This window comes from Cervus canadensis, chromosome 28 (genome assembly GCF_019320065.1).
Source record: "Cervus canadensis isolate Bull #8, Minnesota chromosome 28, ASM1932006v1, whole genome shotgun sequence".
In the NCBI taxonomy this organism is placed as follows: Eukaryota; Metazoa; Chordata; class Mammalia; order Artiodactyla; family Cervidae; genus Cervus; species Cervus canadensis.
This window is the reverse complement of record NC_057413.1, coordinates 3197529-3262398: the sequence shown is the minus strand read 5'-3', so window position 1 is coordinate 3262398 and position 64870 is coordinate 3197529. Positions and strand designations below refer to the sequence as shown.

Below are 64870 nucleotides of genomic sequence, written 5' to 3'. Positions count from 1 at the left end.
TGCCAGTACCACACTGTCTAAGACTGTGTGCTTCATGTAGGAGAGTCTGAGAAGTCAGCAGCTTGATTCCTCCCAGTTCCATTCTTCTTTCATCAAGGATACTTTGGCTATTCAAGGTTTTTTGAACTCCATACAGAATTGCTGAAATTCTTTGTCTAGTTCTGTGAAAAATACCATTGGGTAAGGCTTGATAGGATGCATTGATCTATGATGCTTTTATGGGGTAGAATAGGCCATTTTGACACATATTGATTCTTCCAACTCCATGAACACGTATGTTTCTCCAATCGTTTGTGTCCTCTTGATTCTTCATCAGTGTTTTATAGTTTTTGCTATGTATAGGTCTTTTGTTTCCTTAGGTAGATATACTCCTAAGTATTTTATTCTTTTTGTTGCAATGGTGAATGGTATTGTTTCCTTAATTTCTCTTTCTGTTTTTTCATTGTTAGTATATAGGAATGCAAGGGATTTCTGTGTGTTAATTTTATATCCTGCAACTTTACTATATTCATTGATTAGTTCTAGTAATTTTCTGGTAGAGTCTTTAGGGTTTTCTATGTAGAGGATCATGTCATCTGCAAACAGTGAGAGTTTCACTTCTTCTTTTCCTATCTGGATTCCTTTTACTTCTTTTTCTGCTCTGATTGCTGTGGCCAAAACTTCCAACACTATGTTGAACAGTAGTGGTGAGAGTGGGCACCCTTGTCTTGTTCCTGATTTCAGGGGAAATGCTTTCAATTTTTCACCATTGAGGGTGATGCTTGCTGTGGGTTTGTCATATATGTCCTTAAAAGTGTCCTCCCCACAGAAGTCACAAAGATGTCACAAAAGTCATAAAGACATTTCCTCCTAGTTCAACGTAGTCTGCGTAGCATGAATAAAGAGGATTTAGTGATTAGTCATATCTGGTCAAACTCCAACCAAACCAACTAACAAGCTGTTAAGTAAGTCAGTCATAAGGTATAACACTTATAACTTTGACTTAATGTCGACTAGACCCGAGTTCCACAGAAGAATCTCAAGGGTTCTTTAACTGATGACATTTATGTCAATGCGATGCAACACAATGCATAAAATGTGTTATGGGAAGTGCATCGTGTTGTATGAGATCACTTATGTTCATGCAAGATGCTGTGATCTTGAGACAATTGGCTTGTCAATATCAATTCTGAAGTGCATCACAAATAATCTGTCACATTTAATTATTAAAGTAGTTGGGTTTTTAAGTAATTTGCCTTTTATATTGGCCATGTTTATAAATTACCATTTGTGTGTGTGTGCGTGCTTATGTGTGTGTGTGTGTGTGTATCCCTAATGCCACTACTTCTGTACACATCTCCTTCAAATTGCTCAAAAAAGAGAGAGAAAAGAGTGATATTGGAGAAATAACTATTGAATCAAAACAGAATATAACCAATGGTCAGCAACCATTGTAATTGCCTCCAATAATACTTTCAAATGAGCTCCTCTAATTACCATCTCATCCAGGAGGACATCTCCCCGCTGCTGGTCCTTGCTGGTAAGTCCAGAACGAAAGCAGCTCCCAGCTGCTCTCACAGACCCCGCATCTGAGGGAGATGCCCACTGCGGGCTCAAAGTGCTGCCTGCCACTGCTGGGCGTGCAGAAGCGAAGGAAGCCCTTCAGGAAACAGACAGTCGTCCCCATAACTACCGACAGAGACCATGCTGTCTTCCAAAACTTGCCCACCTAGATGATGATCTTTAAAACTCAAACATCTGAGTCGTGGAGATGATTGGCTCCCACCAAAACTGAATTAAAGCAGTGATGGACACAACTTTTGAAATAGTCCAGACTGAACCCCCAGTGAGACTTGACAAGTCTGGGAAGATGGAACAAGATCAACAGGGGAACAGTAAGACAACAGGAACAAACTCTTGGGAATACAGAATGAAAACCAGATGGTATGATTTCCCACCTAGAAGAATCATAAAGGCTAGCTGGAAAAAACTTTTTAAAGTCATGTGTTTTGGCAAATTGTTGAGTAGAGGTGGTTACAGAGCTTTTGAAATCTCCCTGAATCCCACCTCCCCACCACAAGGATCACATAACAAAGAAGACAGGGATAACGTCTGCAACAAGACTAGATGATATGATATGCCCAAGAACCTCCAACAGGAGTCAGTGGGAACAAATAGGGCTGCAAGATCCATGTGGCATTAGCAACTGTGCAGAAGGACCCAGAGGGAGGGAACAGGTGTCTGCCAGCCTCAGAACAGAAGAACACCACCACAATCACCAAGAACTTTCCATCATTCACACTGACCTTCAAACAAAGTCTGCAGAGAAGCTGTTGTGTACATTTGAGAATTCTGGTATGTGTTCCCATGATCCTTCCCTAGAAACACACAGGAGAATGAGCTACAATCAACCAAAATGACTCAAGAGACCTTGACAATGGGACTGGAAAGGATACAGGCAACAGAGGAACACGGTAAATGACACCATTGGATTCAAACATAAAAATCAATATATGGGGAACTCTATAGAAAAGGGGGTGAATTTGTCAACAGCAACAAACAAAAAAAGACGTGGGGATGAACCTATAGATTAAAAAACACCAAATAATCACCGTGTGTTGAAATTGCATGTGTGCTAAGCCACCAGTCGTGTTTAACTGTTTGCGACCACATGAACTATAGCCCGCCAGGATCCTCTGTCCATGGGATTCTCCAGGCAAGAACACTGGAGTGGGCTGCCATGCCCTCCTCCAGGGGATCTTACTGACCCAGCGATCGAACCCACGTCTCCTGTGTCTCTTGGATTACAGGTGGATTCTTTACACACAGAGCCACTTGGGTTCTGTGTATGTTTGGAATTTTCTGCTAAAACCTATCAGAAAAACAAAAATAGATAAATTCTTAAAAATCAGAGACAAATACCAATCCATAAATTATCATTTGGGTAATATTATGAGAAAGGGAGGCAGCCATCTTAGTAGCAGCAAAAATATATACATATATAACATCTAGAAATTAACTTAAGAAGTAGAAAAGACCTATAAGGGAAAAACATAGAAGAGCTTAATCAATAAAGAGACATTCTAAGCTCCAAATGGAAAGTCACCATTTAAAGATTTTTCCACAAATGTATCTATAAATTTAATACAACTCCAATCAATATTTAACTAGATTTTTTGAACTGGACCAATTAGTTATAAAGTTCACCTATAAAATAAAAGATAAAATGAGGAGAAATTTTTGGAAAATAATTAAGAAGAGAGAATATTTGACTTACCAGTTAACAAAATGCATTGCAATATTGGAGAAATTAGAATGGTGCTGTGCTGTTTTGGCCTAGACAATTCAATCAGTGAAACAGAACAGAGATTTTGGAAAGAGACATGGTCATTTATAAGCATTTATTATAGGGTAAAGTGGCATTTCAAATCAGTGGAAAAAGGATGGATTATTCAATAAGCCCTGTTGGTACCACTGGATCTCCTTTTGAGAAAGAAATAATGTTAAATTCAATCCTCTGCAAAAATAATTTCCAGACATTAAATATACAAATATAAAAGTTAAAACTCGCAAAATATGAGAAATTATTTTTATGATTCTAAAAGATGGAAAGCTTTTCTCATCAAGACACTCTACAGCTTTAAGATTCTATGTACCGACATGGAAAGAACTCCAAAATGTACTGTTAATTTAAAAAAAAAAAAAGTATAGAGTAATGTATATAACTTACTACCTTCTCTGTATAAAAAGAGGAAAAATAGACATGCATATTATCTATATTTGTTTGGTTCTGTGTGCTAAGTCACTCAGTCATGTCCGACTCTTTGCAACCCAATGAACTATAGCCCTCCTCTGTCCTTGGAATTTTCCAGGCAAGAACACTGGAGTGGGTTGCCATTTCCTACTCCAGGAGATCTTCCCGACTCAGAGATCGAAACTGCATCTCCTGCATTATCAGGTGGATTTTTTATCACTGTATCACCCAGGAATCCCATTCATTTCTATACACAAAAATAAACTCCGGAAAAATACATAAGGCACTGATAATAGTATCTGTCACAACTGAGGAGCATGGGTTCTGAACAGGGGACAACAGGACTGCGAGAAAGATTTTCCACTGTACAACTTCGTTTTGTTTTTAATTTTTGAATTCTGTCAATGTATTGCTCATCTCAAAAATTAGAGAAATAAATGCATGAAAAAATATTTTCATAACATATTATAAACAAATTGAATAAACAAATGACAGAGGAGAAAATGTCACCTAGATGACAGAGTTTAAGTCAATATACATAAATCTCTCTGTACTAAAGAAGAGAAAAAATGAACACCTGAATAGAAGAAAAAAAAAACAAGTAAAATGTACAATGTAGTCTCCAAAAAATAAACCAAACAACACTCAAAGCCTCAGAGAACTTGAATTCAGATAGGTATTTTTGCATTTCAAATCAGCAAGAAACACCTGGTCTAAGCTGTGGAAACAGCTGGAGCCCCGTTCATTCCCCAAATTCCTTCTTGTCTTCTGTCCACGCATTCTTCACACGGTGGCCCTCCGCTTTAGGAATGTAGATCTGATCATGTGCCTCCTCTGATTAAATTCCTCCACTGGCTTCTCATTGTTCTTAAAGCAGAATCCAGACTTACTACCAGGCCCTGCCGTAGCTGGCCCCCGCCTGCCGCCAAACTGCTGTGCTTGGAGGTGATTCAAAGGATGTGGTAGTTCTGTATGTATTGATAGAATGGTTCATGCTGTTTTCAAGTTTTAAAAGTAGGTTACTTTTGGAGAAGTCTGTTGAGAGTCCCTTGGACTGCAAGGAGACCCAACTGGTCCATCCTAAAGGAAATCAGTCCTGAATATTCATTGGAAGGACAGATGCTGAAGCTGAAGCTCCAATACTTTGGCCACCTGATGCAAAGAGCTGACTCATTTGAAAAGACTCTGATGCTGGGAGAGACTGTGAAGGCGGGAGAAGGGGATGACAGAGGATGAGATGGTTGGTTGGCATCACTGACTTGATGGACATGAGTTTGAACAAGTTCCGGGAGTTGATGATAGACAGGGAAGCCTGGTGTGCTGAGGTCCATGGGGTCACAAAGAGTCGGACATGACTGAGAGACTGAACTGAACTGAACAGGATGATCCCACTGGAAAAAAGATTTAGATAGATAGATAATGTATAATATGTTATATGATAAATAATGTATATGCTATATGGTAGATAATGTATAGTATATTATATATTTTATATGTTGCATATTATATTTTATGCTATATGCTATTACATAGTATATAATATGTATCTGAGAGTCTCCAAACCATTAATCGTGTTTTCTTTGTAGATGTTTTTCTGTAGCAGGAAATCATTTTCCTTCATTATATGCTGTCCTGAGATTATACAATAAACATGTACTGTGTTTTGTAATAAAGACCACAAAACATTTAATCCCATATAAAATGCATTTAGATTCTGCAGTTTTGTGGTGCTTCTGAGTTGCAGTTTTACAGTTAATGCTGTTAGATTTTTCTGTTGACCTGAGGAGGAGGGGATGCAGCTGTAGGTAAAGAAACATGATTGACGGGCGCGCCCATCTCTTCAGAGCGCACCGGGGAGAAGGGTGCTATGAACACGCTGGCTAGCCACACGACAACTGTTATTTCGAAGTCAAAGGTAGACAAACGATGATATGAATGAAATTGTCAATATCATAATAATAAGAACATTCTGAAAATTAATAAATTCTCATGCAAATTTTGCATGAAATAATTTTTACTTGTTCTTATTCTTTAATGACACATGCTTTCTATTTTGTTAAAATTACTTATGGAGTGACAATCTGGAAGCTTGAAGTCTCTTTTTAGAAATTCAATCCTTTTTTCAAAATTAGATAAGCCATATTTTCTTTGTAAAAGGACAAGTTTTGAGATCTTAAAAAGACTGATTCATTACTCACATGCTTATACAACATATTTTATGAAGGCCATAAAAATGTGATGTCATTTGCTTTGCTTCTCTGCAACATTCTGTGGGGATTCAGCAAAATCCAGAAGGATACACGGCAATGCGTGTTACCGCCATCGTGCGTACACAACCAAGAGAGGGAGGGGGGGTTTAGAACCGCCGCTAACCTAACAAGCAGAGGTCAAAGCTACACATTTGGCATCTCGACCTTGGTACCAGTTCCATGACTGACTTCTGGAAAGCCGAAATTCTACAGTTCTTTTCCCTCCATCAATATATGGTCATAACGCCAATGTTGCAGCATCAAAGCAGTCGCTTTAAAGATTCTCTAAAGGATCACACGTTGGGTAATTACTTGCAGAGACAGGAGGCTCATGCCCAGAGGGAAGCCCTTGACCTGACCTTAGTTATGAACCTGGTGGTGGAGCAGCTCCCTGTAGACCCGGGGAAAAGGCCCACAGATCCGTGGGCCACCCGCCCCCCGTCCAAATACCCACAGTGACAACAGTGACCGTCCTGATCGCCAATCACCGTAAAGCCCAAACAATGTGACTTCAGGGCCTAGGAAGGGCACAGAGTCACTTTTGTTAAATCTCTGCCTGCTGGTATCAGGCTTCCCCAGTGGCTCAGCAGTAAAGGATCCACCTGCAATGCAGAAGGTGCAAGTTCGATCCTTGGGTCGGGAAGATCCCCTGGAGGAGGGCATGACAACCCACTCCAGTGTTCTTGCCAAGAAATCCCCATGGACAGAGGAGCCTGACGGGCTATAGTCCATGGGAGTCACAAAGAGTCAGACACAACTAAATCAACTGAGCATTCTGCTGGTATTAAAAATAAGTTTATGAAGTAAACGTAAGACGTTAAGCACTGTTTTCTCACCACCGTCTGTATCATTTCTCAGCTAATATTCCATTCCTCCTGAAAATGTCATGGGCAATTGTTTTGTTACCAACACAATCTATTTTCCATCTCCTCCAGCTGCTTAGAACTCCTGAGAGAAAAATGGCACAGAGAGAGTTTATTTTATTTTTTCACATCTGTGTTTGTTGTTTTTAAAAATGAGGCCATTTCAAGCAGTGGTGACGGGGGAGTTTGTGTCTTTGCTTGGGGGTTATTTATTTATCGGTTACTCTTTTGCCCTTCCTTTCAGCTCCCCTGTGACAAAGTGTTGCCTGTAAGAACAGCCCTCTGTGGCAGGGGTCCCCAACCTCTGCGATCTAATACCTGATGATCTGAGGTGCAGCTGATGCAATAATAGTAGAAATAAAGTGCACAATACATGTAATGTGCTTGGATCACCCCCAACCATCCGCACCCCCTCCCCAGTCCATGGCAAAGTTGTCTTCCACAAAACCAGTCCCTTGTGCCAAAACTGTTGGGGACTGCTTCTCTGCAGCATCTCAGACCTCCTGATAGATGCACTTCCGTCAGCAGCTCCACCAATAGCAAAAGCAAATGGGGGGCGGGGGGAGCAAGTTTAGGATCCAGTCTGCACACAGAACACACTGGCCTTCAGTTTTATCTTACCTCGCCCAGCTCGTTCAATGTTCCCTGAATGTTCTGAGTGTTCCAAAATAATTTGATCATGACCCACACACAAACCTCTCCCTACGCTCCAGGCCACTTCAGCCTTGTATGGGCTTATGGAAACACCACCAGCCACAGGTGGCCTGAGAATATCCAGAACCAGCTTGGGGTGCAGGGGTGCAGGGGGAGGGGGCTCCCCACTAGCAGGTCAAGTCACAGCCCACTTCCCCTCTCTTTGGCCATGACTGCAGAACAACTGTTTCCTCCAACTGCAGAGATGGGCAAAAACATGCCCCTCACTGCCCCCGTACCCTGCTGTCCACTCGAGATCGTTCTCAGGCTGACCAGGGCAAGATGACTGATGGCAAGGGGCCGTGGCAGCATTTCCAGCTCAAGGACACAGTGAAAGGGGCTGCTGCACGTTTTTTAAATGCATACAGTTGACCTTTGAGCAATGCCGAGCTTAGAGGCACTGACCCCTCATGCTGTCAAAACTCTGCATGCAACTTTTAGAAGGCCCTGGTATCCACAGCTCAGCACTCACAGAATCTACCAACAGCAGATCGCATGGGTATCGCAATATTTACTATTGAAAAAAAATTCACCTAGAAGTTGACTCACACCCTTGAAGTTCAAACTCTGTTAAAGGCCAACTGCAATTGTGACCACTCCCTTTCCCAGTCCTCAGTTTTTTCCTCTGCAAAATAAAATAAGTGAATTGGAATAAATGATCTTTAATATCATTTCCAACACCACCCACACGGACCTTTTTGTGAGTAAAGATGATGTGTGCAGTCACAGGACCCGTTTCTGGAAATCTTCTGGCCAACAAGCAAACCAAGTCAACTTACTCATTGCCTCCAAGCTCTATGTTGTAATAAGTGAACAATCTCTATTATTAGGGGTTTTTTTCTCTACATATCTCTAATGCTAAGTTAACAAATATTCATAATTTCCAACTTGAAGCATGACAAAATCTTGATATTGTCACAGGGAAAATATATTCAGTTTAATTTTGTTAGACTTGAATATAGTCTTTGGAAGATCAGTTCTGTCTTCTCTATACTATCAGAATGTTTTATCTTAAGCATTCTGGAAAATAGCTAGTTACCACAAATAAGTTAACCTGTACTTCTATCAGTGAGGCAATTAGAACATTTTGGCATTGTGGAATTATGTCTTTAAGACTACTTTTTGATAATAAGCTTTTCCCTATCAAATGTCAAGAATTATTATACATTCACAGGAAACTCATTTTGATTCTTTGCCATAAACTGGTAAATTTTGATAAGTGTAATAGCCTACAAATCTGAAATACTAAAGTATGACCTATCTTTTACAAATGTGAGCAAAGTATAAAAAAGCAGTGGGAACCTGCCAAAAGTTGCAACGGGTCTGAAGACTCTCACTGGACAGGCCCCTCATAAGAAAAGCCCTGGGGTCTTCCCTGGTGGTCCAGTGGTTAAGACTCTGTGCTTCCAAAGCAGGCAGTTTGGGTTGGGGAACTAAGAGCCTGTCTGGGGAACTAAGATCTCACATGCTTCATGGAAAAAATAAATTTAAAAAAGAAAAATAAAAACTCTGCAGAAAGGCTTTGATTTTGTCCTGTTATGTGTGCATTGATTGGAGACTGAGCCATACAACCCCCTCACTGACACTCTCATAACTGACCAGAGCTACAATGCCATCAATCAGACTTTGTTTTCACATAATTATGATCCCAAAGGTGCCATGCTTCTCCATCCCTATATCTTGAGAGTCCCTTGGACAGCAAGGAGATCAAACCAGCCAATGCTAAAGAAAACCAACCCTGAATATTCACCGGAAGGACTGTTGCTGAAACACTTGGGCTACCGGCTGCAAAGAGCCCACTCACTGGAAAAGATCCTGATGCTGGAAAAGACTGAGGGCAGGAGGAGAAGAGGGCATCAGAGAATGAGATGGTTAGATAGCATCACTGACATGAATTTGAGCAAACTCCAGGAGATAGTGGAGGACAGGGAAGCCTGGCAGGCTAAGAGTCAGATATGACTTCGCAACTGAACAACATCAACAACCATCAGTGAGTCCCCGGCAGCAGCAGGTTAGCTGGCAGGGGCGGTGGACATAATGCCCCTTCATCTGTGGACAAGGGGCTCCTTTCAGTGGAGGGAAGTCTCCAGAAGAGGCTGTAGCCGTGCGCCATCTGCAGACGACAGGGGCTGGAGGCCTAGCCCGGTACAGTGACCTGGGCAGAGCCCAACAGCCTCCGCACCAGAGGGGCCGCCGCCGATCTCCTCTGGGGCTGTGGGGACAGAGGGACCGTCCTCCCAAGGCCAACGCAAGCCCTGTGCTCAAACTTAGGGGGAGCCACAGCACTTCCCGGTTAGGAATTTTTTTTTTTTTTAGGTAGGAAGAGAAGGTGACAATAAACTGCTACCCTTGGAAGCTGTCAAGTTCTTCCCCTAGTTGATTGATTCAGAAAACAGGTACTGAATGCCTACTATCTTCTAAGCCAACTGTGGAGCTATAGAGATGAAGAAGCCTGGCCCCTGCCCTTAGGTTGCTCACCATCTCTTGGGAGGATGGACATGGGAACAGATGATGACTGTTGACTCGGAGATGTATCATGACAGGGATGCGGGAATGTGTACAGGGGAGAATGGCTGCCTTGCTCTTGTACCAGGGACCCGCCTACACCGGCTGTGTTCCCACCAAAACTGTGAAGAAGTCGGCCCGGGTTATCACTGAGAAGCACTGCCCGCACCTGAGCGACGACTTCCACACCGACAAGCGTGTGTGCAAGGAGATCACCATTATTTCCACCAAGAAGCTCTGCTGCTACAGCCCACCTCTGATGAGGCAGGTTCAGAGAGCCCAGTGAGAGGGGTCTCCATTGAGCTGCAGGAGGGGCGGGACAGGGAAGAGATGATCACGAGCCTGAGGTCCCAGCCTGGGATCAGGAAACCACTGACACAGGTCCCGGCACTAACGCTGAAGCCCCTGGACTTGGGCAGTCTGTCCAACCTGCAGTCAGTCGGCCTACAGGTGGGATGAATCTCAAAACACCGCGTGGAGCCATTTGAGTCTTTCTGCTGTGCTGTAATATGTTCAATAAACCTCAGACAACAACAACAAAAAAGAAGAAGGAGGCAGAAAAGGAGAACAAGAAGAATCGCTGCCTTATTCTGTGTTACTCTGTTCCAGGTGCTTGAGACATATACATACACTTCATTTAACTGCCATGATGGCCCTATCAGATGAGCTTCTTTTTATTCCCCTAAAGCATATGAGGGCTTCCCAGGTGACTCAGTGGTGAAGAATCTGCCTGCCAATGCAGGATATCTGAGTTCAATCCCTGGGTCAGGAAGATCCCCTGAAGGCGGGAATGGCAACCCACTCCAGTATTCTTGCCTGGAGAATCCCATGGACAGAGGAGCCTGGCGGGCTACAGTCCATGCAATCAAAAAGAGTCAGACACGACTGAGCGACTATACAACAACAGCGAAGCATTCGAGCCCCACAGAGATTAGCTGACTTGCTGGCGGTCACACAGCCAGAGCTCTGGTTTCCTGACAGATCCCCGAGTCCCTGCTTCTGAGCACACAGGTGTTGTCCTGTGTTATGCTGGAAGGGCAGGGAGAAGGCACGGGGGAAGAAGCCCCCCATAACTTAACCTGGGAGTCCCACAGTGGGGCGTCAACTGGGAAGGGGCATGGGTGGTGCTCAGATGGAGCCCGGTGAACTTCATGGTTTTTGCATTCTAAGCAATTGGCGTATTTTAGGGGCAATCTTGAAAAAGAGTAGGACCCTGTGGTCCTGGCCCCCTCAGTGTCCTTTGCCTCTTTGTCCGTGGAAAGCTTTAGTTGGAGAATAAGCTTAATCAGAGAAATGAGAAATGCAGGAACAAGGGAAAACAGTCAAAGGAGACCAAATAATAATACTGTAGTCATTAAGCATAAACAAGGACATTTAGTTCCTTCTCAGGGGCTCTAGGTAATCGTCTGAGCCGTATCCTATGATCTGTCATATAGATACTAAAACATCAGATGGAGAAGTTAAGTACACAGTGACCAGACTGTAGCCGGACATGAGCTGCTACAATTCTGAGAACGGGCCTCGAAGAAACGGAACAAACGGACCCTGGAACTGAAGATTAACTGAACCTAAAACAACCAAGATGACTCTGGTCAGACCACCAACGACCAATTTCAAGATGACCGACAGAGATGACTGTGTTGTTTCTGCAGGTACCCCCCCACTCTATGTATAAAAGTTCTTGCCCCTTTGGTGGCCAGTGTGGGGGGAGTCAGCCTTCGGACAGACGTCCCCCACCCCAGTTGCCGGCACCTGAAATACAGCAAACTTTCCTTTCGACCAGCTGGGTCTGCTTATTGGTTTTTGAGCGGTGAGCAGGCGGACCCCACACCTTTCGATAACAGTTTCATGGACTGCTCCACTACAGTTTTGACAAAGAAAAATAAGGTCATGTGCCAGCCTGATGTGTCTTATCTGCTGAAGCAAGGTAAAACTCTTACCTACATGGTTTTTGGGTTGTTTTTTTTTTTGCTAAAATAAGGGAGATATATTATCACTGTTGCTATCAAAGTGTCTGTGAATGCAGAAATGTTCATTATTTATACAGCAATGTGAATGCATTTGGCAATTTACCATACATAGCACCTGCTGAACAAACATTTCTCTCCCCCAAAGAGCTGAGGGAAGTACAATATAGGACAAAACAATGCAGGAAAAATATAATCTTAGACAAGTAGAAGGGAGTTTGTGGTCTTTATGGCCAGAAAACTTCATGGAACAGAAATTATTCTCTGTTTAAGTATTCAGTGCTGAGACTCTGTACACTGTATTTGTAAAACATAGATTTGCCTGATCAAATCTATCATTTTTACCTTCTTCAGGAAACCGATGAATCCGCATTTCAGAATCAGCTCTTTGGAAATCAGAGTTGAGCAAAAACCAGTGGTTTAGAAAATGGAGCTGAGAAGTGGACATAAAAGACAAAAAGGGATTTAAAAATAGTGCAGAGGGGTCATGATTTAGAAAGGATTTGCTTAACAGGCTAGAGAAGGACTGTGAGTCTTATAGAAATGTGTTCCTGGATTGATCAGAGCAAGGTCAGCTGGCCCTCTGCAAGTTACTTACCTTTCCCAGTGGTCACTGATTCCGGGTCCATGGTCTGCCCAAGCAAGTCATCAGTGTAGGTAGTGATCACAACAGGAAGTGGGCCGGAACATGGCTTGAAGGACAGAGGTCATCCCTATTTGAGACAAGTTATTCAAAGTAGCTATCATGATAATGGTGATGAATCAAACTAGCCATTATAGAGGAGTTATTTTTAAACTGGTAGCGCTAAAGTTGAGTAATGCGTATTATTTAAAATGGTGTGGATGCATGGTTAAAATACCCACTGGTCAACTAATATTAAGTTGGCCCTATAATTTATTATCTAAACCAGGACACTTTTGTTGATTAAAAAAAAGGGTACTATTAATAATCACCCCAGTACATTACGGGCAAACCGTGACTGTTTCTGGCAAATCCGGACCTACGGTCGCCACAGACATTTGTGAGCCATGTACAAAATGAAGAGTTGACCAGGTAACCAAGAAAAAAAAAATCTGTGAAACCTGAACCTTCTTTATTCATCTTCAGCCTTCAAGGAAGTCATTTACCCTCCAGAAAGCATGATGAATACAAGACTGCACTCCACAAAGCCTCCTGGATGGCAGCCAGAATTAGGTTTCAAACAAGTTCTTACAGAGCGTTTGTCCTTATCACCCACTGCATTTCTTAACCAGTTTCACTGACTTCAAAGAAGCTTTGAAGAGAAAAGAAGAACCTTTGAGATGTGTGTGAAAACCACAACAGAAAGGGCGTATTTGGCAGCATTTCTGGCTCATCGCTTCGGAGAGTACTACCTGGAGAATGTGAGCAGCGTTTATCCATTCAGCAGAAGTTCAACTACAGGCCAGGGTTCCTCAGCCTTGCCAATAGTGAAATTAGGGCCAGACAATCCTTTGTTGGAGGGAGGCTGTCCTGTGCATTCTAGTGTTTAACAGCATCCTTGACCTTTACTCACTGGATGCCAATGGTACCTTCCCCTGAGTTTTAATGATCCAAAATGTCTCCAGCCATTTCCAAGTGTCCCCCAGGGGTAAAAGGGCCCACAATTGAGAAACGCTGGTGTAGACCACGCCCTTTCTGTGCCATTTTATTTGTTACTAACTTGGCCCATGCTTCAAAGGTATACAAACCCTCAATCTTGCAGCAGGAAGGGATCTCAAAGGAAATGACTCCTCTCTTCCACATGTTTATTAAAGCCCCTGTAACATTCCCACCATTGGAAGGAGTGAAGATGAAGCTGAAGCAGAAGCACCAATACTTTGGCCATGTGATGCAAAGAGCCTGATGCTGGAAAAGACTGGGGGCAGGAGAAGAAGGGGCGACAGACGATGACATGGTTGGATGGCATCATGGACTCAACGGACATGAGTCTGAGCAAACTCCAGGAGGTGGTGGAGGGCGGGGAAGCCTGGCATGCTGCCCTGGGGTTGCAAAGAGTTGAACACAACTGAGCAATTGAACAACAACACAGCAACATCTGAGGCAGGTGATCATCCAGATTCCGCTCGTCTCTTCCGACACCAGGTTCTCAATTCCCTCGCGACACAATCTCTTCAATGGTTGGCACTTTGAATATGAGGATGTCGTTAACATTGAGCATAAATAAGCTTCCCTCCTAACTTTACCCAAGGGACTCTGAGGAAAGCATCTCCTCCTTCTGCTACTACTCTGCCCTTATGCGTGGAGCCTCCTTTCTTCCCAGAGAAGCTCCCCCATTTCCTTCCACAACACCTCTCTTAATCCACAAGCATGTCTCTCCACCTCAAGACTTTCCCAATAATCAAAATTATTATGTGATGATGATGGTAACAATGAGGATGATGGTGATGCTGTTAACCATCATTTACTGAGTCCCTTCTACGTGCTATATGCTCTGTACCCATTACAATGGAATCCAATGTACCAAGCACAGTAACTGCTGTTGTTCAGTCACTAAGTTGTGTCCAACTCTTTGCGACCCCATGGACTGCAACATGCCAGGGTCCTCTGTCCTCCACAATCCCCTGGAGTTTGCTCAGATTCATCTCCGTTGAGTCGGTGATGCCATCCATCCATCTCATCCTCTGTTGTCCCCTTCTCCTCCTGCCTTCAATCTTTCCCAGCATCAGGGTCTTTCCCAATGAGTCGGTTCTTCCCATCAGGTGGCCAAAGTATTGGAGCTTCAGCTTCAGCAACAGTCCTTCCAATGAATATTCAGGGTTGGTTTCCTTTAGGCTTGACTGGTTTGACCTCCTTGTTGTCCAAGGGACAAACATAGTAACTACCCCCAAAAGAAACTGGGGTTTCCACCACGTCTTGCCCTAGCTCGTGAGCCTAACCTGGCTCTCTGCAGCACAGCTCTCCCCAAGACTTGCAGAGCACTTCCGGAGCTGTCTGAGCCCATAGACGTCTCCGCTTTACCACCCATGAGCATCCAGTGCCATCTCCCCAGTCTCGTCACATCTCACCACATGACACATGAACCCACAACTCCACACACCCTAATTCTTATTCCCCTGGAATTCCTCCTACTGCCTCTACCTTCACTCAAATATTGCTCTTCCTTCAAAGCCAGGCAAAAGTCCTCCTTGATCTACTTCAATAAATCAAATACATCTTGAGTAGCTCTCTGTGCCAAGCACTGATACAGAACTCACCCTGGCTCTCAGAGAACTTCTGACGGAGGTGACCAATCACCAATAAGACTAATCACCAATAAGACTTCTCAGCCCTCCCTCCTCTCGCTTCCAGCTGCTCACAATGGCTCTGGCCAGTTCAGAATCTTACCCCACCTGACTCTGGAAAGGGAGTTCTCCCTTTGCCAGATTGCCTTCGGCAGCTTCATGAAGCAGAATTAAGGGAATCGAGGAAGAAAAGGAAAACCACACAGACAGAGAGGGAGAGAGAAACGAGAGAGATAAGATAAAAGCTGCGCGTTTGTGTTAGGAAAGTTAGGGCTGTTTTGTTTGCAATTTTTTGGAGCAGCCACTGTCCTGGGGGCACCTAGGGAAGAGAGGGGAGTGACTTCCAAAGAGTGTCCTGGTAGATTGCAATTTGGATAGTCTTCCATGTTCCCCCTGAGACACAAGAAACATTTTAAATCACTTTTAGTTACTAGATTGAGTTTATTTGACTGCAATGGCAGAAAAACCCTGGGTTATGTGGTCCTCAGCTTATATTTCAGTGATATTTATAATCTAAACTCGGACTTTGGGACGTAAAAGGAGGAACCATTTGTAATTATTCTGAAATAGCAGACAGAAATCAGGACTGTGCTGGACAAATCAGAATGTCCAATCACCCTACTTACACTCATTACAAAATGCGGCAAGTGGAAGGGTGTAATGTGCCCAGGATGACTTTGGGGCCCAAAGGATAAGCATCTTTTCCAGTGAGTGGCAAGAGAGGAGAAAATATCTGGAGAAGAAGAAGTCTTTCCAACTCCAAGGGCTTATTGTGAGCTTTCTCTCTTCTGAATTAAACACTTTGTATCATCTAAATTACACCCTTTCTCTTGTTAATGGCTAATTTTTGCTGGCATTCAGAAAACAGTTTAAAAAATGTAAAACGTCAGTCTTTAGCATCACCAAAAGGAGGAAAGAAAAGAGCATCATTTTCCTATACATCAAACTTTCTGGGCAGTACGTGAAGTTCAAAAAAAAAAAAAAAAAGAGTGCAATAAATACAAGTTGTCTGAGCAGTCTTTTTTCCCTAGACTAGGGGATGTGCACTCATTTTCCAATTATTTCATAATGGCCTCTGAGCAAATGCTCAGTAGTGGGGCCCGAGTCTGATGTCCATGCTTTCAGGCCAGCAGGCATACATGTCTACTTTTGATTAATAGAGACGAGAGTGAACTCGAGTCTCATTTACCAGGCTTCCCCACCATCCCCAAACATCACTTAAGAGTCCAGCACATTCATACACCTACGCTGCCAAGTGGAGGCAAACACGATCTGTCTTCAGCTCTGGAAAAGAACAAGGCTCACGGCACTCACCACCCCCAATCTGCTCTGAAGGTATGTTGGATGGCTTGAGGACAGCATTTCAAAGGCCATTCTGTGACCGGTGGGCAGGATCCAAGAGAAAACAGACCATCTCTCTTATTCAGTTAAATTCACTGTGATGTGATGGAGAACCCAAGACCCAGGAAACCCACACTGCCCACTGCCTTAGCAGCTCGCCTAGGGTGCAAGCAGCTTTCTGTCACTGGCTGGGGCGGGGGTGCGTAGATGATGCAAAATCATCTCTTTGGCCCTCCAGAGGGCAGATGGGGTGGTGATGGTTGGGAAAGACCAGTGAAACGTGCCAGGTTAAGTGCCTGGACTCAGACAGGAGAGGCGATCTCTGGCCACTCAAAGTGGGTCTTTTGATTTGAATGCCAAGCAAACACTGACTTTTCGCTGACAAGTCCGAGAACGTTCTCTTCCCTGCCTAACCCAAGGTGGTGCCTTCACTGATTGGTCAACTCCATTATACTTATTCTTGGCTGCCGAATTTCATGACATATTACTAAAGACAACGTTCTAGGTTACAGGGAGTCTTCCCGGAAGCTGGTATTTATTCGTTCATTTATGTGTGTATTTACTATAATAAAACTCAAGCATTATATTAAAGGAAGGAAGGAGGCAAGGGGAGGAAGAGGGCGAGAACACGGGAGGAAGGAAAGAGGGAAGGAGGGAGGAAAAACCTTTCCTTACAACCAACTCAGGCTGAAAACAGAATCGTCAACAACTCATCAGCTTCTAAATAATGAAAGACACTTAGATAAACCACTGGGCAAGTCATACCACCTCCACCTTCTGTCCGCATCATTCCTTGAGAAACATAAGTGACACCAACCAGATGGATCCTGTCTTCCAACATAAATATTAGGAAGGAGTTGTGCTTCTAACCAAACTGAGACACATGCGTTAATCAAAACCACCCTCCAACTTCTTCCAACTTTTGCCATCATTTAATGGAGACTATAAATGTCACCTCAACTGCAGGCTCAATTCAAGGCATATTCGAACTAGGAACAACCTGTCGTATGTATCCGGTACATTTTATCCTGTTTTGTGACAAGACGCTAAACAATTAGGCCAAAGGATGCAGGGAGGAAAGCTCAGTGAAGTTCTCAGAATCTAAAGAATAATCTGCCCTTTTATTTGGCGGCTAATAAATATTTTATTGTTGTTTGGAGGCCATGTAAGTGGAAACACTGATTTCCTTTCTGTGACTCTCCTGGAGCTGGTTGTTACTTCTTCATGAGCAGAAACAAGAATTCCCTTTTAGCTGCTCACCTGTGAGCAAAAGCCCGCTTATCTATGCAGCCAGCACGCTTGTAAAAGACCTGGCAAGAGGTCATCTCATGTCAGCTTTAGACATATTTCCAAAGAAATAAATATTAGACCTCGGGCAGCCTTTGCTAAGAAGCCATTTGTTTCCATGCTGAAGTTTTAAGCAATGTGCAGTCCCTCGTGGTTTCATAATTTAGTAATCAGTTCATGGGGGAGATATCCAAGTTAATTTTCTAAGGCACTCATAATTACCGAAATGCCTTCTTTCCAATAATACTCGGGGAAAAAAGGTGTTCTATGAAGATTAATCTCCTTGAAAACTGGAGTTGAATGCAAGCTTTCTCTTTTAAGATTTCATTATGTTTGTGAAAATCCCCTCAAAATATATTATACACTTGCCTGCTTGCTTAAACAGAAGATGATGTGCCTACTGTCCTTTGTGATTGGAAAGGCTGTCATGACCAATTCCAGATAGTACTGGGGGAAGGACTAAAATCTGGAGAAGCAAGAGAGTCATCAGATTCAGTCCTTGAATCTTCATGTGGGAATCAGTCAGACCACTTTCTGGATTTGTCATACTTCTCATCAAGTTTACAACATCTCTAGACAGAAAGACGTTGAGCCTGAATCCCAAATACTCTATCACCCACCCACCTACTGCCCTACAAGCTCACAAGGGGCCACATGAAGCAAAACCACTCTGTTTATTACAATCAGCAGAGGAGCAAACTCCAGCCCCATAGGGGCCAGAGAGGGAATAAGAGAAGGACGTGAGATGTACGGGCTTCCCTGCTGGCTCAGCAGGAAAGAATCTGCCTCTAGTGCAAGAGACACAGGTTCAGTCCCTGGGTCGGGAAGATCCGCTGGAGAAGGCAATGACAACCCACTCCAGTGCTCTTACCTGGAGAATCCCATGGATGGAGGAGTCTGGTGGGCTATAGGGCATGGAATCACAAAAGGGTTGGATGTAGCTCAGCGGCTAAATAACAACAACAACGTTGGCTGTACCTCCGAACCCAGTAGCAGACTGGGGGACCCGAGAGCAGCCTGTCTGAAGGGCATGCTGTGTTCAATTCCAGCTCATTGGGCCAGGCAAGTCTGCAAGCCCCTTGGCTGCCAGCTTCCCTGACTTTGCAAGAGCAATTGGAGCTCTAGGTTGTCACGTGACCTATCCCTGCTATTCAAATACTGCGCCGAATATACACAAAGATTATCTCAGGTCAAACCATCTGAGATGGCCTACGACCACCTGTTGTCAACACCAAGTAAAAGGCACTGGGCTCAAGCTCTAATGTGGCTACTACTTAATTTTTATAAGTTAAGTGATGGCCTAGCTTAACCTATGTGCAAGTCACTAAAATCTCACTTTGTGCCTCTGGACAAGGACCTATATCAGAAATCAATCGATCCAGATCCATCCTGTTGATTCGCTCTCCTAAAGTCTCAAGAATGCATCCATGTCTTTCCATCTCATCTCACCTGCCACCTTGAGAGCTGCCTGCACAGACTCCTCACTCCTCCTGGCCCCTTTCACTCCACGATGCACAGACCCTCCTGGGACACTCCCCTCCTTTGAAACCCTGCAACGGCTTCCCAGGACGTCCGGAATAAAATCCAAACTCCTCAAGGTGGCCGACACGGCCACGACCTCTGTCCAAGCTCACCTTGTACCGCTGTCTCCTCGCTTCACCCCACCTTCCCTGACTGGCTTCACTGAGACTCGCACACACAAGCTCTTTCCTGCCTCAAGTTCTATTTTTCATCCTGGTTCTTTGCCCAGCTGTCCCTGTCTCTCTTTCAGGTCTCAACCTAAGTATCAACTCCTCAGAGAAAACATCCTTGATCGCTGAAGTGTCTCAAGAAAGGGTTTGTTTAAGTCCAAACCCAGATACCCGTGGATGTGGAAATTCGGCCTTTGCAGACATAATCAAGATAAGATGAGGTCGTGCTGGGTCAGTGTTAGTCACTCAGTCATGTCCGACTCTTTGCGACCCCATGGACTGTAGCCCGCCAGGCTCCTCTGTCCACGGCATTCTGCAGGCCAGAACACTGGAGTGGGTAGCCTTTCCCTTCTCCAGGGGATCTTCCCGATCCAAGGATCGAACCCAGGTCTCCTGTACTGCAGGTGGGTTCTTTGCCATCTGAGCCACCAAGAGAAGCCCTTCTGATGGATTAGGGTGAGTGCTAAATCTAATGGCGAGTGTCCTTATAAAAAGAGAGAGATTTGATGACATAGGGAGGACCACCACGGGAAGACAGAGGTGGAGGTCGGAGGGAACTACCATCCAAGGACGGCCAACGATGCAGCAGCTCCGGGGAGCCAGGAGAACTCGTGGAAGGACCCTCTCTAAACCCTTAGAGGGAGCACGTCCCTGCGACACTGTGGCGTTAGGCCTCTAGCTTCCAGAACATGAGACAACAGACGTCTGTCCTTTTAAGCCACCAAGCTTGTGGTAGTTTGTTACCGCAGCCCTAGGGGACCGATACAATTCCCCAGCGTAGAGAAGGTTCCTTCTGTGACCGCCCCTTTCCCATACCAGGAGAGCGTGAGCTCCTTTCACAGTTCGGAATTATTCCTCAGTGTGTTTCCCTGGGTCTTTCTAAACCCTCAGAGGCCTGTGGTTGGAAACCAAGTCCGTTTTGCTCCCCTGTTACACTTAGAGGGCTGTCTTATAGAAGATGCTCTGTAAAGGCTCTGTGATTTTTTTTAACAGAAAATATTTTTAAATAACTTTTTATTTTATTATTTAGTTATTTCTGGCTGTGCTGGGTCTCCGTCACCGCACACAGGCTTTCTCTGGTTGGTGTGAGCAGGGACCCTCTTCTCTGCAGTGTTTGGGCTTCCCAAGGTGGTGGCTTCTCCTGTTGCCAGAGAAGACAGCAGGATCTAAGCGCACGGACTTCAGTAGTTGCAGCACTGGGGCTCAGGAGTTGTGGTACACGGGCTTAGTCACTCTGTGGCGTGTGGGGGGCCCTGGACCGAGGATTGTACCCCCCCCACCGTCCTCTGCACCAGCAGGCAGGTTCTTACCCACTGAGCCTCCAGGGAAGTCCCAAGGCTCTCTGACTTTACCCATGGGTGTTTATGCTCTTTTGGGCTCTTACTGTTTTGGGTGGTTTGTCCTCAAATTGAATAGCTTCAGATTGTTGGTCTGATATCTACTAGTTCTGTCCTCCCAGAATCGTGGAATTATAGTGCTGGAAAGAATCTTAGAAATCACCCGGCTCCCCACCACCACCAGCCCCCGAGGATTTCTTAGATGCGAAGACTGGGCCTCCTGCACGTGCGGCCAGCTGTCACTCCTCACAGTGGCCAGTAATTCCTGCTTCTGAGCAGCCACCCTGGACTGGCTCCAACTGCCTTGCCTGAGGGTCCAAAGGCGGCCCTCCTTCACCTGCAGAATCTAGTCACTATTCGGTGGCAACTTGGTTTAATTAGAATAATAGAATTTTAAGCCTGGAAGCAGTCTCCTTGGACATCATTTGAGCAAAGACATGCGACATGCCCTCATTCAACTGAATATGTCTGTTATATACGGGCTTCCCTGGTGGCTCAGTCAGTAAATAATCCGCCTTCAGTGCAAGAGACTCCCTGCAATACAGGAGACCCAGGTTCAATTCCTGGGTCGGGAAGTTCCCCTGGAGAAGGAAACAGCAACCCACTCCAGTATTCTTGCCTGGAGAGTCCCATGGACAGAGGAGCCTGGTGGGCTACAGTCCAGAGGGTCGCAAAGAGTTGAACGCAACTAAGTGACTAAACCACCACTACCGGTTATATTCACTTCAAATGTGGCAAGGTTTCTGGCTGTAAATTACCCATCCTCAAAAAGTTCCCCCAAATATTTCTGAGCATTTCCCAAAAGGCCGCCCTCCAACGGGCCAGGGACATGGCCCTCAAACTTCCCTGCTCGAACCCCATCCAGGGGCCTGCCAGGGCCCCAGGATAGCACTTGTGCCTCTCGTGGTACCTACTGTTCACCTCTTGTCTCCTTCGTCCTGGGTGTAGAGCATCGTATCTCACAACACAGCTGTAAACTCTTGGCGACACCTTCCTAGGATCAGGAGCGGTGGAAGGGAAATACGGCACACAAAACAATACACAACCATGGCCCCAGCCAGCTACTGTCCTGGACTCTGTCTGGCTCCAGCTGTTCCCGCGGTCAGAGCAGCTGATGGGCTTCCACCAGGAGAGGAACCACGCCAGGCTTCCCCGGGCCTCAGCGTCTCCGCCCAGTGGACCTCTGGCCCAGAGAAGGCGGGAAGCCCTTCCTTCTGCTCAGGCTAAGGCCCATCTCACCTGCTGCTCCAAGACTGATTCTGCCCCAGATTCCGCTCCCTCTAGTGACGCGCCCCACCGTGAGCAGAGTCGTCTGGTCCTACGGGGTAGTTTGCTAAGGCTGCCATAACCAAGTGCCACTGACTGGGTGGCTTGAAAGACAGAGATTGAGTGTCTCAGCACCCTGGAGGCTGTAAGTATGAGCTCACGGTGTCATCAGGGTGATACCTTCTGAGGGAGGGTCTGTGAGGGAGACTGTGCTAGCTTCAGGAGGTTTTTCCAGAAATCTTGGGAATTTCTTGTTTCAAAGATGTAACATCTAATCCTGACTCCGTCGTCGCATGGCTGTCTTCAAACCGTCTTCTTTCTGGGTGTGTCGGTCACTGTATTTAAATTTGCTCTTCTATAAAGGTAGGGATAGTATTAGATTAAGGCCCACACTAACCACCTCACTTTAACTTGATTACCTCTATAAATAAGATCCCATTCTGAGGTCCTGGGGTTAAGACTTTAACACATCTTTAGGGAAGAACATGATTCAACTCATAACCCATACGAGACAATCACAAAGTAGCTTAACATCAATCTCAAACTATGAGTTATACATTTTGAAGTAAAGCTTTATCAACTACAATCCAGCTTTGTCTGCTTCAAGCTCATTCAAATTCTTTAGTCTCCCTCAAGAAAGCTTGGGGTCCAGGCTAACCCAGGGTTATGTGTTTAATACACACACACACAATACTTCGATCAGTGATTATCTGTAACGTATCAGGGGTTTGGGGCACTGATCACCCCTCCCTTGGCCCAAGGTTCTGAGCAGAACACACACAGAAACACAGATCTGATGAGAGACAGAGGAGAGCTTTGTCCATCAGAACAAACGCTTGACATCTCAGAGCAAACCTCTAATAAAAACTTGAGTAGCGAAGATGGCTTAATCTCTTCTTTCTGCATGTAGTGCTTTTTAAAAAATTTATTTAACTTTTACACGATTTTTAAGGTTTATGCTCTATTTACAGTAATTACAAAATATTCTCAATATTTCCTGTGCTGTACAATACATCCCTGTAGTCGTGAAGATGGCTTAACCTTGAGGCTAAAATGGGTCTCCCGCTTCCCTCTCCAAATTAGGTCTTGGGGCCAACGTGCCTCTGGAAGTAGAGAGGGGGAAGAAGAGTGCAGAGGAGATCCCAAGTTCATGAACGCAGCAAGCCTCCCAGAGGCAGACCAGCTTCAGAGGCTCCTAGAAACAAAGGCCATCGCCCAGCATAAGAAGTGACCGACAGTGCGGTGACTGGACCCACGTGGGAGAAGTGACTCCAGGAAAACAGGGGCTGAAGAACTTGGAGGAAATGGAGACTGAGACGCTGTGCCACTTGAGAGCATCCCCCCCCCAGACCACATCCCCGCCGAGGGAGGAGGGTAAGATCTCGCTCTGGAAACAGCAGCCCAGGAGGCAGTAAAGGTTCCACGCCCCCAGTGAGCTTGTTAAATACAACACGGCACTTTCTTCTCAACAACTCCCATCTGGTCAATATTTTTACACCCATTTTAAAGATAGGGAAACTGAAGCCTAAGGAAGTAAATTACTGGACCATATTTTTACAGCAAATAAGTTCAGGAAGGGAGCCAGAATTCAAATCCCACATCGATCTGGCTGACTCCAAGGGTGACCTGCAGTGTGATCATTTCCACTCTGTGTTAATAAATGATTCACGATCATCAGGAACTTACTGGTTGAAACCCATGAGGCTGGATTTGCTGTTTTGTCAGGGCGAGACGGGTTGACGTCGAAAAGCTTATCACCAGGAGCCTCTTTATACCCACAAGCGGAAAGGAAGTCTATCCAACAGTGTGCTCATAAAGAGCGTCCTGGAGCCTCTCCCCAGGATGGAGACGCGCAGAGGACACTCGTGCGGGCTGCTGGCCAGGTGACCCTCCAGCGCGCTCACAGAGTGATGGATGACATCTGCAGCCAGCCTCGCCTCCAGGTCAGGGCTGTCTCTGCGTTTGAACTCTTGATGAAATCACATTGTTAAAAAGCACAGTTGGCGAAAATATGCATCTGGTAAAATGACACTCTGAACAGATGAATTAATTGAACACAGTTTTTAATAATCAGATAATACTTTAAGAGGAGGAGAGGTGACAGCCAGAGGCCTTGGGGACAAGAGGCTGGTCTTTCTTGCATTGGACACAAGGTCCTGACGGGCAGGTGGAGTGTTCACTCTCTGAGGACAAATAGCTACCTTATAATTGTCGCATTCAACACTTCCTCCAGGTGTAAAAAAAAATAATGGAACCAAAGCATGTTCCACTGAAGGAAATAAGAAAGGAGAGGGGGAAGGAGGGAAGGAAGAAAAGAAGGAGGAAAGGAAGTGTGGAAGGAAGGAAGGGAAGGAAGGAGCTCTTACTTACTGTAGAATGTCAAGTAGCAAATTTAGAAGAAATGAGGAAAATAGACCCACCACTTGGCGACACCATAGAGGTGACTGACTTAGGAGGGGTCGGTGGATGCCAGGGCCTTCCTGTGGAGTCATGAGAAGGACTAGGAAATCCGTGTACTCTGAGAACGCTTCCCCCAAAACACTCACCAGTTACGAAGAGGGAGCGATGAATTCGAGGAAGAGATACCTGGCAAGCCAGGCAAACCAGGCCGACATTCCCCGGGGCTGGAATGGGTCGCACACTGTCCCTCCCCAAGAAGATTCGCTGAGAAGAACGCCCCGCGTTTCTGAGGTTTGGTGTGAGTGCGGTGGTGAGAAAACATCAGATGGACCAGGGTGAGGTCATCCCAGAAGGAAAGGCTCTCAGGAGGCCAAAGGCCCAGAGACACTGAGTACTTTGAACATTAAGCCAGTTTTGCTTACATTCCTGGAATAAACCATCATGCTTCATCTTCTGTGAAATACCTTTTCATGTCTCTTGCTCGGTTTTATTTCAAGGTGTGTGTGTGTGTGTGTGTGTGTGTGCGCGCGCGCGCGAGCACAGACTTTAAAAATTGGTTTAAGGAATCCTTTAGTTCTTGATACCAATCTTGATGATTTTGGTAATGTACCCTTTTATTTCCTTTAAGTTGTTACTTTGCAAACAGAAGTTTTTCATTTGTTATGGTCAAATGTATCAATCTTTTCCAGTTCCTGCTTTGTATGCTTATTTAAGGTTTAAGAGGGACTTTCCTGGTGGTCCAGTGGTTAAGACCCCGCTTCCAGTGCAGGGTGCACGGGTTTGACCCCTGGTCAGGGAACTAGATCCCACCTGCTGCAACTAAGAGTTCATATGCTGCAACTTACGATCCTGGTGCAGCTAAATAAATAAATAAAAATTTAAGAATATTCATCTATATATTTCATTTAGTTTTAAAAGATTGGGATGGGGGACTATTCAAGTCCTTAAACCACCTAGAATAGATTTTTTAAATAATTAATTCGAAATAAAGAAAAATTGCCAGAACATTACAAAAAACTCCCACAAGCCTTCATCCAAAGATTTCCCGGTTTTAACATTTGACTGCATTCTTCCATGACTGTCTATTCATCCCCATTATTGCTATTCCTTTTCTGAAACTTAAGAGAACAAGCTACAGATATGACGTCTCATCTCTCCTAAGTACTGCAGTGTGTGAACCCCCCCCAAAGCAAGGACGATCTTGTCTGTGATCACCACACAACTCTCCAACTGGGAAATCAACATCAGTACCAACCGATGTCCAATTCACAAACCACAATCAAATGTTGCTAACTGTCCCAACAATTTCTCTGACTTTTTTGACTTAGGGTCATACCTAGGAAGACAGCTTGCATTTTAGTTGTCTTTACTGTTTCAGTGTGAATGGGAACCACAAAGATAATTCGATTTATGATCAAGCACACCTTTGTTTTGTGACCTCTGCATCTTTGTTTTGTGCATGGTTCTGTGCACATATTTCATAATAAAAATGTTGATTTTTAAATATAAAGTATGTATTATTAAGTAGGAAGCTAATCACACTCATACATTTCAAACAAAACATTTGCTCCCAGGATTCAGATTTCTGCACTAAAATCAAATTTCTTCAGCCGTTAAGCCCTAGAAGTTTCAACTAACTTTAAAGTGGTGATCAAAAATGAAAAGTCACCTTACCAAGTAGTAGATGCAAAGGGAGACTCAAGCCTCTCAAAGCTGATTTTTATTAGGACCCCTAGCAACATACATCTGCAAAAATTCCCTCTCCCTCTTAATTCATATGCATATTTCAATATAGTATAGTTGTCGACATTTTGAATAAAAAAGACATATACATTCATATTTGCATTTTGATTAAGGATTTTAGTTGAAGGTATAAAAATGACAGAGCTTCCCTGGTGGCTCAGTGGTAAAGAATCCACCTGCTAATGCAGGAGACCAGGGGTTCAGTTCCTGGGTCAGGAAGATCCTCTGGAGAAGGGAATGGCAACCCACTCCAGTATTCTTGTCTGGAGAATCCCATGGACAGAGGAGCCTACAGACAAATCTCATGGACAGAGACTGGCAACAGTCCACGGGGTCGCAAAAGAGTCAGACACGACTTAGAGACTCAGCAACAACAAACAACATAAAAATGACAGACTAAATTTAAGAGACATGTATTGTTAGACCAATCCATTCTAATATAGCAGTGGACTTTTTTCTGACCCAAGAAAAGGTAGAATTTCCTAGTTAGCCCTGGCAGTTGCTCTTGCAGATAATTTCAAAGGCATTTTTTTTTAAGTGGCAGCATCTGGAAGGTCCACTTATGATGGATTGGTGGAGAGAACTGGGAAATGGGCTATTCAGTGTTTTGCCCTGTTGCCAATGCAAGAACACACGCACCCTCACCAGGTGCCCACGTGTGTGCGGAACACTGCCTGCCTGAGCACTGAGACGGGGGCTTCAGGACCACGAACTGAGAAAGAAAGGCTGTGTCAACCAGACACAGACCATGGTCTCTTCCTGGTAGACTTGGGGCAAGGAGTTCACGTCTTAATTATGCAGACTGACTTCCAGGGTTCAATTTGATATGTAGATCAAAACAGCACCACTGACATTTTTTTTCCTTTTATCCTGAACAGTATTTGTTTCTTTAAGTTTAAATGAAATGATTTATCAAAAGGAAACATGTGCTCTGCAAGAAGGCGCCTGTAACTAGCATCATTGTATGGACTTTATTCCTTGGGCGGCACCTCCACAGTATTCTAGAAAACCTCCTGTTCACAAAACCAGGGTGAAAACCACCTTGGAGATCATGTCCTAGTCCGATCTCCTCGGTTTTTCAGATCACCAAACCGCAACTCAAGAGAAGCGGGAGTTGGGGGGTAGAGGGGGCGGACCGACAAGGGTCGCTCATCACAATACTGACAACGCAAGGCCTGGTTACTGCGTCTCCCCACTCCAGTCCAGTGCTCTTTCCCCTCAAGTATGATGTGGAGTGGACGTTTCAAATTAAGAAAAGAAACGAGGAAACTTTCTTCAAGTCCACCTTCAACCATGGATACTGCCCGCAGTGTTCGCAAAGAGCCAGCATGCGTTGGCAACTATGGATTTCATCATCCTTTAACTAAGGAATTAGGGGAAAACAACCTCACAAGCAGTACCAATTGCGGAACGACCTGGACTTTTAAAAATAAAAATAATTAAAAAAAAAAAACCCAGCATCTGCTTTCAGCCATTCACCCCATATCATTTATGCGTGGTATTGACTACTCTCACTTTCCAAACGACCCACAGCAGCGAGGGGAGGCTGGGCTGCAAGTGGACGAAAGTGGAGAGAAGGCCCGCGGGGGTCCCAGGGGCGGCGCCCCTCCCCCCTCAGCACCCGCCCACCAGACGCCGGCGGCTGTGCGCATGCGCAGACCACCCGCACCCCGCACCCCGACTTCACTCTGCTTTATTTAGGCCTTCAGCTCTGCCTGCTCGCACGCCCCCAGCGCCCCAAGTTCGGATGACAGGGGGCGGGGTGGGGAAAATCGCAGGGCACTCTTGGAAGCTCCTGAGTGGGTGGGTGGTGGGCAGGAAAAAAGGCAAGGACGTTGAGGACAAATAAATCCTTTTCCCGCCGCCCCCCACCGCGGGCCCCGCAGCAATCTGGGCCGGGCGCGGGCGCCCCTAGTCTGGGCCGAGCGGTGTCGGGGCGCGCGCGTGAGGCCCCGGGGGTGGGGCGGGGCCGTGGGCGGGGCCTGCGGCGGCTCCCCGAGGCCCCGCCCCTCTGGCCAACCTCTCGCCTCGCCATTGGAGGGCGTGGGGGGCGGGTCCCAGGGACACCCCCCCCCCCTCTCGCCACCGGCCCCCGCCCCGCCCCCCGGCCGCCCACGTTTTCGGCTCCTCCAGGAGCCCTCCCTGCGCAGGGAAAGGAAACACCCGGAGCGGCGACACAGCCCCGGGACGCTGGAAAGGCGCGCCCCCCTGCCCCGCCTCCCAGACCATAGGCCTGGAGATGTCAGGGAGGGTGGGACACGGGGCCCCGCCCCCAGGCCCCCACCTCTGGGTGCGGGATCCGGCGGGCGCGGGAAAGGGCCCACAGTGCCGCAGTCAGGCCCCGCGCTCCCCTTTAGCGCGTCACCCTCCACCGCCCTTCTTTCGCCCCTTCTTCCCCTTTCCCCTTCTCTGCATCCCCGAAGAGACTCGAGCGCCGCTGGCGCGGCTCCGGGGGGCAGTGAATTCGACTCGATGTCACCTTAACCACTTGCATAGCTGCTGTTCACTTAACATCTCGTTTTCTCCTGTAATTTGGGGAGATTTAAGGGGTCGTTTTCATTTTTCATTTCTTTTTTCTCTTCATGCGCTTAAAGTTGGCCGACTCCTTCCTTAGCCTGTGATGAAAGAAGCTAGAATTTAGGCTTCTCTTGGTGCAGAGAAAGGGAAGGAAACCAAAGCTTAACCGCGTTTAGGAAGAAAATAGCTCTGTTCCTTTCTCATCCTTAACTCAAGCTGCTGGGTAGCAGCACCTCTCAGGGGCACAGGCGCAGCTGCAGAAGCGCTTGGTTGCAGAGAAGGCTGCGTCTACAAGGGTTTGCGCCCGAGCACCAAAACAGTGCAGGTGTGTGTGGATCCGGGTGTGCGTGTGCGTACGTGAGGTACGTGTGCGCGTGTTTGTGCGGCCCAACAACAACAACAAGAAAACCTCAAGAGGAGCATCAGGATCAGAAGGAACCCCTCACACTAGTGATCGCCTCGGAAATGTCCCAAAGGTCTGAGAGTTAGTAAATCCCTTGATCCGAAAATCGCCTTTGCGGAGCTCCTTCCTGCCGGCTCTTCCCGCTCCCCAAGATAGGTGACGCCGCATCTCTAGAAGCGGCCTCTTGCCTGCGCGGGCATCACGGAGGGCACGCGGTGCACATTTCAGGGGCCCAGGGGGTGCAGAGTAAACCCCGGGGCCCCGGCGTGTGCGCGCGCTCCGGGCCCTGCGTGCTGGAGGGTCTGGGGCGCTTAGCTGGGCTCGCGGGCACGCGCGTGTGTGTGCGTGAGTGTGCGCTCACGCGCTCCAGGCCGTGCCCCCGAGCCCAGCCGCAGGGTTGGAGAACGCGAGCAAGCCAGCGCAGGGGGCAGGCGGGGGTGTCAAATTCTTAGAGCTGAGCTGTTTTCCCCTCCAGCTCCCGCTCCTCTGAACCCCGCTGCAACGTAGGGAGGGGGCTGGATTCGCCCAGGAGCTGGTGGAGAAGCGGGCTGAAACAATCGAGTGGGCGCGCCAGGACTCCCCGGCTGCAGGCGGGGAGGGGAGAGGGAGCCCCGGTTCTGCGCAGAGAGGGGGCGGGGTTGGGGGGCCCCGGGAACAGCGAGGAGGCGGGGGTGGCCGCCGAGCTGGGGAAGTGGTCTCCCCCCCAACTCCCGGGAGGCGAGAACTCATTCGGACAGCACATTAATTGGAGATAACTGATTAATTCGAGCTTCTGATGACTATAAATGGCGATTCTTTACCAAGGTGTCTTTATTTAAAAAAAAAAAAAATCGTTCCGTGTCATCCCCCACGTCAGGCCGGCTCGTGGGCGTGAGGCTGTACTTCCTCCGCCCCCTCCTAATGGAGTGAACCATTCCCAGCTCTCCCCCTCCCTCGGCCTCTCTCTCTCTCTTTCTCTCCCTTCCTCGCTCCCTCTCTTTCTCTCCTCCCTCTGCCTTCCCCGTGCATAAAGTCTCCGTCGCTCCTGGAACTTGTTGGCAATGCCTATTTTTCAGCTTTCCCCCGCGTTCTCCAAACTAACTATTTAAAGGTCTGCGGTCGCAAATGGTTTGACTAAACGTAGGATGGGACTTAAGTTGAACGGCAGATATATTTCACTGATCCTCGCGGTGCAAATAGGTAAGTGGACGGCGGGCCGGGCTCGCGGAGGGCGGCGGGCGGCCGGGCCCGAGGCACCCGGGGGGACCGACTGACCCGCGGTCGCCCGGGAGTGCAGAGAAGCCGGCAAACCTCCAGGGATGGGGGTATCGGCTCCTAGGGACTGGCGCGTCCCGGGTTGGTTTTGCTAAAAAGGAGAGAGAGAGACTCCAAATGTTCGCCGGGAAGTGTGTGCGGCCGGCTGTTTTCTGGAGGGATCTTCCCCTCTTTTTACAAAGCGCACGTCCCTATTTGCTGCTTTCTCTTGGGTGCACCAGGTTTGGTGCACTTTGGGGAAATGCATCGCTCCCTGCCAGGCTGCAAGGTTTTATACTGAAGGGTCGAAAGGTGAACGCAGGAACAAGATGGCTAGGCAGCTAGAACTGGAAAGTTTATGTGCAGAATGCAAAGATATTCTGGGGCTCAGACTGCTGCATTTAGAACTTTGTCATTCTCCCGCCGCCGCCCGCCCCCCCACCCCATATCCTAGCTGCAGCGTTCACACCGGGCACCGCAGACCGGTCTAAGGGGCAAATTGAGAATAAATGGGAACCCCAGAGTATATCTTTTAATATGCTTATCATTAAGGAGCTTGAGCTCAGCTAAATATATATGGATATAATTTTCTATGCACATTTGCCTCTTCTTTTCCACACAGGCATCTGTATGTTATATACAGGAAGGGGTTAAGAAGTGTTTGCAATATGTGGTGTTGGGTGTTTGTAATTTTTGTTAGTTTGGGATTGATTATGGATGGATTTATATAGTCCGCATTTTATGTTAAGGAATCTTGAGTTCTAGTTCCACTGTCGTTGGGGCTTTTGAAAGTTCATATTTTTTCCCATCCAAAATGAAGAAGGCGCAATGGAAGGGAACAGGAGAAAACCCCCTTCTCTGTTGCTGGGTCAGAGCATTAATTAATGTAGCCTCAAAGTGAAAGTGAAGCAGATTATTAATAGAATGGACAAGAGAAAAAAATAGAAACTCTTCAAATGGGTTTTCTGGAGAGGAGGGAATTGTTGGCTCCTATCATTTGAGGCTGTAGCATTCTTTGCAGAGAAATCCTTGCAGTATTGCAGGAGGGGGGTGCTTTAGGGAATTGGTTTGGCTGGGGCAAGAGATGAAATGCATAACATTTTTCTTCATGAGAAATGTGGAAGAAACAGGCTTTGGAGTTATCTAGACATTAACATGGATTCTTTGCAATAGGTTTTTATCCATTTGACAGGATTTTCTGAATCTGATTTTCTTTTTTGCATGAACATTGTAGGGATTTTAGAGTGTACAGATGCAGGATGTCGGCAGCATTTCCTTTAATTCCAAGAAATGATTTGATGTTTTGAATCTGGCTGTTTTGAATCTTTGACATTCATGCAAAGAGCTGCAGTAAATAAAGAACATTTCTGATTGCAACAAATCCCTTAAATCTTGGAAATAAGTGGATGTGGTTTTTTGCAATGACTGCAGATTTTTAGAGAGCAGGAGACAGCAGTTGTTTTTTACATAGGGCTTATAATCGGCAAAGGTTTGGGACTCTGCATTCCCTGTGAGAAATAACCTTACTTTGAACGGGTAAAAAAGACAGAGACTGTGCATGTGAAATACGCTTGAAACACATTAACCTCCTCCTGGAAATGACCATTTGTTGGCTGTGGAATTGAAACTGAGCATGTTTGTTCCCGAATGCCTGTCCTTTCCCGAACCGGAGGCTCGATCTTTATTAATTCATGGCTGGGAGCTGTCCCAAATCACTGACATTTGGCAAGAAAAATGGGGGTTGGGCAAAGACGGGGAGGTGGAGGGGTGGTGAAGGCAAATGAAGACTAGGCGGGAGGAAGTTTGGAATGAATGAGAGGTCGAACAAATGAATGAACGGAAGGAGATGGCACAAGACCGGACACGGTGGAGGACAGGGAAGGAGCCCAGGTCACCCGCCCGAGCCTCGATGAACCAGGGCTCAGGAAGGACAGCAAGGGTCGCCCGGGCTGGGACCTGGCTGGATGCAGGAGCCTTCCAAACGCGCCCCGCGGGCAAGCCCCCAGCCTCCCCAGCCAACGAGAGACCGAGGAGTCCGAGTTGCAAAAGACAGAAATTTTCACGACTTATTTTACACGCGCGCACACACACATGCGCGCTGTGGAAGGTTTTCCAGCAGCCCCTGAAAACACCAAGACAGGAGCGCTTCCCGCGTCCCCCCCAGCCCGCTCCCAGACCCCGGAGAAAGCAATTCCCTTTTAAACTATTGTCAGTGCATCTTAGGGGCTGCTTTTTCGCCACCGAGTTTTGGGGGTGAAGGTGGGAAGAGACTGGGGGCCGGGGAGAGAGGATGGACTGTATTTTATTTCGTTTACTCGCTGCAAAGCGGCGCTTGCAGTGTGGTTTACAGGGGACTCCGCGCAGGGCTCATTTCATCGGCCCTCGTTCTGTTAGAACCAAGATTCGTTTATTCCTTCCTTCTAGCTCAGTGTTCTAGCTGATATTGCAGTCCAAGGGCTCTTGCTATATCGTGGGGGTACTGGGAGATTGACGAAGGTTGACGTATCGGCCCGAGCTTCCCGTTCCGGATTAGAAAGCTTAAGGCCCGCCCCGCTCTCCCTGCAGCAATTTGCAAACTGTGCGCTCTCGGAGGCCTCTGCGGGTTCGGTCACCTTCCCCCTTGCCTGTCCCTGGCCCAGGGACCGGCGGCTGGGGGAGGTGAGGTGTCCGGTCCTCCCCGGAGACATACACGAGCCGTGGCGCCCTGAAGGCCGCCGGGAAGCAGCGGGAAGCAGCGGGAAGCAGCCTGGACCCTGGAGGCCCCTCTCTTCCCTTCCAGGCAGTGCAGGTCTGCGCTTCGCGTGCGCACTCCTGGTGCCCAACGTGCTTTTAAGCCGCTGGTTTAGGCATCTTCAGCCCGGTTCGTGCCTTGGGATGGAGAGAAAGGGCCTCGGCAGCGCAGCCGCCGCTTGGAGCCCGTCTCTTGGGTCCTGTGCCTCGGGGCTTGGCTGACCTGAGACCAGCAGCAAGGACTAGGTGACCCCTGGGTTTCCTCCTCCACCTGCTGCCACCACCCCGGCTGCGACCCCAGCCCCTCTGGAGGGAACCCCGAGCCAGAGGCCGAGAGCCCCTGGCGGCAGCCACCCCGGACCCCAGCTGCAGAGCTGGGGCTTGGAGAGGAAGGGTCGCGTCTGGTCTCTGGCTGGCAGAGCAGGGCTGGTTTTAACCGAGGAGCTGAGCAAGGTGGAGGGAAGCAAGGGGCTGGCCTCGGGGATCTGGCCTCCGGGAAGGTGACCCAGGGTCACTAGCTCGGACACATCCTGACCCTGCTGGCCCTAACTGCCCGGGACCACCCTTCCCCCCCCCCCCAGTCTAGGGGGATAGGGGGTGCAGACGAGGACCTCACTAGGAACTCCATGGTAGAGAATCCCTTTTATAATAAAATAACCCAAGTCGGTGGCTGCTGGGGGCTTCCAGAGAATTTATTTATTTATTCGTTCAGCAGTGCTTGCCCAGTGCCCACTAAGCAGCGGGCCCCGAGCCCAGGGATGTTTCACAAATGTGGCACTCGGGCGGGCCGCGGGGCCCAGGCTCTGAGCCTCCCAGCCCCTTCCTCACCCCTGCACTGTGCCGTCAGACCCCTCCGTCACCTCACAAAAGGGAAACTACACTGCGAGAGCTTTGAGGGGCCAGCTAGGGGTGTGTTGGGGAAGCAAAGCAGGGAGCGAGGAGAAAGAAATAAAGAGGCGGGGGAGGAGAGAAGAGGGGCGAAGGAAACTGAAAAGATGCTGAGAGCGATGCGGGCAGGGGTCACACGGTAGGAAAGGCCTGGACTCCCCCGACCTCACACCCGCACACGCGGGCCACCTGCAGAAGACGCCTGGTGCCTGCAGCTCGGTTGTTCTCGGGCCCCACCGTCACTCACCTTTGGCCCTGGCGCACCCCGAGCCTGGACGCCACTGGACACGGCTGGGTGGGGCGATGCGCACTGGGTCCCGGCGGGCCGGCTGCGGGGCTCTGGGGCCGGGCGGCAGCGCCGCTGACCAGTGTCCCCTCCTCCCCGCAGCGTACCTGGTGGAGGCCGTGAGAGCAGCGGGCAAGTGCGATGCGGTCTTTAAGGGCTTTTCAGACTGTTTGCTCAAGCTGGGCGACAGCATGGCCAACTACCCGCAGGGCCTGGACGACAAGACGAACATCAAGACCGTGTGCACGTAAGTGTCCTCTCTGTTGCGAGGGGTTTCCGTGCTGGGGGTGGGGTTGGGTTGCAGAGGAGGGAGGGCGCCTCGCCTCCCGCCTGAGTTCTGTATTTGGCACCAGCGCGAAGCCTCCTCGCCTTCTGCCTCCCACCCTCAGGCCTTGGCTGGGGCCTGCCCTGCCCAAGGGGACCCTGTGGCCTGGAATAGGCAGAGGAGGATCCTTTCCTCGGGGCCCAGTCCCACTCTCCGCAGCCTGACCCGCGTGCACACAGGTGCGCCACACACTGGAACCGCTGGACCCGGGGTGAGGGGGCAAGGAGAGCTGCCGGCAGCTCCTCTCCACGCTTAGAAGCCCTCTTCCTCTTCCTCCCCTGCTGCGCGTATGAGCACTTCAACCTAGACCTTTGGTTTGGCTTGAGGGGCGTTTTAGGTAGTTCTACCAGTTTTGCCTAGAAGGAAAAGAACTCCCCTACTTTGTCCCCTTCCTCTAATAAAACTCCGCTCTGGCACAGGCCAAGAAACTTCACTGGCAGCAAGTGAGTGCAGATCCCTCTTTCTCTTTCTATGAGAGAAACTGAAAGAATATTTTATTTTGGGCCGATGGCTTTGCCCAAATGTCTAGTAACCATCTCTGCAGAGTTTATAGCCCATTTGGAGCTTTAGGGTAGCTATCCTCCTTGCTTATCCCCCCACTTCCTGCATCTGTAAGGTGTCCCCAGCCCAGGGCAGCTCAGGGCCCAACAAGGACCAAGAAGGAGTTCATGCCAGGCCCAGGGGTGTTTGCCCAGAGGCTGGCTAGAAAGCACAGCTCCCACTGGCAAACGAGGGTAGCACTTGCTGTGGAGGATCAGCCACATCTCAGCTAAGGCAGACCTTAGAAATACCCCCATCTTCTGCAAGACACATGCACACACACTTTCATTTTATTTTTCAAAAACAGTTGTAACCCTTCCCACGCCCATCACGGCCCTTCCAATACAGCCCAGGCAAAAGGTGTTCCTTGTTTCCCATAGGTTGCAGTGACCACTTTCCGCACCCTCCTTTGTATACTCTGAAGTCCTTCCTCTCTCCCTAATTCCTTGGGGGTGGCACATTATTTGTTAACACTGAGTAATTCGATGGGGGTGTATTTTGCTACACACTTTCTTCAATAACCTGCTGTCCACCAGAAGCCACAGCAGCCAAGGGACAAAAGGCTGGGTCTGGGATGCATACCCACCTGCTTTAATCCTAAATGTCTGATGACAGGGAAGAAAGTACCTATAAAGACGGGCAAAGGCGTAAGTAGAGATCAGCTCTCAATTCCTCCATTGTTTGCCAGAATTTAATTACTCCAAGCTGTTGGTTTTTTAGCAGGAAAATGGACATGGGGTGGGGGACCCTCCTGGAGGTGGCAGACCACAGCTGGGTCTGAAGGCCACCTCCTCTCAGTGCTGGTACTTAGTCGCTCAGCCGTGCCGACTCTGCAACTCCATGGACCACAGCCTGCCAGGCTCCTCTGTCCATGGGGATTCTCCAGGCAAAAATACTGGAGTGGGTTGCCAAGCCCTCCTCCAGGGGATCTTCCCGACCCAGAGATGGAACCCAGGTCTCCCGCATTGCAGGCTGATTTTTTACCATCTGAACCCCCAGGGAAGCCCAGCTCCTCTCAGACCCACCTGGATTCTGTCCTCCTCTGCCCAGTCTCTCTTCCAGGAAGACCTGGTCCCCATCTGGGCATGCATAAAGAAAGGAGAGATTGAAATCTCCTTTGGGAGGGAGGTGTAATTACTCAGAGAGCTGTCCTGCCGCCTCTCCATTTCTCTAAATCTCAGTATTTATTACAAATTGAGGAACCTGGAAGGCCTGTGCCCCAGGCCCTGCAGTCCTCATAAATTAGAGACTCACTGAGGTCATTAGAAAGCAGCCGGAGCTCAAGGCAGTCCAACAGACCTTTATAACTTGACCTTCAGCCAGAAGACGGGGTGGGAGTGGAAACCAGAACAAAGCCTGCCTTCAGCGCGCTTACAGTCCCGGCCGGTGAGCAGAAGGGAGGGAGGGGAGGAAAGGACGCACAGATTTCGTGGAGGGCCCTCGCTGGTGACCTGACGCCAAGGGTCCTGGTGAAGGGAGAGCCAGACGGGAGTTAGCAAGACGGCACGGATCGACCCAGCCCCGAGAGGAGACAGCGGCCCAGGAATCGATCACGGGTTGGAATTATATTTAGTCTGGAGATCTATTTTGGGTTTTCAGAGGAAAAGGGGGACAAAAAAAAAAGGACAAGTCGGATGAAGGTTGTGGGGGCGGGGCTAGGAGCCGAGCCCGGGAGGATCGAGCGGCCGAGGAAGGCGCCGGCTCCGGAAGAGGCGAGCAGGGAGGACCGGGAGCCGGCCCCCGCGAAGGCTGGCGGGGCGGGCCCTACGCCGGCCCCGGGCCCGGGCCTGGGGGCGGGGGGCTGGCACCGCCTCCCGAAGGCCACGGGGGTCCAGGGCCGCGGAAAGGCCTGGGGGTGAGGGGTGGGGGAGAGCGGGGACTCAGCGAGCGGGGCCTGAGCTTTAGGGGTTAAGGAAGCTGGAGAAGGCGAGGGAGCCGGTCCGGGGGCTCGGGCGCTGGCACTCACCGACCCCGGGGAGGCAGAGGCAGGCGGCCGTCTCCGCACCGGATCCGAGCCGGGAGGGCGAGGCGAGGCGCCGCGGAGGACCGAAGCGAGCGAGCAGGAGGAGGAGGGAGCGAGGAAGGGACCCGGGGGGAAACCCGAGGGGAGGAAAAAGGAGGAAGACAAAGAAGGGGAGAGAAGGGAGGCGAGGTGAGCGGGAGACAAAAGGCGGAGCGGAGGAGACGGAAGGCCGAGGCGAGCGGGCGCGGCGGCTTGGAGACGCAGGGAGGAGGAGGAAGGGCGAGGAGGGGCGCGGAGCCGCGGGGAGGGCCGCGCGGCGCCGGCCGGCCGTCCTACGAGCTGAGAGGCATTAATGGGCGGCAGCTTGCGCGGCTTAGCGCTGTTTTCCTAGCAGTGCCCACCGAGGCCTGCAATCTGTCAGCGCAGGCCCAGGTGCCAGCGCGGCGCCGCGGGCGCGGAACCCGACCGGGAAGGGGCGGCCGCACCTTGGACAGCGGCTCCCCGGACGGGCTGAGGTCCAGGAGGCGGGGGCCGGGGGGAGGGTGGGGGCGCACCGGGCCCCGCCCGGCGCCCGGGGGCTGCAGGGAGACGCGGCGCCGGGAGCGTGGCCGGGCCGCGAGGGGGACACCTGGGGGGGCGCAGGCCCGGGGTCCTGCCCGCGCTCACAGTGAACCTCCTTCTGCTCTGTTCTGTTCCTCGCCAGATACTGGGAGGATTTCCACAGCTGCACAGTCACAGCCCTTACGGATTGCCAAGAAGGGGCGAAAGATATGTGGGATAAACTGAGAAAAGAATCCAAAAATCTCAACATCCAAGGCAGCTTATTCGAACTCTGCGGCGGCGGCAACGGGGCGGCGGGGCCCCTGCTCCCAGCGCTGCCCGTGCTCCTGGTGTCTCTCTCGGCAGCTTTAGCGACCTGGCTTTCCTTCTGAGCGCCGGGCCGGCTCCCCCCGCGCGCGCCCGCACTCACGCCATGCTCCCGGAAACCGAGAGGAAGATCCATGCGTTCTTTGGGGACGTTGTGATTCTCTGTGATGCTGAAAACCCTCATATGGGAATTGTGGGAAATCCTGATTCTCTTTCTGATTTCGTTTGGTTCCTTGTGTTCCATTTGCCAAATGTTACCGATCAGTGAGCACGCGAGCACAGCCAAAATCGGACCTCAGCTTCAGTCCGTCCTCACACAGAAACACGAAAACGGCAAACCCACCCCATTCTTTTTTTTTTCTTTTTTTTAATTTTTATTTTTTTGGCACAAGAATCTCAGGAACGGCCCTGGGCCGCCTACTATATTAATCATGTGAATACATGACCAATGATGGGCTCCTCCTAACAGGAAAGAGGAGAGGAGAAGGCCAGGGGAATGCATTGAAGAGAGCAGCATCTCGTGAATAATTCACGCTCACTGTCTTTCTAACACAGAATCTTGTTTTGATCATTTCCACTGCACATTTCTCCTCGAGAAAAGTGAAAGGACAGATGGTTGGCCTTGTGTTTCGAGGCTAGGATGGGGAGAGGGAGTGAGTTGAGGAAACCTCGGGTCAGAGGTACAGGCTGCCAGAAGCAACGCTGCTGAAGTCACTGAGAGGTTAAGCTTTACCTGCTCGTTGATGCATCTTTCGAAGTCCACTGCCTTGGTTTTCCCTCTTGTTTTAGCTGTTCCACATACGGTAATACCTGAATATCCAACGGTATAGATCACAAGGGGGGGGGGGATGTTAAATGTTAATCTAAAATATAGTTAAAAAAAGATTTTGACATAAAAGAGCCTTGATTTTAAAAAAAAAGAGAGATGTAATTTAAAAAGTTTATTATAAATTAAATTCAGCAAAAAAAAAGATTTGCTACAAAGTATAGAGAAGTATAAAATAAAAGTTATTGTTTGAAATAGGGGTGTCCTCTGTTTCCTGCCCCAAGCCTGCTTTCTTGGCCGAGTTCTCTCGGGGTTCCCTGGAGGGACACAGGATGCCAGGTGGTAAATTCACCACCAGCTCACCAGTCACCTGATAACCTACCGTCCTCAAGCCTTGGGTTACCAGAACATCTTGCCACGTCCCTGAAATCGTGTTCGCTTAAGAGAAAGGGGAAGCTATATTTTACTTCTGTAAGCCAAAAGGCAGGGGTCCTTCCTAGCGGAGGTTTGAGGGCGCTGGCGTTGCGCGCCTCTGAGAACGCACACGCGGACCCACGCGGGTCGAAAGCTCGAGCACCTGCTTGCGGGCCGAGCCCTGCTCGCGACTCGCCGCTTCCTCTGCGGTGGCCGGAGGCAGCTCTCGGAGGAACCACCATTAAGGGCTCCAGCGGAGGGGCCAGAGGCGTCGTCCCTGGCAGGGATCGGGCGAGTCCTTTCATAATTAATAAGACAGCTCAGCTGAAACGGCGAGGGCCCCATCGATCCGGCCGGCGAGCTGCTTCCACCTCTCCTATTTTTGGCCTGCGTGGCCTCACGGAGAAATAACGGCCCGCGAGTAAACGCGGCGGAGCAGCCCCGGGTCCGGGACGGCCGGAGGAGAGCAGGCTGCGGGAGGCAGAGCCGAATGTGGGCCCCCGGGTTCCGGGGCGACGAAGTCGGATTTCCTGGACAAAGTGAGGGTGGAGGTGGGGGTGGGCGCGGATGCTGGAGGACCGCGAGGGAGGCTGCGGAGGCGGCCGCGGGTACCCGCGCCGGCTCCTCGGGGGGGGGGGGGCGCGGGGGCCCTGAAATGCAATGTGTAAACAATCGCTGGAGTAACCGTTCATAAATCAAACCCAGTGGGTCGCAGCGCAATCTGCATTCCCCCCACGGATTGCATTCCAGCAACACATGCGCCCCTGCGCCCGGAGCGCTGGGAAGCGGCGAGGATTCTGAACGGCGGCATCTATTAGCGCGGCCGGTCCACGCACGCGCCGCGCCCTCCCCTGCGGGGAACAGTCCCCCGCCGCCTGCCCAACCAGCCCGCTCCCCTGCCCAGCCCTAGTCTCAGGCCAAACCCATGGAGATCTAGCTGCCTGCGCGCAGTGGTCACCCACCGAGGAACTCTGGTTGTTTGGCAAAATAGACTTTGGTTCTAGTCTTTTCAATGGAAATTTTCGGTCTCGGTATAAAAGGCAAGATTCTAACCTGAGCTCAGCGCCTGGAATTCAAATTAAAATGTCTGAGCCTGTTTTAAATACGAATCTACTTAATGAGGGAGGGTGGGAGGAAAAGAAAGAGGGTTTACACCGGCCATTCTTGCTGTGACATCTTCCCTCATAGTCATGCCTTTTGCTGCCCCCTAAACGGGGGCGAACCCGTGCGCACCACTGGGCCCCTTGCTCGCCAAAGGAAAACGCACGCGGCGTTCTCCCCGGGCTTGAAGGGACCGGGGCAGGGGGGAGACCCCCGGGACACAAGGAAGACGCCCCTCCCCGCCACGGCGCGGGCTTCCCCCCTGGGAATCGACCTCCTCCGCGGTCTGGAAGGAGGCGAGGCGGAGGGAGGGGGCTCCGTCGCCCTCGTCTCCAGGATCTGGTGTTCCTGCGGCCTCCCAGGCCGGGCTGCCCTCGAAGGAGGCGGGTCTCTGATCGTCCCGGGACTCCCTCGCCCTGCCCCAGGCCGTGGGCCCAGCTCACGTGCTCCTGGATGGAGCCCAGGGTCGCGGGGCGCACCGGACGGGTTGGAGGCCATTCCTGCTAGTTGCAGTGATTGTTCAGTTATCATCACGCCGTCTTCGACTGTAATTTGCTTAACCTTGATGACATCTCCATATGTTAGCTGGTGTTACGTTGGGTTTTTTTTAAAAAGCAGCATCATCGCAGTAAGCCCTGATCCCAGCTCAGGGAGGTATTAACCAAGGTGAGCCGAAAGTCAGTCCCAAAGCGGAGAGGGGGTGGGGTGGGGGGCTGAGGAGTGAAGATCAAGCAGGAGGGGGATGGGGTCTACCATGCCGACCAGCTGGGGCTGGCTGCCAGCCCTGGAGGACCTGGGACAGCGGAAGGGGCCTCCTGCACTCCACCCTCTGCCCAAGTAGACTCAAGAAACAGGAGTCCGCCCACCTGAGTGTGACGCTTGATTATCCTCAGGAAAACCTCAGAGAGGCCCGCTCCAGAGTCCCCGCTCAGCCCCGGGCCCTTGGGAGGTGGACGTCCGGGGGGCGCAGAGGAGACATGCAAGGAAAGGAGAAGGCCGAGGGAGTGCAAAATGAGGACCCAGGCCTGGGAGAAAAACGGGGAAGCCTGACCCAGGAGTAGGGAGAGTGGAGGGGCTGGGGGAGGCAGTCGCCTTGGGCTGCAGACCCCAGAGCTGTGGGCCAGAGGCAGGGATACAGATGAGCCTGCCGCCTGTTCTCATTCAGGACCCTCCGAAAAGCGAATCCGCACGAGGCTCCCCACGGAGATTTTCTTTCTGTGTATCTGGAAATCCTTTCACGCTGACGGATTCTGGGCTGGAGAGGCGAGCGGCCACGCGGAGGGGCGGGGCGGGCTGAGCTCAAGCTCCGGGAGTCCAGAGTCCGTTGGATGGATGGCGGAGACAGAGAGGCCTTTTCTCCCTCCCCAAACTCCCTCCAAGCCCGGCAGAGTTGCTTCCGGAAGGTCTTCGGCCCTCTTCTCTCTCTCCCACTCCCCGCCCCCCACAAGGGGCTCCATCCTGGCAGGACCAGCTGGGCACCTGTGGTCCCCGCTCTGTCCCCCGGGACCTGAGGGAGGAGGGCTCCGGGCCACCGCTTCCTTCCCAACACCCACCAAAGGAGATCAAAGGACTGTGGCCCTCACCCCTCGCCCCTGGTGTGGAAACAAAGTGGTAGGCGGGAGCTGTGCGCACACTTGCTGTGGAACTCTCCCAGGAGTCCCTGGTGGCTGCTGTCCACTCCTGCCCAGGCCTGCATGGCAGGGAACCATGTAATGATGTAGGTTGGAGTTTTCCCGGAAGGAGAAGAACAGCATCTCCTGGGACCATGGCAGTCTGGGTACCAAATCCAAATGCCGGAATGAAAAAAACTGGGCCGACAGAGAACGGACTTGTGATTGCCAAGGATGGAGGGGCAGGCGGGGCGGAGTGGGGTGGAGGGATGGACTGGAGGTTTGGGATGAGCAGATGCAAGCTATTACATACAGGATGGATAAACAACGAGGTCCTTCTGTACAACACAGGAAACTATATTCAATATCCTGTGATAAACCATTGTGGAAAGAATATGATAATGAACACATACATACATATATATCTGAATCACTTCACTGTACAGCAGTAACACATTATAAATCAACCCTACATCAATAAAATGAAATTTAAAAAAATAAATAGAATGAACCGGGAAGAAAGAAAAAAGAAACTGGGAGCAGTGCTGCCTAGCTGGACTAAGGCAATGTCCCCCACTCAGCCCTGGTTCAGGGAAGGAAGGACAGGGACAAGGAGGAGTGTAAACCCTGCATCCAGATTCTCACCCTGGAGGGACAGGCCTTCAGGGAGCCAGAAGACCTCCGTTACCAGCCACATAACCAAGGGGGGGTTCCTTAACCCCTCCAGACCTCAGTTTCCTTGGGGATGGTCATACCTCCCTCATGGGGTTGTACTTTGTCTCAAATGTGGTGACGTAGATGAAGCACTTTCCTACTACATGCCTCTTACCTACCGTTGGATGTTATTATTCTCGTTTACTCCTGCCTCCACACGGGCTTAACTCCATGGTCTTAATGACTTCTTTAAAATAATCTGGAGTGGAGAACTTCATTACGACCTTTAATACTATGAGGCAGATTTCCTTTATAGTGCTGTGTGTGTGTGCACGCTCAGTCATGTCTGATGCTTCGTGACCCCATGGACTGTAGCCCACCAGGCTCCTCTGTCCATGGGATCCTCCAGGCAAGAATACTGGAGTGGGTTGCCGTTTCCTTCTCCAGGGGATCTTCTCAACCCAGGGGTGTAACTCATGTCTCCTGCATTGGCAGGCATGTTCCTTGCCACTGAGCCCCCTGGGAAGCCCCTTCCTTTATAGGCCAGCAACTTGATTTCCTCTTGCTACAGGCTACCCAGTGCTCCAGCCCACTCTGGTCTTCTCAGGAAGCTCTCCAGAAGCTCTCCATAAGCTTCCTGAGTTGTCAGCCTCTGGACAGGGTCTGTGTCCTAGACCCTACGCCGCCCCACCTGGCGTGGGAGCCCAGGCCAGCCCCCTGCCCCTCACTGCTTTCCAACCCTCAATCTGGGGTCCCCAGTTCTTGCCACACTAAAGGGTCTGCTCCAGAAGCCTCCCCCACAGCTTCCCTCCCCATCTTTACCCCTGCCCCCTCACCATTTATATTAAACCACTCTCTCAAAATTAAACCAGAAAAAGGAATTCATTCCTTGTAATCAGCCATGTAACACAGTGCTACACAGAGCCAAAAATATTAACCCACCTTGCACTAATGTTAACAAACATGTGTATTCTCATACACCTCTCTCCAGCTCGTGAAAACACATCCTGACATATACTCATGTGGAGGGTGGGCTTCTTTTTCACTTTTACAGAATTATGATATATTTCTCTTCTACTAGTCCTTCAAGATCAACAGCTAAACCTATAGCTCCTTTTAAATAGTTATACAATGTTTCTTAGACAATTATTTATAACAAACAAACAAATTATTTATAACAAACAAAATAATTTATTTTATTTCCACCCATCAATGGACATTCAGGCTTTTCCAGTTTTATTTGTGTGTCCTACAAATATTGTCATAATAAAGATTCCTGTTGGAACAACATTGCTTACTAGTATTTTTATTTCTTCAGTAGATCAGATTCCCCCCAAATTTGGATTGCTGAACAAGAAGGTATGTATGTGTCTTTATTTTTTATTTTTAAATGTGTATGTCCTTTTAATTTTTTTAACGTTGGATTACATTCCCAAAGAGTATATGGCTCGTTTGCCCACATCCTCATCAACACTACATGTTAACACTTTTTTGGTTCTGTCAATGCAGTAGGTAACTGGTGGCTTTCTGGAGGCCACACTTCGCAGCCCTGCATTGGGTGCTCTGGGCCCCCTCTGCCTTGGTTGCCTCCACCATCACCCAACTGGTGGGAAAGGTCCAGCTAAACTGTGTCCTCCCTCTAGCAAGGGCAGAGTCAGGCCTAATTATTCCTGGAAACCCCTGACTTTCTCGTTAATCTAATAGGCATACCTCCTGGAGCCAGGGTGGGGGGGTTACCTGCAGCACCTGGCCAGGGACCAAGGGCAGCTGGAGTGGGGACTCAGCCTCTTCCACTAAGGCATGCCCCCCGGGGCTCCGTGGGCCAGTGCTGTGGCTGGAGCCCCTGGCCTGTATGGGTGGAGAGGGAGAAAGGGAGGCGTCCCCGAAATGACAGCTGAACTCTTTTCTATCCAATGAGGCCAATTGGGAGCAACCAGGAGGATGGGGCTACAGAGACCCGGATTACACGGTCTCTTGTCTCTTCCCCACTTACTCTGTTTCACTCCTTAAAAAAATCTAACTTACATTCAGGGAGAACATACTACACGCTAACCATTATGCTAAAGCTTTGCCAACATCATCCCATTTTTGCACTAATTTCTGTAGGAAATTGCATTCTCCTCACTTTACAGATGAGGAACAGGTTTAGAGAGAGGTTAGAAATTGGCCCCAAATCAGCAGGCAGAGCTAAAATGTGAGCATTCATCTGTTTCGGGAACCTGTTTTAAGACTTCGCTTTGCTGTTTCTATTACTATTTTGAGCCAAAAGAGAAATAGATAGCACAAGTTTAAAAAAAAAAAAAAAAGGAAAGAAAAGAAAGAAAGAAACAGGAGTTCTATGATAGGGAGAATAATGACCTTGAAAAGAGTTCTAATTCTTGGATCCTGTGAATGTTAGTTGCATGGCAGAAGAAAGTAAATGCTGCAGACTGACGTAGGTTGCTAATGGGTTGACTTCAAAATAGGGAGGTTAGCCTGGGTTGCCCCTGAGGACCCAATACTACCATGAGGGTTCTTTGAAGTAGAAGAGGGCAGGGTCAGGAGATGTAGGAAGGCCTCCATTTACCTTTGCTGACTTTGAGGTTGGAGGAAAGTGCCCACAAGCCAAGGAACCTGAGCAGCCTCTGGAAAGTGGAGAAGGCAAGGAAACAGATTTTCTCCCAGAGTCTTCAGAAAGTCATGCAATCCAGTGAGGTTAGCCCAGTGAAATCCATGTCAGACTTCTGACCCTCAGCACTAACTCTGAGATTAGAGATTTGCATTGTTTAAGCCACCAAGTTTATGGTAATGTGCCCCAGCTGCAAACAGAAAAGTCATACAAATTCTAATTTGGGGGGACTTTATTTCAATTTTTTTATTTGCATTGTCGATTCACAATGATAGTTTCAGTTGAACAGCAAGGGGACTCAGCCATATGTATACATGTATCCATTCTCCCCCAAACTCCCCTCCCATCCAATACAAATCTGATTTTTTAGGTTACAGATATCCAGAGAACGCTTGCTGGGGTCTGCTCAGGGCCCTTCTTTGAGTTTTGGGGGGTATGTGGGGATGGGATGGTGGAAGCCTGGGGGAAGTGGCACATGTGAAGGAAAGAAGACTTTAGGGACCAAGTTTCAAAGGACAAGCAAACAAAAACTTGCTGACATTTTACCACGTGTTGGCATAGAAGCTTTACCTTCTCCTCCGTTTTGTGTCCCTTTTAGCTGCAAAAGCCTTCTTTTCCTCTGGGAATTTCAGAGACAGGCAGGTGAGTTACTAGGTTCTGTACCAGCCGCTCATGGGCCTGCTCGGGTATGAGAAGTTCATGTACAGAGATAGATGGTTTGATGGGACTTCAGTGAAATGAATGTATCACCAGGTGGTTATTCTCTTGATAAATCACAGCATCTAATTTTAGCCACACACATTATCACCTGGAAAAATCAGGTGTTGGGGTGATATTTTTCTTTTTTAATGCTGGTGGGGTTTCCAACTTTGTATGTGACCTAGAGGATAGAAGGAAGTGGGTGAAAGTGAAAGTGAATGTTGCTCAGTTGTGTCTGACTCTTTGCGACCCCATGGACTACACAGTCCATGGAATTCTCCAGGCCAGAATACTGGAGTGGGTAGCCTTTCCCTTCTCCAGGGGGTCTTCCCAACCCAGAGATCAAACCCAGGTCTCCCGCATTGCAGGTGGAGTCTTTCACCAGCTGAGCCACAAGGGAAGGCTGAACTGAGTCCAGTCTCCATGGAATTCCTCGAATTAGTCCCTTGCCCTGGGAGTCTAGAACGGGGGGTGAGTAAGAGAAACAGGGAAAAGCAAAGCCATGCAGCCACAAGCAGGCACCGCCTTCCACATGGAGAGAAACACCATAGACGAGTCCAAACCTGCTAAAGAGGAGAGGAGAGAAAAGGACACACTTGTCCATCTGGGTTAATCAAGTCACAAATTGGTTTGTTGACATCAAGACACCACTGTGGGAGTCTCCTCTTGATTAAGAAGGAAGTGAGATGAGGCAAGCAAATCAGAGGGCCAGGCCCTCTGTGGTAAGCTCAGCCTGATGGACAGGCTGAGTGGCCCAAGGCTCCTGTCTGCAGGCCTCATCTCTCCCGGGCCTCAGAGGGTCTGTGGTGCTTCTGGGCCTGACGTGAGAAATGGCTCTGAGACCCTCCTCTTCCCCCAGTCCCTCCCCGGGCTGGGGAACTGCGCCTCCTCAGTCAGGACTGAAATCCCAAGCAAACTGGTTCATTTAACTCTGGCCAAACACAAATTCTTCAAAGCATCTTGGGACAAAGAGCATCTCGGGCGTGTGGGCTGCACATTTGTCAATGCCAACTCCACCAGGAGCTGTGAGCATCCCTGCCCGTGTGCCAGCCAGCCTCTGAGGCGTTCTCTCTGCCCAGCGCGTGGGGTGCACACCGGCCGCCTTTCACCGAGCAGCCTCCGGCCAGTGCACTTTGCTGCGTACCTGTTCTCCTGACCGGTTTCCTGCACTATTTCCTGCTCTTATGAACAAAATGAGAGAGCCACCTACATGTCCTCAATTGCTTTGTTTATTGGATATGTTGTATATTTTCTCCCCTTTCTGAATAGCCCTTGCCACTTTTATAAATGGTAGGAAATAAATGGCTCAAATCTTTATTTTCAGGGATTGCTATACATGCGTATTCAAATCCAAAATTCATAATGACACAGTCACTTATTCCTATATTCTGATTCATATGCATACTCTTTAAAAGAGAGATACAGACTCAAACACACACACACATTCACACTGCACTTGGGAAATTGACCTTATTCACTCTAATTTGCTCTAGGATCCTGCCTCTTAGGCACTAAATTGTCTCTGCCATTTTGTATTTCATTCTCCAGATGCTCCTTTTCCTCAGCTTACAACTTACACAAATCTCCGGTAGCCTAAAAGATATCCCCTCCCTTTCCATCCTGTCCCACCACTACCGACCCGTTTCTCCATCCAGCTCCTGGAGCAAAGCCCAGCCCACAAAGAACACGTTGCAAAAAACGTGGGAAAGACACAGTGCTCCTTCCCGCTCTGCCAGCCCCGCTCCCAAAGCCCCGCCCCTCGAAGCCCCGCCCCGCCCTCGAAGCCCCGCCCAGCCGCCTCGAAGCCCCGCCCCCAAATGCTCCCTCCCAGCCCCGCCCCTCTCCGCCCAGCCCCACCTCCAGCATCTCTCCCTCCAACTACAGAACTTCGTTCTCATTGGCCTCCTTCCTTCACCCAATTTTCATTTAACCATATAAATATTATTTTATGTATTCTTTTTTTAAAATTTACCAAGAATCCACACTCACTGTAGGAAAATTAGCAACCGCAGGTGACCCAAAAGGGGAAAATTTAAATAACCGTCGTTTCTCCAGACAGTAATATGCATTTTGGTCTCAGTGTATCTTGAATTCTCTTCTTTCTGCACGATTGTGATCACGTCATTTCCCTTAGGAAGCTTCACTTCCCTCCCCTTGCTGAATCATTGCCCAGTGATTCAGGCTCCTTGCATGGCACCCAGGACCCGCCAGGATCTGGTCCATCTCGTCTTGCCAGACTCCTCCCCATCCACACCTCCACACCTCCACCCCTGCCCTGCAGCCCCTCAGGACTCCGTGTCCCTCCTTGAGCTGTTCCCCAGGTGCACTCTTTGCTCACCTAGTTCTCCCATCACCTCCCTCCACCTATGGATAGCCTACTCTTCGAGACTCCTTCAGGCTCCATCTTTCATGAATCCTTCTCTGACCCCTGAGTCAGAATTACTGGGTGTCCCCTCTGTTGACTTCTGCTTGTTCTTAATTTTGTACTAGAATTAGCTGTCTGCTGATCAGCTTTGTCTTTAAACCAGAAGTTTCCTGAGGTCAGGGACTGTGTCTCAATCATCTTTGCATCTCCCACCATGCCTAGCACTGCACCCGGCACAAATGTTTATGGAGGAAAGAACATTTCCAACCCCTGTTGCCTCACACACATGCAGCTGAACACCATAATCTTGGAAGGATAGAGAAAGGTATTGTTGCTGTCAGTCCATCTCTGAGATGCCTTTTCTCCCTCAGAAACTTCTCTGGCAACCTGGGTGTTTATCCTTGTGAGAAGAGAGACATAAAACTGTTGGACACATGCAATAAAGTCCATCCAGTGATTAGAATCAAAGGAACAGACATTCCCATAGCAGTGTGGATAAAATGAAATGAATGAAAAATAGCTAAAAGAGAGTAGAAAGAGAAAGGGCTTCTCTGGTTGCTCAGTGGTTAAAAAAAAAGAAAGAAAGAAAGAGAATCTGCCTGTAATGCAGGAGATGCAGGTTCAATTCCTGGGTTGGGAAGATCCCTTAGAGAAGGAAATGACAACCCACTCCAATATTCTTGCCTGGGAAACATAGAGGAGCCTAGTGGGCTACAATCCATACAGTCTCAAAAGAGTTAGACACAACTTGGTGACTAACAACAACAAGAAAGAGAGAAGAAGCAATTCCTCCTTGGCATATCCTTTTTGTGCTTCTCAGAACAACTTCCTGCACATTTCATTAGCTTTTATGTTCTCTCATGTGCTACAGGGGGACATGAAAGACTCGTGTTCTTCCCTTCATTCCCTCCCTCTCATCCAAGGAACTCTTGAAATCAGTAACGTTCCTTGTTTGAAGAAAAAGAGAACTCCCCATGCTTCCCCTCTTCACTCAAATTATGAGCTTATGACCCCAAGTGTGGACTACCATGCATGCAGAGGCCAGCCTCTAGGATGACCTCCAAGGATCTCCGACTGCCGATCTACATGCCTGTGTGTAGTCACTTGGCACAATTAACCAAGGCTAGCCTCGTGTGACCAACAGAATATCAATGAAGTAGTGATGCATGGCTTCCAAAGCTAGGTCAGAAAAGGCCTTGCAGCTTCCTCCTCCATCTCTCAGATCATTTTCTTTGGGGGAAGCCAGTTGTCATGCCATAAGGCCACTCAAGCATCCTTGCGGAGAAGTCCATATCGAAAGGAACCGCATCCTCCCCCCAACCCTCAGCACTAACTTGCCAGCCCCATGAGGGAGCCCCTGGGAAGCAGGTCCTCCAGCCACAGTCGGAACTTCAGATGGCTGCAGCCCCAGCTGATCTCTGACTGCACCTCCATGGAGACCTCGAGCCAGGACCACCCAGCCAAGCTGCTGCCAAACTCCATACCCACAGAAACCATGAAGGATGATAAGATTCCTGTTGCTAAGATGCTGTTGGAGGATGATTTGTTATGCAATGAGAGCTAATAAAATGCATTGAGTATTTTCTTTTATTTTATTCTTCAGTGTCTGTTTGTCCATATGTTCATGTGAATCATGACAGGTTTTATTTGTGAGACTCAAAAGAAAGGACTTCATTGAGTTATTATGTAGTGAATAGCAAAGTACTTTGACTGGGCAGTCAAATATCTAAGTACTTTAAATGATGATTCCTGTCAACTAGGAGGCAGGTGCCACAGGGCAGCTTAGGAATACAAGTGTGTCCAACAGGAAAAAAGAGGAGTCCAGGTATTTCAGGCGTTGTTGTTGTTCAGTCGCTATGTCATGTCCAACCCTCTGTGATCCCATGGACTGTAGCACACTGGGTTCCTCTGTCCTTCACTAGCTCCTGGAGTCTGCTCAAGTTCATATCCACTGAATCAGTGACGCTATCCAACCACCTCGTCCTCTGTCATCCTTCTCCTCCTGCCCTCCATGTTTCCCAGCATCAGGGTCTTTTCCAGTGAGTTGGCTCTTTGCATCAGGTGGCCAATGATTAGAGCTTCAGCTTCAGCAGTAGTCCTTTCCATGAATATTCAGGGTTGATTTAGGGTCAGTTTGTGTTTCAGACAGAGGTAACATAATACAAGGGGATAGTTACAATGTGTTAGAAAGGCTGGAAGAGGAAAAGAAGTGATGTCACCCAAGGAACCCACTGCAATGCTTAGGTCTGAAGGAGCCAAAGAGAAACAGCATCATGCAGAGCCCGTGGCCACTCTGACAGCCGAGACTGTGAAGCTTTCCTTCCTGCCTTCCAGTCTCCTGCCAGAGCCTCCCACTGGCAGAAACAAATAGGAAGCAGTAGGCAAAGGAGTCTGGGAATTGTAGTTTGTGAGCCTTTGGCCCTGTCAGTAGAGAAAAGATAAAGACAGAGCAGCTGAGGAGTTGAGGACCCATAGGCATTATTTGTCACTGGAAACAATAGCAGAAAAAATGGAAATAAAAGTGTATATATTTGCCAAGGTTTACTCAAAAATAAAATGTCCAACATGTGGTCATTATTTGTGATCAGAGAAAGAGAAATTCAGATCTTCCCACGTTCATCTTCCAAGACATAGTCCAGGGACTTCTCTGGTGGCCCAGTGGTTAAGACTTTGCCTTCTAATTCCAGGGGTACAGGTTCAATTCCTGGTTGGGGAGCTAAGATACCACACACCGCATGGCCAAAAGAACAAAACATAAGACAGAAACAATATTTTAACAAATTCAATGAAGATTTTTAAAATGGTCCATTAAAAAAAATCTTAAAAAAAAAGAGAGAGACATTGTTCAGTAGCAATAGGGTCAAAACTCTAAATTCTTCTAAAGTGCTGCCACATCAAAGCCCTTTTTATTAATCGTAGAAAAGCATATCTAAAAAGAAGAGCATATCTAACAAGAAGAGCTAACACATGGAGCACACAATACGGGCCAGGCACTGTTCTAACTACTTTTAACAGTCGTTAACTCATTTACCTGCTACACATCCGCACGAGGTCAGTCCCAGTGGGATCCATTCTGCAGGGGAGCAAGCTCAGTCCCAGGGGAATTAAGTCCAATAGACGGTGACTCACAGAGTCAGGGTCCCAACATGGTCGCCTGGTTCAGAGATTCCACGGCACTGTCCCTCATGCTTTCATCAGCTTGCCTAAAATGCGGGGGCTACTCATCACTGCTTGTGCCTATGCCCAGAGTATTCAAAATAATAATGTTAAATTATAATAATATAAAAATATAAATATTATAAGATAATTAATATTAGATAATAATAATATTAAAAGGAACAAAAGTCAAGGCCTGTCAAAGCTCAACCCCTGAGCTTTAGGGCCAACCTTTGACCCAGCTGGTGCAAATGTCCACTCTACTATAGCGCAGCCCATGAATTCTTTTAGAATTAGAAAGACCATGGTTATAGAATGATCCGGGTCTCTCAGAGCTTTCTGAGTCTGGAAATATCCAATATAAATCTGGAGATGGTTATTAACTGGTACCCAGGGAGGGCTTGTAAAACAGACCCAAATCTGGAGCTGGTTAATGACTGGTACCCAGGGAGGGCTGTAAAACAGAGAGCCGTGTGCTCGGGCAGTGACGGGACTCCAGTCAGAAGAACACTACACTTGGGGGGCTGTTTCCATCCAGCCTGCACCCCTGCAAAAACCTCATCATTTCAAAAGGCTCACCTCAGTTCCTCTGCTGGAGGGGCAGAGAGGATGAAGAGATTGAATTCTCAGAAACTTTATTCCAGCACCTGGGGCAACTTTATTTTTTCATACTTCGAGGGTTTAATCTCATTTTTAAAATGGAGATATAATTGATATATATAACATTACATTACATCCAAGTATACAGAAAGAATTTTTCTTGTTTGTGAACAGCTGGTGACTTGCACCATTTTGAAATAATGAGTGACAGGGTTGTCATACCTTGAGGGATTCCAGGTAGAAGGGAGAGGAGAACAGAGAGCATCATGTGATAACATCAGACCCTCCCACCCTTATCTTCGGAAGATGCTCTTTCTTTCGTGGAGACTACACACTGGCTCTACTTGGCATGCTTTAAAAGGAGGGAGGCAGTAGTGGAAGGTTTGTATTCCCAAATGATTTTGGATGGCAGACCCGCAGTACCTGAGTCCCTCTGAGTCCAACACCAGAAGCGCAGAGGCTTCTTCTGAACTAGCATCAGTGGCTCATGGCGGTGGAAGGGCAGGTCTCACCGTGCCCGAGAGCCACCACCAAGTACTTCAGAGCATCCTTGTGTGCTGGGTTGCACTGTTCAAGGTGAACCAAAAGGATCCAATTCCTGACTGCCTAGAGGGGCATTCAAACAGAAAACAGCAACATGGTAAGGTAAAGAATTACATAGCTTTTTAAAAAAATTGAAGTGTAGTTGATTCACACTGCTGTGTCAGTTGCTACTATATAGCAAAGTGACTCTGTTATACATAAACACATTCTTTTTGATATTCTTTTCCATTAGCTTTGACTGTAATGAAAGGGATTGATTTTCATATAGCTTATAGAAAATTAATCATTTTATAAACCAATTTTTTGATAGCCATGTGGCTGTGTGGTTATGAATGGAGGTACATGGAAAGAAGAATTAATACACAAAAGGTCTTCTCAGAATGAACGGCATGTTTGAAAGAATATGTGATTCTTCCTTTGCAAGTGTGGAGCTACACAACAAGGCAACTGTCCCTACTGTAGACTTCCACCCCAGCAGGCAGGCGCCATCTCTGCTCATGCAAAGGACACATCTTCTTTCTGAACACCCAACTCAGAGAGGTGGTAACTCCAAAGCTCACACTCGCTTATGCCAAAGTGGCCTCTTTGGGGTTTGCCCCTGTCTCTGTAATCCTCTCGTGTGCTGAGTTGCTCAGTCGTGTCCAACTCTTTGCGAGTCCATGAACTGTAGCCCACCAGACACCTCTGTCCATGGAATTTCCCAGACAAGAATACTAGAGTGGGCTGCCATTTCCTCCTCCAGGGGATCTTCTTAACCCAGGGAATGACCCTGAAACTCCTGTGTCTCCTGCATTGCAGGCGGTAATCCTCGCCTTAGGGTCTTTTTATAATACCACTGTCAATATGAAAAGGAGTTGGCTCAGCAGTGCTGAGAGTGATTTCTGAGCAGGTGCAACATTACGAAACGGGGTGAAAAATACCAAGTCACAGATGTATGTCTGCTACAGGGAAAGGAACCAAAGAGATGCGGGGACCCTTCAGGGTTTGAATTTTCACTTGCTGTTTCTATAATATGCCTGTCCCTACTTGGCCCAGCATCTGCCTTATTCTCTGATCTCACAATTTCTCTGCCCCTGATGCCCCAACCTGAAAAGGTTTCATAGGTTGACATTAACATCTTGCTTAAAATGTCTCCAGATATAATGTATTTTAAGCCCCATTTGGTCAAATAACATGACTACATGTCTCATACTAGGTTCATTTTCCTTGCAAAGTGGAACACCCTTTTTTAACTTGTTTAGTTGCTGACTATTTATCCCAACTCCTGGAGAAGTAAATGACAACCACTCCAGTGTCCTTGCCTAGAGAATTCCATGGACAGAGGAACCTGGTAGGCTACAGTCCATGGGGTCGCAAAGAGTCCAACACAATTTGGTGACTGAATAATCACCCTAACTAGAATAGAAGCTTCTTAGAACATTGCCTAATCTAGAGTAGACAATCAATACGCACTGAATTAATGAATTCAGGCAGCTAGGGCCTGCCTGGTTGTTCTTATAAGCAGACATATCTCTCATATATGTTTCTATACCTACAGTCTTGGCTAGGATCTTTGCATAGAGAAGAAGCTCAGTACTGACTGCTGAGTGCATGAACCAATGATCATGAATCAAAGAATGAATGAGCGAACAGCCCAACACCTCTGTGCCCACGCCCCTCTGTGAGCATGCATGCTACGTTAAGGGACTTGTAAGCTCATGGTGCACTGAGGGCTTTGCTGCCTTATGTTCCTGGTCCCGCTCCTTAGAACCATCTCGCAGGGAGTCAGAGGGGAGAGTGTTGGTAGAGTCCTAGACATGGTGGCTCTTAGCAGAACTCCAAGCCCAAACCAAGAAAGCACTTACTCCCCTCCCTTCCAAACCACTTTCTAAGAATGTTTTGGCACTCTGCCATCAAAGGATGAATGCCTCATGCAGTGTAAGTTAGTAATACGGGAAATCTGATGATTCAAATGTCTTAAAGGAGGCAAAAAAGGGAAAAAAACAGCCTCGTGACAGTCTTCTCTTTCCTCTTCTTTTCTATGGAGAACACATTGATTTTTATGAGCTGTTAGGACTTTATAAACTTCCTTTCCGGAGTGATCTGTCAGTGTCAAGCATTGTTACCATCCTGTGGTTCCCAAATTCCTCTCTTGTGGGCAGTAATTTACCCTTATTTTTTCTCCTCTGTGATAAACCTTTGCATGATTAGTGAGTTTCTAATTAGGGATTATCATCGCCTTGGAGGTCCCAGCAAAGAAAAACATCAACAACTTCAGATGAGAAGACTAAACGGTCCCCTCATACTCATTTTCTCTCCAAGCTGGATCCGTCTAGGATCGTGTCTGCAACCGCTTGTCATGTCTGTCTGTGCGGGGCTTAGTCGCTCAGCCGTTTTCAATTCTTTGCAACCCCATGCACTGTAGCCCGCCAGGCTCCTGTGTCCGCGGGGACTCTACAGGCAGAATACTGGAGTGGGTTGCCATGCCCTCCTCCAGGGGACCTTCCCGACCCAGGGGTCAAACCCTTTAGCCTCCTCAAATCTCAGATACTTGTAGGCTCATGACACACTAGCTTGGTTAATTAGAAAGCTTTTCATGATCATCTCCTTATGTGAAATTAAGAGTTTCCGAAAGAATCATTAGAAATGCAGGGGTTTACTCTTGAAATTAAATATTTATTTTCTTATCAGCTGACAATGGAATTTCAACATATAAAGCACCATAAGAAGGCTTTCACCAAAGTTATATGTAGAGAGCTTGCTTCTGATTGACTATTCAGATACTGACAATATGACCGGATGCTGCCTAATTCACCTCTCTTGTGTGGTTATGCTGACTGCATGGTGTAACACTCTAGTGCTTACTGATCACGCCGGAATTGACACAGAGGTTGGGACTGTGTAAGCTGTTTTGTAGTCTTTTATTCACCTGATATTATAGCTTAAACAGTCTCCTATTTAAAAACTTCATTGAACTGTTCCCAAATGTAAAAATGAGACAATACCATGGGTAAATTTATTACGTGTCCAGAAATGGAAAGTAACATTTAGTATCTATTAATTCACTAAATTGATAAAGGTGGGATTTTTTTTCCTTTCTTTAATGTCAGCTCTTAAAACATCTGGATATTACCTAACTCCAAATTGGTCAGATTATTGATGTATTTATCAACTCAGCTGTCTTGAAGCCCAATCGTTTCAGTTTCTTAATGGCTGAATTACATCAACTGTGCAAAAATCCAGTAATTATAAAGAGAAACATGTTAGATATGTTTCTTGTTGAATTTTTAAGAAAAAAAATCTATGGTTATATTCATGACATGAAGTGAAGATGCAAGGAAATTGCACCAACAGTTCTGTAAAAATATGTCCTTAAGGAAACATCAAGATGCAATGACTATATAAAAATTTGAAAATCTAGGGAAACAAAATAGAAGGCAATTGAGACAGTGTTTTCTCTTTCCTGGAGACTTCTTTTCCTTCTGGAAAAATAGGGAAAATTTTATCATCTGGGCCCTCTCCCAAGGACCTACCAGAAAGAAAATAAACGTATACAACAAGGAAAAGCAAGCTGCATTACAGTTGATGACGCTGAGGCCAAAAGGCAGTGTGAGGAATAAAATAATGGTACTGGGGCTATGTGTAAGCCCGGGGGAGGGTAATAATGTTCTCTGAGAGTTTACTAAAACATAAAGGAGTCCTCCAAGAAACGCCAACGGCTGCAGCTCTGAAATATCAGAAGTGTAAGGCTGGAGGCTTTACGAGGATATTTTTTTGTTCACGGAAAAGCTCAAGTGGCTAAAGAAAATCTCTTCAATGCCCAGCACACCTAAATCAAATGAACACTTCTGAGAAGGCAAAACCGTGGTCCCTCAGTGATGACTGCCTCCTAGTCCCTGGAACGTGGAACTAACTTTTCAGACGAGGTCAAAGACTGCCAGAGAGACAGAGAACCTTGGGTGCTGCACGTGGGTCCAAAAATGTCCCTCCAAGTGGAGAACATTTCCCAGCTGCTGTCAAAGAGACGAGAGGGAAGGCGGAAACACTCAGAGCGTCAGGGCTGCAGGAGCTGAGGGTGAGGCGAGGGGCCCCAGGTCAGGAGCCACAGTGACCCCTAAAAGCGGGGACGGCCCTCAGGTCACAGTCGGCAAGGAAACGGAGGCCCTGGTTTCACAACCGCAAGGAACTGAATTTACCAGCAACCTCACTGAGCAGGAAACAGGCTCCCCCTGGACCTTCCAGGAAGGAATGCAACCTGCCCACAAGTTGGTTTCCGCCCGGTGAGACCCGCGCTGGTCCTCTGACTTACAGAACTGGAGACGAGAAATGTGTGCTGCTGCCGTTACTAGGTGTGTGGTCATTTGTTACGGGAGCAATGGAAAATGAACACAACTTTTATCAGATGTTCTCTGCTGAGCTGGCCTGGACAAAATCAAAGACAGGTCTTCCTCAGCGTATGATGGGATGATGGCCTTATAAACTCATCATAAATTGAAAATTTCGTAAGTCAAAGAGCATTTACTACCCCAACCTACTGAATTTAGAAGCTTGATCTCACTTACTTTTTTTTTTTAAGGTAGAGAAGAGAAAATGTGTTCTAGCAGAGAAAGACAACAACAAACCAACAGCTTTCGAAAATTTTTACTGCCGCTCACGGTTGCAATACTTTTTATGTTATTTACCAGTAAACGCAGACTACACATGGGCACATGTGAAACTGAAACTCCTTTCACAAAACAGTACTTATCTTGCAGATCATCCGCATCTCAAAAGATGACCAGGAAAGCTGCTGTCAGCAAAGGCAAAGCTACCGTTGTGAGCCTGGCTGCAGTCATGGAGAACACAACCTTGCCCATCTGACTAGGGGGAGATGAGGAAGGGAAATTCATAGGTTTGGGGTCTGGACTCAGGTAGGTCAAAGCAGGTGAAAGAAAGCGGAGACCAGACTCCTGAGACTGAACAGCTGTAAGGATGGGGTTGCCATCAGCTGAGATGGGGAAGGTGGCAGGTGGGGACAGTGTTACAGAGGAGGTCAGTTTTCCTGCACGTGGATCTGAAATGCCCAAGGGAGACAGAGTGTCGGCAGTAGGTACAGCACAGTCTGGGGTTCAGGAGACCTGGGCTGGAGACGTAAAGTGGAAGCATCAGTATACACGTGGATTTGAAGTCAAAAGACGTCTAGACAGAGAAGATGATGCAGGACTGAGCCCCAGTGCACCCCGACATGAAGAACTTGGGGAGAGAGAGGGAGCCAACGAAAGGGCTGAGAAGGAAGAAGGGCTGCGTCAGGCTCAGCTGTCACCGTCTCCACATCCTCACACGAGCCCCAGGAAGCAGCCAGGCGCATGCTGGCTCTTGGAGAAGTCCCCGCCTCACTGTCCGAGTTGGGGTCGAGCCAGGGGCAGGCAAGGTGGGGCGCCACCAGCAAATGTGCACAGCGGGCCTTCTCCACACGGGCGCCAGGGTTCGTCACATCTCTGCGGTTTGCCCGCTCTCTCGCTGTCACTGATGCACGCAAAGAAGATGACACAGCGGCTTCACCGGGTCCTGGCGAGGGCTGAGTGAGACCCCCTTAGAGCACCCAGCCCAGGACACGTACCAGATGACCAATGATTAGCACCTGCCCTTCTTCAGATCACTTCCCCTCAATTACGTAATCGGACGGTTCAGAAGCAGAGATTTCTGAGTCGTTCCTCAAGTGCTGCTGCTATTTTTACCTGTCCTCTCACAAAAGGTTGCAGCCCAGTCCTGCTGTTGGGAAGAGGGCAGCCCTGAGTCACTTCCTCCTTCCCCCAACAGGGCCTGCTGAGCCAAGCTGGACGGGACCAGGCTGTCCACGGAGCTGCCCAGGCCACGAGGGCTCCTGCTTCTTGACACTCAGGAGGGTTTTCATAAAACCACAGGCCTGGTGGGCGCCTGGCCGACCTCCCAGTTCCTGATTTGATCACGCATCTTTACCACCCTGACACCCACTTCCCAAAATTGGTCACTGCTCCTCCCTAAAGTAAGCAGGGATTAGCAGGTGGCTGATCTTAAAATTGGAGGTTGATGTATTTGGACTTCAAATAAGAGATAAGGCTCCTTCCTTTAAAAGATAAGAATGCTGCCATTCTCACACATTCTATGCAGACCACCAAAGATAAAACAGACAACCAGTAAGGGCCTTCTGTAGAGCACAAGGAACTCTACTCAACACTCTGTAATGACCTACATGGGAAAAGACTCTTTAAAAAGAGTGGATATATGCATAACTTGGCTGCAGAGCAGAAAGTAACACATTTTAAAAAATCATTTTAGATCATTTAAAAAAATCAACTATACTCAAAGTTAATTTTAAAAATAAATAAAAGATGAGAGTGAGTGTACACCTGTGGTCCACAATCTTGGCTGCAGATCGGAATGACCAGAGGTGCTTAAAGATACCCATGTCTGGGTCCCACCCCAGAGACTCTGCGACAATTGGTCTGGGGTGTGGTCTGGGCTTCGGCACATTTTAGTGAGTCCCCAGGGTGATTTTACTGTGCAGCCAGGTGAGAGCGGACGTAGGTAAATGCTTAGGTGTGTCCTTCCTCTGTCCTCAGCAGGTGTCTTACCATCTGGGGAGCCGCAGAACACAGCTTGCCTTTCTCTGGCTTCCAGACTCTCCCGTGTGCTGTGGGTGCAGGTGAGACAGGAGATGGAGGCATTTCCCAGGTCATGGAAGGCCGTGGTCGTGCCAAGAAGTCTGGGCTGGATCTTACTAAAACCTTCATTGAAGGGTTTTCTGAGGGTTTGCAACTTGGTCATAGGAAATGATGTCTAGTAACATCAGGGACAGTATATTAAAAAGCAGAGACATCGCTTTGCTGACAAAGGTCCGTCTAGTCAAAGCTATGGTTTTCCCAGTTGTCAGGTATGGATGTGAGAGTTGGACCATAAAGAAGGCTGAGCGCCGAAGGATTGATGTTTTTGAACTGTGGTGCTGGAGAAGACTCTTGAGTCCCTTGGACAGCAAGGAGATCAAATGAATCAATCCTAAAGGAAATCAACCCTGAATATTCATTGGAAGGACTGATGCTGAAGCTGAAGCTCCAGTACATTGGGCACCTGATGGAAAGAGCTGACTCATTGGAAAGGACCCTGATGCTGGGAAAGATGGAGGGAAGGAGGAGAAGAGGGTGACAGAGGATGAGATGGTTGTATGGCATCACGGACTCAATGGATATGAATTTGAGCAAAGTCTGGGAGACCATGAAGGACAGAGGAGCCTGGCGTGCTTCTGTTCATGAGATCACAGTCAGGCACGACTTGGCAACTAAACAGCAGCAACAGCAGGGAGGATAAACTGGCCTGCGGATGGCTGGAGGAGGCCAGAAGACCACCGAGATCCCGGCGAGGGATGACAGGAGCCGGAAACAGGCAGGGACGTGGACAGCAGGGAGCTGAGTCTCCGCCTTCTCCCGTGGGAGCTGGCCCAGGACTCGTGGAGCCCATCCTACCCACCGCCTCCTGGTTTACCGGGGCCTTTGTCTGCAGTCCTCAGTGTCTTCACTGAATGCTCTCTTAATCACAACAAGGGCCACGTTTGTTATGGGTCATCTCTGCTCTGGGCCAGTCACATGGTTAAGAACGTCTGACTTTACCACTAGAAAAACTGAGGCTTAGCAAGGTTAAGTGACCTGCTCAAGGTCACAAAGCCAGTAAGAGGTGGGGCTGGACCGATGCAGGGTTCAGACTCAACCCCTGAACTACCTTCTCCTGCTTCCCACCTGTGATGTGCAGGTGCCCCTCCCCCTGGCTGAAGCATCTCTTCAGTCTCAGAACCAGCCATGTCCACAGACTTCATCTAATTTCCTCCCTGTCGTTCCGGGCCAGCCCAGCCTTGCAGTCTTTGGGCCGAGACCAACTTGTGGTTATGTCAGCTTGATTAGCCAAACTCCTAATGTCGTCCTAATTGACATTATTTCAGTTCATACGTCCTCACAATGGAAAATGCCCTCCACTCCTTCGAGTTTTCCACGTGCTGGAAGAATTGAAGCTCCGTGATTTCTGCTTTTTGTCAGAAAAAACTTAAAAAATTGTGTTGGTAATGAACTTACACTTTATAAACCATCAGAAGTTCCTGTGTAAGACTTTGAGAGGGAATTCTGGCACCCTTAGAAAAATCCAGAAGGCAGGGGGCTTGCATTTCAAGAACTATGCCAAAACTGCTGGAAATGCCAACTGGAGTCCTGGTCACAATAATGGTCACAATAATTAACTTCTTAAGGTTTTGTTGGTTACCCACAGGGACCCTTAATTTGCATTACGTATTTTGCGATTAACATTTACTGAGTACATAGCACATGGCCATACCAGGCTAAGGACTTCACATAGATTATCTCTCATTCTGACACCCACATCTTATAAATGAAAACCTGAGACCCAGAGAGGTGAAGTAACTTGCACACGTTTTCAAGCTGGTGTGTAATAGAAACCGTATTTGAAACTAGATCTAACTTGAGTCCTATGCTCCTAACTATTAACTACATTGCTAAGATCATTGATTACAAGCAATTGTAGGCTGATTTGTGTATTAAAGCGGCCACTTTTCACATTGCAGTTATTGGCAACACTCTCTCTGAGCTTTGCTTTAAAACGTATGTATTGGAGTGTCTTTTCCTATAGATAGTATTCTGGTGTTTTCATTTCACTCCGTAATTTGTAAAATGCCATTACTGGTATGTTTCAAGTAGATCTGCAGTCAGTAACAGTTAATAAGTAAAGGAGGAATGATGAGGAAATCATTTCTTCTCAAGATCTTTGAGCCCCAGCTATCTTTCTCCATGCTGTGGGGTTCTGTAGCAGCGTCAATCATCTGAGCAGCCCAGAACCAGAGTCCACTCAGCCTTCAGCTCCGTGTGGGGCACAGAGCCCTGGGTTCCTGCTCTGAAATGCAAGGGGCCTTGCAGCATCAGCCTTCTGTGTTTCTCTGGGCAGCTGCTGGCGGTACACCAGTGACTCTGAAGAGTCCTCTGGCTCTCTGATCTTACAGTTTCACTGTTGGCTGTAATGTTATTACGAAAATAAAAATCCTTCTCTATTTTGGGAAACCCAATCTATGGCATTTACTAACATCAACTTCTTGTTAAGCAGTGGATGCAGTAAGATGTTTCTGAGAAAGCAGAATCATCAGAATGCAGGCATTCACATCTTCTGAATAGTAGGGTCCCCTGGTCACGCCCCCTGAGAAGCCAGGTGACTCGGAGGGGCACCCGAGAGCACTCAATCAGGACCAAGAGCGCTCAGCCATCCCTTCGTCAGACGGCTCTGCCAGAGCCACCTGCTGGCAGCATCGCTTTCTCCACAGACTTGAGTGTAACTGCAGTTTCGGAAAGTACAATCTCATCGCCAGGTTGAAAGAGCTCCTTGGTGGTTCCTTGGGGGAAGCTAAGCCTGTCTGGTGACATGGATAGTTTCCTCTAACTCAGTTTGGAGACAGGGGTTGCTTATGTGCTAGGTGTTATTTAAATAGTGGCAATTCTGAGATTTTGGTACCCAACTGTGAGCTCCTCTGCCAGACAGAGACCCTGAGGGTAGGACCCTAGACAGTTTCCCTAGGCACAGGGTATGTACTCAATATGTGCTTGTTGAATGAATGAGCAAATTAATAACTGCTTAGAGGCCAGGATCCAACGGGGGCTTTGAATTCAAATTTCTTAACTTTTACTTTATAAGAATTTTCTTGGGGTCCACGTATAATTATCTCCATATTCTATATATTTTATAGATTCTTCCAAGACTGAAGAGGATGGAGTGGTTATTGTTGATGGTTGCTAAGATTTGCCAGTAGGAGTTATGACTAGAGCGTAAGGCTTTTTTAATATAAAATAATATGTGAACCAAGGCAAGAAACCAGACAGGAGAGAAACAAATGCCAGAAGAATTTTCCTCCTCTGCTTAGCTAGAACTTAAGTAGGTTTTTTTCAGGTTTTACCATACAGGAGAGTCTTATAAAAACTCCAATATGTTATTCTATTGCATTCAGCTGAAGTAATATAACACCCCAGCAAGTTAAAAAAAAATTTAGTATCCAAGTAAAACAATCCTTTCACTATAAATATTCTGCTTCAGTTTAGATAAATAAATATTAAAATGGGTCTTCTAGAATTAATGTAACTATCTGGATAATTTTTTTTTAAATGTCACCCCCTGTGTTGGTCAGGACAGAGTGGCACATGGATCTGTGTATCTCCCGGCCCTGTGACCAGGCTGAACACATGTTCCCTTGCATCGTGTGGGACAGGAGCATGGCGGGTAGTGGCTGCCATTCAGAAGTTTAAATATGGGAAGGTGGTAAAATGGATTTTCCGCACGGTCTGTATCAGACCAGCATCACCCCTGCTCCCTCTGCACTGGCAGAGCAAAGCCTGCTGTTTCCTTTCCCAGGATGGGTTAGCGTTAGGGCTTTCCAGTGACAGGTGGGGAAAAAATCCCTCTGTCAAGTGGCTGAGATGATTTGCTGCCGTTTCAGGGAGAGGGGAGGTCCCCTCAAGAGCCATCTCTGCGGGCAGGCAGTGGAAGTGGCTGGTAGCAGCTGCTGGACTCTGAGATGCCCTGGGGAGAACCACGGGCTTTGGTCTCCTGGCAGCCAGAGTCGCAGCTTCTCTGGGATTCCTGCTCAACCAGATTTTCTGGGAGCAGACTTCTCCAGCCCTACTCAACTGCCATGCGCTTCTTCCAGTTAAATCTATTCTACTCAAAATACTTCGTGTCTGCTTTTTTTTCTGAATGAATCCTGACTATTAGAACATTTTCATCTTATTGGACATTTTAGGGAAAAGTGAGATTTTCAGGTCTGTGTTGTCCAGTCTCACTTCTAGATCATCCTGAGCCCCAGGTGACCTCACTTCTGGGTGACCCTGACTCCCAAGTGACCTTACTTCTTGGTGACCCCGAGCCCCCAGGGAAAAGTGAGATTTTTCAGGTCTGTGTTGTCCAATCTCACTTCTAGATCATCCTGAGCCCCAGGTGACCTCACTTCTGGGTGACCCTGACTCCCAAGGGACCTTACTTCTGGGTGACCATGAGCCCCAGGTGACCTCACTTCTGGGTGACCCCGAGCCCCAGGTGACCTCGCTTCTAAGTGATCCTGAGTCCCAGGGTTCTGGGAGGCCTAGAGGAGAGCTGTTCAGCTCCTGGGGGTAAACTGAAGTCCCGCCTGGGTCTTAAAGCCCAAAGCACGGGGTCCACGGGAGTAGGGGGAGGGCAGGAGGGGACCAGAGGGCTGGGTTGGCAGCAGGGAGCAGGGGTGGGGTGCAGACAGGGAGCCCAGAAGTTCAGCAGAAATGACGGCCGGGAGGGACGATCTCTGCAGAGTCTCTGGGTGGGCGCTGGCCGCTGGCTGCTAGGCTGCTGGGCTGGTTCTCACAGACAGGCTTCCCTGGCCGTTAGGGGGCAGGGAGAATAAGGACACAGACCCGGAAGCTGAGCAAATATCTTGTCCTCAGGGGCAACGGCATCGCACCCAGATTTCACTTGCTCAGATGACTGAACTAGAACCTGTCCTTTATATAAGTAAACACTACACCTTAAGGACGTGTGGTAAAAAATTAATTGCCCTGTTTTCTGACTCCGTGACAGCAGAGAACCACACTTGGCCATGGCATTGCACTGCGGAGAGGCGCTTCCTTGCCCCGTAAGTCGGGGCTTGGCCACGTGACTGGCTTTGGCCAATGGGATGTTACTAACCATGCGGTAAGGAGATGCTTCAAATGCGCTTGCGTGCGCAGGCGTCTTTCCCGCTCATGTGCCATCAGCACCGGAAGAACGCACCCTGGACGGACGGTAAGGCCTCTCCCTCCCAGGCCCCAGAGCAGAGATGCCACAGACCCACAGCCACAGGAGGCATCATTAAATGCTCACTGTTGGTTTCCGTGCAGATTGTGGGGTTGTTTGTTACGCAGTGAACTCCTGTCAATGGCTACATGATACAGTTCCAAATGTCATGAAGAAAGAAAAAGTGAAAGTGTCAGTCATTCAGTCATGTCTGACTCTATATGAACCCATGGCCTGTAGGCCACCAGGCCACCATGGAATTCTCCAGGCCAGAATACTGGAGTGGGTTGCCATTCCCTTTTCCAGGGGATCTTCCCAACCCAGGGGTTGAACCTGGGTCTCCTGCATTGCAGGCAGATTCTTTACCGTCTGAGCCACCAGAGAAGCCCCACCCATATCCTACCAGAGATGCCATTTGTGGAATAATTAAAGAATATTCAAGGCTAGCTTTGACCTCATTTGGTTTTCACCACCAATGTACTGACTTAGACTCAAATGCATGTGCAAGA

The 64870-nt window shown here is 48.3% G+C and overlaps 1 protein-coding gene, 1 long non-coding RNA gene and 1 pseudogene across 2 annotated transcripts; 2 read left to right on the top strand and 1 right to left on the bottom strand.

Annotated features, from left to right (window-relative positions):
* Nucleotides 1–10107: 10107 nt before the first annotated feature.
* Nucleotides 10108–10531, top strand: LOC122429975 (annotated as a pseudogene).
* Nucleotides 10532–29727: 19196 nt separating this feature from the next.
* On the top strand, nt 29728–39091 carry NRN1 (neuritin 1). Its single transcript, XM_043450849.1, has 3 exons — nt 29728–30417; nt 34478–34622; nt 37907–39091. Exons 1-3 carry the CDS (start codon nt 30363–30365, stop codon nt 38133–38135), a joined length of 429 nt encoding a protein of 142 aa, XP_043306784.1. The 5' UTR covers nt 29728–30362; the 3' UTR covers nt 38136–39091.
* Nucleotides 35573–37377, bottom strand: LOC122430069. The gene is made up of 3 exons (XR_006266223.1): nt 37207–37377; nt 36540–36706; nt 35573–36319 (listed from the first exon to the last, which is right to left on the bottom strand). It is a non-coding gene; the product is annotated as an uncharacterized LOC122430069 (long non-coding RNA).
* Nucleotides 39092–64870: the final 25779 nt, after the last annotated feature.

What these genes read in the sequence shown, in the direction of transcription:
- NRN1 (XM_043450849.1), top strand. Translation starts at nt 30,363, where the DNA reads ATGGGACTTAAGTTGAACGGCAGATATATTTCACTGATCCTCGCGGTG. An exon ending in GATCCTCGCGGTGCAAATAG is followed by an intron (nt 30,418 to 34,477) that starts GTAAGTGGACGG and finishes TCCTCCCCGCAG; the next exon opens with CGTACCTGGTGGAGGCCGTG. An exon ending in AACATCAAGACCGTGTGCAC is followed by an intron (nt 34,623 to 37,906) that starts GTAAGTGTCCTC and finishes GTTCCTCGCCAG; the next exon opens with ATACTGGGAGGATTTCCACA.